At 45.3% G+C, this 71,755-nt stretch overlaps 1 protein-coding gene and 1 long non-coding RNA gene across 4 annotated transcripts; both read right to left on the bottom strand.

Annotated features, from left to right (window-relative positions):
• Positions 1 to 5,701: 5,701 nt before the first annotated feature.
• SSTR5 (somatostatin receptor 5) lies at positions 5,702 to 14,473 on the bottom strand. Of its 3 annotated transcripts, none has more exons than XM_049791166.1 (2): positions 14,417 to 14,473; positions 5,702 to 7,656 (listed from the first exon to the last, which is right to left on the bottom strand). In XM_049791166.1, exon 2 carries the CDS (start codon positions 7,590 to 7,592, stop codon positions 6,480 to 6,482), a length of 1,113 nt encoding a protein of 370 aa, XP_049647123.1. In that variant the 5' UTR covers positions 7,593 to 7,656; positions 14,417 to 14,473; the 3' UTR covers positions 5,702 to 6,479. The 3 variants fall into 3 exon arrangements, with proteins under 3 accessions (XP_049647123.1, XP_049647124.1, XP_049647125.1); XM_049791167.1 differs by lacking the exon at positions 14,417 to 14,473 and adding an exon at positions 12,906 to 13,001; XM_049791168.1 differs by lacking the exon at positions 14,417 to 14,473 and adding an exon at positions 7,855 to 7,935.
• A 7,667-nt stretch (positions 14,474 to 22,140) lies between these two features.
• LOC126034023 (uncharacterized) lies at positions 22,141 to 40,428 on the bottom strand. Its single transcript, XR_007504528.1, has 4 exons — positions 40,140 to 40,428; positions 28,347 to 28,438; positions 23,690 to 23,817; positions 22,141 to 23,341 (listed from the first exon to the last, which is right to left on the bottom strand). It is a non-coding gene; the product is annotated as an uncharacterized LOC126034023 (long non-coding RNA).
• Positions 40,429 to 71,755: the final 31,327 nt, after the last annotated feature.

Consider the following 71,755-nt stretch of genomic DNA (forward strand, 5'->3'; position numbering starts at 1 on the left):
CTCGTTAAAGTTATCTGACTCATACACCATTTGCCTGATCACTATTGTGGCTGTCGAGAATTGCACATGGCCGGTACCTGTGACACTGATGACTTACCCAGGTTTCATGGGGGTATTGGTTGGCATGGCTGAGCATCATCATCCTGGCCGTGCCACTGATGGACAGTGTGTTAACGTGTTGGATGGTCCATCAAGACCCGGTTTGTGTGATCTATTTAATCTTCTTTGCCCCAAGAGAGCCACACTGAAACGCAATTTTCTTTCAAAGTGGTCCCTCTTGGAGCAGGTAATGACAAGTAGGGTCGTAGTGCCCAGAGCAAGCTGCAAATTTTCTGGAGATGCATTGTCGATGAGAACCACCTGATTGTCCATCTAGCACAGCTTTTACCAGCAAAACCCCCACCTGAATAAGGGAAAGGAGTCTTCATGTTAAAGAGACACAAAATCAATGTACCAGAACTTATCCTTTTCATAAAAATTGACTATTCCTGCAAGACTTTAATGAAACTGATGTAAACTCCATGGTGCTGGCACCGAACACGCACTTTGTGATGGGACTTTCAAATCTCTCTGCCCTGTAGGACAGGCGTGAGAAAGGAAGAACTGGGTTAATTTTACAGGCGGAAAACTTTGGGAATCACAGCCTACCTTACACCAAAGTTGTAAGGTTAAAATTAGGAACTGAGCCAAGATCTGTGGAGTCCTAAGTTAACAGCACAAGCCCAAGCCCATCTTTTCTTCACAGAGAGTGCATGACAGGACAGAGTCATCCGTTCCTCATTAGTTCCCCTGTTTTTATAGGAACACGTTGCATTAAATTAAATGTGTTTGCAAAACAAGAATTCCTTCTGAAATGCACATTTATTCATTCACTGGACCGTGACCATTACTGTCTGTTTAGTAAATAAAATTAGTTTTGATTCTTTTTAAATTAGAAAACAAATCAGTCATTAGCCTAATGGAAAGCTTTTTTCAATCTCATGGGTACATGCTGCACACATTTCTAAAATGTTTTCTTTATTTTTTTATGGCAAATTAATAGAAGCCAAGTCCTGCTCCCCTGCTGTAAGTCACGAGAGGAATCAGAAAGAAATTCAGACACTTCTGAGTTTTTCTGCATTTTGGTGCCATTCTTTCTTGCAAGCAGTTCATCTTCAGTGCTTTATCAAGACTGGTTTCCTTTGAAATCAAGGGGAAGAGAATCCCTGGCTTGATCAGCATATAGATAGTGCTTTTCAGCATCCTTTGTGTCTTTCTGATCCTCACTTGTGGTCAGAGCATCAAAAGGGCCATTGAAAAAAATAAGTGATTAACAAGGTATAACCCTTCATCATGGACTGCAGATTTGATTTCACGCTGAAATCAGCACTGATTTGCTCCACTCCTGTTCAGTCTTGATGTGGGAGTAAGCTCCAGGGCTAGCTTGGCTATGCCAGTGGAGCAGCCCCGATGTCCCGGGGGGCTGAAGCCTCTGTGTCCCCCAGGGGACAGTGTGGCCACCCGGGAAATGAGCTGGGGGCTGAGATAACAGCCCAGCGAGGGGGGCTTGGGTGGGCTTTTCGCAGCCCGTGAGAGACCTGAGAGTTACCTTCATAAGCAACAGTCATATCACTTGAAAAATAGAGTTTTTAGGACGCAGAAAATATGCAGACAATTTTGGAGTTTGGTTCATTCGATGCATATATTGTGTACTTTGTCCAGAATGTTTTAACAGCGCAAAGGGAAGACAAGGTCTGTAGCATAAGCCTGAAGACCACTGAAGATGATTAGTGCATGGTAACTCCACACAGGACATGCTGACCTGACTTTGAGTCAGAGAAAAGAACAGAGAAATTTTGCTGGGTACACAAAGAGCATATAGTTTGCACTAAAACTCTTCCTCTGTTGTAAAAGATTATGCTTTTGTTAGCACAATATTAATGTTTATAAAGCATCTTGGCATGAAACACTGTTGGCTTTTCTTTCCAGCATGTTATAAAATCATCATGGAAAGAAAAACAGAGTATCCCTAATGTACCAGATTATTGTTACACTGGTGTCTCCTGATACTGCACTAGATTAACGTGACAGAGCAATAAAACTCTGGATCTTCATTTATCACACCTCTTTAGCCCTATCCCATGCTCAGAGAGGTTTGAAATGGGTATTAGCTTTTTCCCTGAAGAGAAAATAAGAAGTTACCCAGAAGTCATCAATATTTCAACTCTGCCAATTTTTACTCAAGTGTTGGTCTTATGAGTATTCTTCAGTTCTTCTGTGTTCTTACCTAATCCACTGAGGAGGTTTTTTTATTGTCTCTGGTTTTGGAGTTTATTCTTCCATCTGCTTCTCGTTATATTGCTTAATCTCTAGGTGTGTGACTTATTTTAGCAACATGGTTTTATTTTTGTGTTAAAGTAACACTCACACAGTCCCTGTGGGTCTGATACACCTCAGTCTGAAAGGTGTCTAAAAGGGGTGTCTGATCCTGGGATGAAATATCTGGAGGGACATTTTGGGTTTGCTATCTACTCTCTGTCCTCAGACCATCACTCTGAGTCTGCTGGTAGTTTTCTCCGACTGAATTGCCCCGTCTCCGTTCTGAGCAGCCTTCTGGCAAACCAGCGCCCAGCTCACAACTTCTCTATGCCGTACGCTGGTCTCTGCCCCACCTATAAGCTTCTTTCAAAATATAAAAGGCTAAGTATGAGACCGCTGCTCCTTGTATATTTTAATTCTGTTCATGCTGCTGCCAGTCCCAAGCACATCAAAGGCTTCTGCTGGACTGCTGGTTTTGAGGCTGTTGGGTGCACTTGCTTCAAGTTTATCAGTAATGCTTTATAATCCCCAAGTGAAATGATTTCTCTTAAAAATGAAGACTGAGATACCCAAGCAGCCCTTCTCTCAGGCAGCCTTAGAAAAATACTAGTGAGGACTGGCAGCGGTGACACCCTTCCCCTCTGGTCCCCAATGGCATCTCTCCAGGACTGCCAGTTCTGATCTTTATGGAGCTCCAAACACATTGGTAGGAGACAGCAAATTATAAGGGGGTTTTTTTGGTGCTTTCAGCCCTGAATGCTGCATGACAGATGTCAGTACCGTTCTTCCCAGTTTTACAGACACAGAAACTGATGTACAATGGGTGAAGTGAGTTAGGCAGAGTCTCACAGCCTCAGCCTCTTGCCCTGGCATTTCAGCTATTCGCTGCTTGTAACTCCGTCTTGCTACTTCTATAGCAAATACTAATATAGCATATAGCCAGTGAGAGCAACCAGCATTGCTCAGCTTTGCTGTTAGTGTGAACAACCCCCTGGTTTCTTCATTCTGCTAATTTTCCTTGTGCTTAAGAGCTCAGCTGCTCCAGAGGATCAGGCTGGTGATGAACGATGGCATAGATGTACTCCGCAACACACTTTGGCTTGAATTATGCATCCCTGTGCTTCTGCAGAGCAAGCTACCAATGCTGCGTACATGGGGCACCCTCCCTCCGTGAGAGCATCAATTATTACTGCTGCTTGCAAAATGATCTGTGAACTAAAATGGGTTTTTCTAATTCTGTCACTGGAGAAGAACTTCTGGCTAATCAACTGGAGGCAGATGGAGTTGGCAGAGATGACATAAAGGCCTGCACTAATTACTCCATGTGTCTCAAGAACTGATAAGGGAGTTGATTTATGCCTGGAACAGCCTGATAATTCCGGAAATAATAGATATTGCATGACTTAATTAATCAATGTAAACCTGTTTGTGCTGTGATTTTGAATTAATGGCCATGGTATAGCGCAGGTGTATGGAAAGTGAGCTACAGCCTAAATGTACCTACTAATGGCCCAAACCAAGGACCAGGCTCTGGATACATCCTGCAATTGTCTCTCATTGTATCTGGTGAGTTCTTGCGCTCTTGTGCTTGGGGAATGCGAGCGTGGCCCCGTATGATGGCACAAAGAAGGAAAATGGTGAATATATACACAGTAACAGTGGGTAGAAGCAAGAACTTATTTAAGAATTGGTCTGTCCTATGAGTTCATGTTAAATAGTTGCATCAGGAGTAAGTAATGTCAAGGCCTGAGTGGTTTTAGCTCAGCCTATCATCCTGCCTGGTGTGCTCGGTCCTCGGCGCTGGTGGTCGTGTAGGCAGGTCTGTTCTCCACCTGCGTGGATGAGAGGGGACACCCTTGGGCAAAGGTTCTGCCTACCCTGAGCTACAGGTTATGCTGGCTGGAGTCAGCCTACAGAGCAAAAGATGTTTTCTTCTCACTGTTGTCTTGCTTTCTCCGTTCTTCATACACAGACCATTTCAGTTCTATGGCCTACCATGGGACCTCCCTGTAGTACCCCTACCTCTCACCCCCGGCTGATTTACTGGACATAACACAATTTTGCTGTTTGTATTTGCAGATGCGCGATGTTTTCCTGGACCAGCCTGGAAGGATGGACAGATTTTACTTTGTTTTCACCCTCCCAGGAGCTTGTTGACATTCCTCCACTGTGGTTGTTGGAGTGAAGATAGATGTATGTGCTGGTTGGGACCCACCCATGGTAGGCCAGAATATATATCACTGAACAGAAACACATGCTTTCCCCAACAAAGACAGACATCAATCAGAAATGTCTTAGGTATGATCATGAATCCCAAAGGACTTGCCTGCTAGAGCTGATGGAAAGATGGGTAGATCCAGGGTCAGGTTTAGCCTGCTAAGAAGCCCAATGACTAGGTCTCTGGGCAGCGATTTAACTTCTCCTCCTGCAGAGCATTTTAAGGAGAAGTATTTGTGCACTACAGTGTCACGTTTTAACAGATTACACCTGCTTTTAGCACCTTATGGTGCAAATGACCCAACACGTGAGTAGATATTGCACGGTGCAAAATCCAGGACGTGGTTTGGGGGAAAGGACTGCAACCTGGATCTCATTTTGGAAGGCTGCCAACCCCCAAATTTTCAGTAATTTCAGAACGGGGCCTCTCACTCTAGTCACTCTTGTCTACCCTTCTCTGGGTTGCGCTTTATGGGGGACCCATGTCAGCATCATGCTCTGTTTAGAGCTACTTGAATAATCTGCCTTGCTTGTACAAATGCCAGGCTCGTATTTCCTGCTGGTGCCGGGGCTCAGCCATGTCCCTTAGAGATGCTGTAGGTCACCAAAGGTTGGAAGGACAGCTGCGATGCCCTCTCCTTTTGTATCCCCTGCCCTGCTTGCTATTATATACAGATAAATTTCCTTAGAGGACTGTTTGACCTGTGTGGGTAACAGTGGGGGTGGAAAGCAATTTCTAAAGAGAACAAATAGTTTCTGCTTGGATTAAAACAAATACCTAATTTGCTTTCTTCCTTTTCGTGTATGAAGAGTCCTCGCTTCACAGCGCAAGTAGCTTGGACCAGATAGGAGGCAGGAATCGGGTCTGGGTGCTGTTCCTTACTCCCCTGATCCTGCTCTGTGGTCTCACCTTGGTCATTTGGTCTCTACGTACCTACTGAGCTCCCAAGCACCATGAGGCACAGTGACTTTCCTTTTGGTGTCCGAGCAGGACAGAGCCCCATAAGTGCCTGTACTTGGCCCTACCATACTCAACTATATAGCGCCTACGATGATTTAAGCATCAAAGACTCAGCTATATCTTTTTTGCGTGGTGCCTGACAGTGCTTGGCGAAGCCATGAAATGGATAGTCAGAAGGGGATTGAACTAGTTTTAATTTCTGAAAATACAGTTTATATTCACGTCCATACTTACATTCAGAACCAATACATATACACAACAGCTTTCCAGGACTTCACAATCATCATCACTTACATAATAATAAAGTGGTTACATTACATTTTATATGCAGTTTGGTTTAGAATGTGAAAGTATTATGAATACATTGAATCCTTTCAACAGTGTTTTCCTAGTCTTGTTTTTATTCTTTCTTATTGTGTTTGAAAGATTCCTTAATACTATGAATCTCTTCCATGGGTTAATGACAGTAAAACAATGTAAATGGGCTACACAGCACTCTAGAACCATGGCTCATACACAATTTTGAGATCAGTGCTGTGGCCTCTTTTGTATGAAACTTCCTCTTAAGAAATAGCGTTTTTCTTTTAAGAGATCCCCTTGAAGGCTTCCAAAGATATTATCTGAGCTGTTTTCTGCTTTGAGCTGATCCCAACAGTGCAAAGCAGCCATAAACTCAGCTTAACAAGGTAGTTAAAACAGGTTTAGTGTTGTTTTGCATCACTAGAGCAGTACAAAGCTGGCAGTGTGTACCAGTAAATCAGTTCTCTAGAGTACAGCAAGTGGTAACACACATCTGACTCAGCTAAAACACTGTAAGAGCTTACATAGCTCAGTATAGCCCATAACGCTTTTAGCTGGGAAAGGGAGGGGAGCGAAGAGAAGTCTATGTACATTTATTTGAGCTTGTGGGTCTCCAGATTTTAGCTTTGCTATGAGCCCCTCTCTCCTTTAAGTCCTCAAGTTCTCCAGGTCTACAAGTGCTTTGCAGTACCAAACCATGCCCTTAGACCTTGCTAGTTTGCATATGTCCATTGAATTCAATATTTCTCTGGGTTAGCATCGATTCCTGCAAGCGGCTGCTGTTCTCTTGCCTGTGTTCAATGGGGTCACCATCCTCTACACCATTGCCCTTTCGGAGGCAAAGGACTTTCTGAAAACTCTGCTTGAAGTTGTCAGAAAGAAATCCATAAAGAATGGGGTTGGCACAGCTGTTTGCATAGGACAGGACCACCACAAAGAAGTACACCCCTACCAACACAGGGTCTTCTGGCAGTATGAATATCAAATTGACAATGTTCATCATGTAAAACGGGAGCCAGCAAAACACGAAGACCACCACAATGATCACCACCATCCTGGTCACCTTCCTCTCTGATCTCCTGCGCCTCGTAGACCCAACTCGGATCCCTGAAGATTTGACTTTAATCACGATCAGCAAGTAGCAGAGACAGATCACCAATAAAGGACCAAAAAAACCAAGGACCGATGTGTAAATGATGAACGCTGCTGACCAGATGTTGACTGGCTCTGGCCAGTTCATGTTGCAGGTTTGAAAGTCTTCCTGCACATCTGAAAAGATGATGACTGGAAGCACCACCAAGAACGAGAATGTCCAGACAGTCACGCTGATGAGCTTGGCCACCCTGGGACGTCTCCACTTGGTTGATTTAATGGGATGAACTACTGCCAGGTAGCGGTCCATGCTCATCACAGTCAAACAAAAAATACTAGTGAATTGGTTAATACCGTCTACAGTCATAACCAGCCTGCACAAAAAGGAGCCAAAAGGCCAATAGGAGATGGCGTTCTGGGTGGCCAGGAAGGGCAGGCCCAGCATGAAGAGCACATCGGCAACAGCTAAGTTCAAGATATATATGTTGGTGACGGTTTTCATCTTGGCATAGCGCAAAACCACATAAATGACCAATGTGTTGCCGCTAAGTCCAACCGCACATACAAGGAGGTAACAGATGGGAATCAGGACTTTGTGGATGTATTTGAAGGAGGGCTGCTCTGAGAGCGTCCCATTCTCTGTCACATTTGTCAGCAGTGAGGAATTCACATCGCTGGAACTAGCTTCTGTGCTAAATGTGTTGGAAAAGTATAAAGGATCCATAACTTTTACTCCTCAGTTTTTCTTTTAAGGCTAAGCAAAATTAAACTTCATGGGCATCTTGTTCCTAGAAAGAAAAAAGAAAAAAGGAAGAAAAAGAGAGAAAGAAAGAGTGAATTCAAAGTAGACTAATTTTTGCACATCATTTAATTTCCCACCTATAGTCAGAATTTGTGTTTGAATTATGCAGTCACCGCATGCGAGAAGATCAAGGCCTGACCAAAGGAATTGCACAATGAGAGAGCCCAAGCACTCACCCCAGTACCTGGTGGTCTCTGTTTAATTTTCACGAGCTCCATGCAGCGGGGTCAGGGCTGGATGTAACCGTGAAGATGGGAGGCTGCACGGCAGTAACACGACATGCATCCCACCCGGACATGCAAGCGAGAGGAGAGAGGGTGATGGCCATCACACTTCATAGTCAGAGCAGAAGCTTTCCTGCAGCAAAGGAGTGTGAATGTCCCGGCATGTGGGCCGTTCAGGTCCAAATCCTGCTGGTAACAAGGCCAGTCCTTCCTCTGCTGATGAGAAATGTTAATTCTTGCATGCCTCCTGTGCCACCTGGCAAGCAAACTTTACTGTTTGACCATCTCACTCTCCGTAACCTGTCATCATATACACATTTTCCTCTTTCGTGAAATCAAGGAACAGGGGCGATAATACCCTCTACTTCCCAACTTGCACAAAAATACACAAATCCAGAACCCACCTTTCCTCCTAGCTTTCTGCCTAAAAACTGATAAAGAAAATGTTAAAAGATAATTTTGAAAGACTCTGACAGAACAGCGCATACAAATCAGACTGAAAGCAGAGCCCAGAGCCAAAATTCTGTGGTCGCTTAGCAGAGGGTGCCTGGAGAGGCTCAGGGACCGACTCAGCCCCACCTCACTCCTGTACAAGCTCCGGATGCTTTCAGAATCCAGAACAAGAGATAGTTCCCAGCTCTTCGTATTGGGTTGCTTCACAGGTCTCCCTGTTTGCATAGAAACAGTCTCAGTTTGATGTATTCAAATGCCACTTACTGCCTGGCAGAACCAGTTGAGAACCCCCAGGGAGCATCAGCAGCTGTGTAGGTGGGGAAACACAACCATCCATAACAACCGACAAAACCCTAGAAAAATAATCAATGAACTCCAAGATGGAAAGGACCGTGTCTGAGAACACTTCTCCATCGGCTCAGGTCATGTGCGTGCAGATGTGAAGACTGCAATGGAAAGGAACAAGCTGTTTCTTTTCCATCTCTCAAGACTATTCTTCTGTTAGTGCTTCTGAATCCCTCTCCTCTCACCCTGAAGTGTGCTTTTTGCTTAAGAAACACCTTTCTTCTGCAAGAAATCCAAACTGCAGTGGGCAGCTTCAGGACACAGGCAGCTGAATAAATTTGGTGACAGAATACGTTTTATTAGACAATCTGAAAAGGGTTGAAAATTTCCAACCCTCTGTTTCTGCGGCATGCTTGATTCACATGAATATTTTTTCGTTCTTTGTCTGAACATGGTCTAAGTGGGTGTTTATAAAGCTTACCACTATAAAAAAGTTAAAGTATCTGCTATGAAAGAGTGGAGATTCAAAACCCCAATTTGGCCCAAGATCTCTCCCACGTCTGGCCAGCAGACAGTGGTGAAGGTGCTCAAGGAGGATGTGCCCAGCAACATTTGTTCCCATCACCTGATGGTTGGGTTTCCCTAATAATCTGGGGGCATGAGCCTGGATTGCCCACATTGCACCCATGCCTTTCAAGTAAAAGCAAAATCCAGTACTGTGTAAGCATGCAAGAGACTTCTCGTCTCCAAGAGGAATGCAAACACCTCCACAGACTGGTTACTGTGCTTTCTCTTTGGGTGAGAAAAACTGCAGTGGGTGAGAGTAGAAGTCCCTCCAGCTACCAGTAGTAATCATAAATATGCTGTTCGGATTTGGAAATGTGCAGATGGGAAGTAGGTGTCTCACATGTAACTCTGTGGCTGGGAGGAGATGTACCAGAGAAATCAGAAATCCAGGGTGGCTGGGGTGGTAAAGCTGAGAGAACTGCCAAAGCTCAAACAAATGCTGGCTTGTAGCTGGAGACGAAAAGGAGCAAGGAGGAACTGCAGGTCCTGAATATGTGACCGTGGTGTTTGGGGTTTAGGTATTGCAGCCATGGGCCCCCTGCAAGAGTCACAGCAGTCCCTGACAGCACACTGGAGGGAGACGTCAGCTGAGACCACGCTCCTCGTGAATTAAATAGGACTAAACTTACTCCTTACATAAGAAAAAGCAAACTCCAGTTCTGGCCACAGAATGGACTTTTAAATTCTGTTCTGATGCTAATTTTAAATTAGAAACTTGTATTAAAATTCAGATTATTTGTGGGAGAAATCTGGGAGAAGCCAAAGCAGCACGACGCTCCTCTTGGGCTGCGAGGGGTTTGATCTTTGGAAGACTGCAGTTCCGTGCAACCCAGATGCTGTGCAACCCAGCTGGTGAGCCAGTATCTTTGAAGGGAAGACTATAAAGGAAATGGGTGGTGGGATAGGGCAGTCGGTGTTTATAAAATATTCATGGAACTGCATCTTTGGGACCAAGTATGGTGCTGAGATTGGGAAGGCACTTCTGCCCAACAGCAGTCCAGACTAGCTCAGCAACATCCAGTCTGGGCCAAAAAGCAAAATTTTTGCTCTGGGACTGCAGAAGTAGGAGGACAGTGGAAAGAACCAGTGCTGCCGCTCAGTAGGGGAAGGTCAGGAAATACAGTCATGTGTAGCCCTCATCCTAGTGCTATAAAAATGAGGATGGACATCTTTCTTCTTCTCCTGTAACGGTCTCCTACTGCTGTGCAGGAGTCAGTGATACCTCAGCAGCTTCTCGATCTGCTTCTTTAGTATTTTGGGGCTTTTCTCTTGATTTCATGTGAACATTAATCTTTACTCTCAGGGGTTTTGTTCCATTTGATGTATTTTGCACCTTTCCCTTCAACAGCAGGTGGATTCAGAAAGAAATGCATTTGCTAAGGCTCTCGTGAAAAGTCTTTAGTCTCTTAATTTGGTGACAGCCTGCAAGTTGGCAGCACCAGCAAGAAGCTGCCATCATCTGAACATTCCCTATGCACTGGCTGGGGATGTGATGTGCTTAGTGTCATCCAGATCTGAAAACTGAGCCCAGATCTCCAGAGTCCCCATTCAGTGCTTTATCCACTAAGCCATTGAAACCTTATTGCCTTTGCTGCGTAGCCACTGGTATTTGGGGATTCATTATGGCATGGCAACAGCAAAAAAACCCTGAACAGCTGCAAAAGCATGTTTTGCTGCCTGTCTTTGATGAGCATAGATGATTTTTCCCTCTGTCTAGCTGACAGCTTGCCCCTCAATAGCACAATTTTGCCACTACAGCAGTTAATGACCCTGAACCTTAACAAAGGATGACTAAATATAATTAAGGCATGCCAACTGATATCCTATACACTTGTTCTGGTATTCTTAATTAATGGATTAATAAAAAACCCCACACCTCTAGGGGACTTTCTCTCGTCCAGAGTTTTTCCCCTTCAGTATTTGATCTCCAAGACATCATACTGGTATACTCCATAAATTATGTGCTTTCTGCTTAAACCACACAAACCAGAAAGGACAAATAAGGAGCTAAGAACATAGATCCAGAGTAATCACTAGTATAATTCCAAGTTCTCCTTTTACCGAGCAGTACCCTAAAAAAAAATAGGCATCTACTGCAGCTGAATGTACCTGACTGCCTGTGTCCCTGCCCAAGAAAACTGAGAGAAGAACTAGCAGACATGTTATGGTACAGACCATTCTGCTCAGAAGAAAGTATTTAGCCTTTGTGAAAACTTCTCTAGCAGGTACCCTAAACAAACATGCTTTTGCTGGGCACAAGAGCAGGTATCCACCTAACAGCACAGAGCAGCCCATCCACTGACTGAAGCATCATCACAACACAAGGAAAACCAAACCTTAAAACTGTCCAGGCAGATCCAGGTTGAAATTCTTCCTGGCTTCAGTTACAATAACAAAGCAAAAATAACTCAATGAAGTGCATTGCATCAGCGTATAGCTGGGTATAACTGGGATCAAGAAGGAATTCCATAAAGAAACCTAATTTTATGAGTCAAGATTTGATCTTGCTGCCTATTTACCACTGGAATCATAACTCTCTCATATGTAGCATCAAACATAATAGCCGTGAAGAGAATTATGACAACAGAATGGCAGATAACTGCGTCCAGGTGCAGAATAACTAGCAGGAACAGACAAAATGGTAATCCAGGCAGATAAGCTTTTAAAACAGATGGCCTTGGTAGTAATGGGAAGCACCTGGGTAAGTATCCAAGAAGTATCTAATAGCAGCAGAACTTTGTGGGTTTTTTTCCCCTGTCCCATGGAGTTGGCTGCAACATGTCAGTGGAGCAATTTGCTGTAACAAAGGGAAGAAAAATTCTCCTGGTCCTCCAGTAAATTTGCCCTTCTGGGGATAAGAGTTCATCACATGCTTCTCCAAATACCACCCATGGGGCCTCATGCTTTGTACTTGTATGGATGGAGCAGGGAGAGCCAAGGGTTGCTGCTGCAGGAGGGAGAACGAGCTGCTGGTGGAAGGGGAAAGGAGGGAGGTGGTGGTGCGAGGTTGGTGTTACCTGGCAGAGCAGCTCTGAAATAACACAAACACCCAGGCAAGGCTCTGCATGAGGGGGAAGGAAATGCAGCATCATGACAAGACCCACTTCAACTTCTTACAGTTATAATAATGTTCTTATACTAAACCAGTAGCTCCCTGGGAGCATAGAAATCTCATCATTTCTCGTAGAAAATTCTTGGGTTTCCCCACTCCCTGCCCTGTTCCACCAGCTGGGGCAAAAAAGCAAAAGGTTTCAGTTCAGAAGGGAACTTTCTCCTTGTTAAAATCTGACATCTGATATTTCTCAGTATGTGTTTCTCACCCTCAAAAACTGGAGCAATTGATTTTTTCTACGGAAGACCTAACAAAACAACTTTCTCACAGTAAATTGGTTTTCTGTTTTGACTAGCTGTATTGGTACTAAACACTGATCAACTGAAGTTGAAGTTAAATAACGTCTTGCCACTTTTAGCACTATCAAAATCTTTAAGAACTATATTTTCATGCTGGCAACACTTTGTTACCACCCTGCTCGGACCAGCCCAGTATTTCCTAGAGCACTCTGCAGATACACAACCTGATAACTTGGTCCTATTTTTAGTTTGCAAACAAACAGCCCATAAAACACTTTTGCTTTTGCCAAATATTTGCTAAATACTTTTTTCCCCAAACACACTTCAGGCTGTGTTATGCTCAGAGTTTACTCACTTTGGCTGAGCCGGTCCTGTCACACAAACAGTCATGTAAACCGCCTGCTTCTGGTTTTGCTCCCAGATCAGTTGATTTAAGTAACTTCAGCCAGAGGAAAGCGTGGAGCCCGACATCTCCGTGCTCACACCCGGGCAGGTGTGGCTGGGGCTAAACTCCAACAACTGCACCGCCGCATCGCTGCAACCAGGGCTTTTAACCGAAATGTTTCTCTTCTGCCCCTCTTTCCTCTGCAATCCATTGACATCAAGCGGTATCAGGAGCGTGACAGATTCAAAGACGAGTTCAGCTGAGGAGCATTTAACTATAGGTTGTGTCTGCTCCCAGGCTGAGGTAGAGCTGAAACGCCCACAGATCCCTTTGGCTGAGGGAACCCTTCCAGGAGAGCCCCAGGTTGGAAGGAGCTCAGCTTCTCTTGCTGCAAGAAGTGGAGCAGCTCCAGGAGAAGAGCCTCAGAGAGGGGACAGGACCTCCCAAGGTGCGAGGTCTCCGGCTTTTAATGAGAAGCAGATGCAGAGCGGATCCACTCCGGCCACCGAGCCCTGGTGACAGAGTCCCCCAGAAGCTGGGATTCCCAACACGAGGACTAACAGACTCATCCCAGCACCCTAAATACTGGCTGCCTGGTGTAACCTGCATGTCTCCTCCCCCACGGAACTATAAAAAGTCTCTCATTTACCCCAGCGCAAGCCTGCAAGTTCAAAACACCTGAGCCGGGTCGCTCCTTCCCTCCTCTTCAGTGCCAAGGTCTGGGCAGAGGGAACGAGCTGTGCCCAGTTCTGCGGATACTGGGAGCTGCTTTAAACCAGCAAGACCAATGGACACAGGGGGCTAATCCCAGTCCAGCCCGACGGTGACTCCCAGGACTCCGCTTTGACCTTGACCAGCCGCTTCTCGCTGACCACCCGGGAGCACATTTTGACCCCCCCCGTCCCCAGCACATCCCTCCCGTGTTTTAGCAAAAAAAAAAAAAAAAAAAAAAAAAAAAAAAAAAAAAAAAGCATCGGGCGGTCAGCTCTGCCTCCCCCACGGCTTTCTGTGCCCCCGGCCCACCAGCCTGGGCAGCACTGGGGGCTCTGCCCCCTTTTCGGGTCTCGGTGGGACTCCAGCAGCTGGGGGCTGGAGTCGGGCTGTACCTGCGCATCCCTCCCGCCGCTGCCTTTTTTCCTCCTTTTTAAGCGACGCTAAGGATTGTCCTGCTTTAAACACCGCATCCTCCGCTGGGGGGGTCCTCTCCCCGTCACCCCCTCCCCGGCCAGGACGGGCTCACTCCGCTTTCCAGCAGCAAAATCCCCCCTAAGAAGGAACAAACTCGGGGTAGCCGCTTGCTTCGGGGGACCCGCAAACGGGACCGAGCGTTCCTGTCCCTTTATTCAACCCAGAGAGCGCCCCCCCCCCCCCCCCAAAAAAAAAAAAAAAAAGCGGACTGCGCTTCCCCAAGCCCCAACCTGCCCCCTCCCCATCCCTCCTGCCTCCCTCTGGCTCTTCCCTTCTCCCCCGACACCCCTTACCTCCAGCTCCAGGGACTCCTCTTCCTCGGAGGAAGGCATGAACAACCCCGTTCCCCCCTCCCTGGGTTGCAGCGCTGCTCCGGCTTCAGCCCACGGACCCCCCCGGTCGTCGTCCCCCCACCGCTTCCCTCCGGCGGCGGGCGGGGACGGCGGCCGTTCCCCCCCCACCCCCCCCGGGAGGGAGGAGGGAGGGGGTTCTCCCGGTGGTGAGGGGATGGGGATGGGGATGGGGGGGTGGATGCCACAATCCGGGGCCACCCACTCTGCCAAAAGTTGGGCTGGATGTCGGGGAACCGTCGGTGCCGGAGGAAGAAGCCCCCCCCCACCCCCCCCCCTCCCCAGCCGGGATGCTCTGCTCTCCCCTCCCATCCCCGGCATGCCTGTGCCTCCCCCCTCCCCAAGGTCAGGGACACCCTTACCTGGCTCTGTCACCCCGCTGTCCTGCCCCGGACCCCCCCACCCCAGGGGGAGACCTGCCGGGGTGCGGGGTCTGCGCCTTGCGAGGGGAGCGGCCGCTCCGGGGAAGGGGCTGGGAGCACCCCCTCCGTGCCCAGGAGAAGAGAAAGGGCTATCACAGGAGATCTGCATTTCTTCCCCTGCTCTAACTCCCTTCCAGCTCGGAGAAGTCCTTTTAAAGACTCCCGCAGGCTCGGTTGGAACGAGCCCCCCTCCCCAAGGGCAGGGGGGTTCGCTGGTGCTGCTCCTCCAAAAGTGGGGGACCCGAGCGGGGAGCTCCTTCAGGGACAGCGAGAAGGGACTGTCATCTTCATCACATTTATTTTACGCTCCTCTCCCCGGGCACTGAGCGTAAGAGAAGGCTGAGTGACAGGGTCGCCGCTCGGCATCCTGCCTCTCCGTGGAGAATCCCATGTGGGCATGTTTTACTCCAGCTGGTTCCGAATCGGGCCCTAAAATCACTAACGAGTGGAAAGACGAAGGGCTTAATAGCCAGGCTGTGAGGCTAAACGCGGTGTTCGATTTACTCCCTCCTAAACTCCCGCTGACTTTACCGGGGTTCTGCTGGGCAGGAAAGGGCTGAAATCTTTTTGCCCTTCGAATGCAACAAGTGCGATAAAAGTCAGACGTAGCTCTCCCCCCTCTGCTCCGCACCCTCCCTCTGCTCTTACGCATATTAACATCCGTACCGGTGTCACCTAAGCCCCTTTGCTCCGCCACTTTGCCCCCGTGTACACAGCAGGGGTGATGGGAGAGGTGGCTGGGGGGTTCGCTGAGAGCAGGGCTCCCCAACCCCTGCCAGGAGCTCCTGGTTTCATCAGCATGCACGGGGCATCGCGCTTCGTAATAACGTATATGATCTTAATCCACTGCTGAGGCTTTTCAATTAGAGATCTGTGATTGAGTCAGATGTGTGAATGCAAAAAAGCGAAGGAGAAAGCTGCTTTTGGCATGTCACTTTTTAATTCAATCTGCTGATGTATTTATGGTCATGTATTGCTAAATTGAACTAAGACTCCAGTCTGCTCTTGCCATGACAATGGGGAGAGTCATCTGATAAAAATAGAGTTGGGTTGATAAACAGAAAAGAAGAGGAGATTTTGATTACCTTCTTTGAAAACATGCCAGGCAAAATGTGATACAACAGCCCCACTGTGAATATCAGCTTGAATCAAAATAGGGCTAATTTAATGAATTTCCCTCATATATTTTATCAGCATTTTATTATCATTTGTGATATAAAAAAAGTTGCTGAGAAAACACAGTGGTCCCTAAGTTTCCCTGAAGAAAACACCACTCTTCTGCCAAATAAACACCTTGCCAAAAAATATTTTTCACCAGGATCCGTGCTATGATAGAGGCAGGATTTTCAACAGCTCTCAAGGCTTGTCGAATTCTTTACCGACTCAAGTAAACAGCAACGCTCCGTTTCAGGGCTGAACGAAGTGAACACAAAGGCTATCTGCAAACGCCACCCGTTATCACGCTTTTAATGGCTAATGCCCCTGGTCAGAGACCAGAGATCAGTTACACCAACCGCAGAATAAACATGGGAGGAAAAATAACTCCTGGCACACGAGCGTGGGCGCAGATACCCGGCAGCGCAGGCTGGGCTCGCAGCCCTTCGGAGGCGCGTGGGAAGGGTGATGGCCCAGGTTTGTTGTGATGAGGGTCAATGTGCGAGGCAGATGAGATGTGTGGAGGACAAGCGCACGACTGTGATGTGACAGTGGTCTTTTTTTTTAATTCTACTGGGTGTCTCCTTTGTTTTATAGCTGTATAGTCTATATATCTTTAACATTTTTGTGTTGGGGTTATAGAGAGGGGAGAGATCTAATATTGAGCTAAAAGCCTTCAACTGCATTCTTTTGTTTTGTTCTACTCTTTGTGTAAAAACACCTCTCGAATAGCCATAACTTGGATACAAGTCTATTTATTTTGCCATTCCTTGTCACATACAGAAATTTAGTGTCACAACATGATCCCTGAATGGTGCATTTCCTACTGCAATATTGAACAATGCTGAAGTTGCTGACAAATGTAATGGTAGTAATACATTTTTAAATGGTGCATAAGTGTAACATGGGGGAGGTGACAGCTCCAAGGGAGCCATAAAGACAGGTTGTATGGGAAACTCTTCCTGTGCTTTTGAAACTGCCTTGTCAAAATTCAGCTGAAGCAGAAAGGATGAGCGGTGATCAATATTTTTAGAAGAAAGAACTCCTGGGCAACTTAAGTCAGCAGCTTCTCCTGTTGAACCCAGCAGCAAGGAACAGAGACGGATTGCTGGCAAGGGAGGAATTATTAGTGTGTAAACCATCTCAGCGGTAGACTTGGGTCCAAGCCTCAAACTCAGATGAACAGAGAAACTGAGAAGGAGCAGAAGATGTATGGTTTGCTCCCAGTTCATTTCTGAGGCCATTGCTCTAAAAATTGATTGTATGCTAAGGATTAGACCCAGAGTTTTCACAATCATGAGAGGACTAAGGTCAAAACCACTGAAATCGGTATTGAAAAGCAGGCAAATCTGCATAACTTTGCCAGGCTGGAAGTCAACTCCTTGGTGCTTCAAAGTCTTCCCAAGTGGTGAAGGAGTATGTTTATTTTTAAAAAATGGGAGTCTGAGGCACTGGCAAAGAGGGAAGTATGTTCTTGGTTAAACAGCCAGCTGGGGCTGGGAGATGTGTCCGTTGCTCATCCCCACAAGACTCCCAAAGTGAAGATGCCCACCCTGGCAAGCTACAACACTGGCAGTCACAGCAAGTGAAGCTGTGGCTCCTGAGACTCAATTCTGGCTTCTGCCTGAAGGTTACAGTATGTTTTCCTCTATGGATTTTTAACTTTTTTTTTTAAACATTTCCAGTTTTGAGAAAAAGGAAATGTATGGGGTAAGAGCTCTAGTATATTACCTTGAAAGAAAATCATCGAGCTTGCTGGATGAGAGTGATTGTTCATCACTTGGAGTTTTCAAAATTTCTGAAATTTGGGGTATAATGTAGTCCTGAGTTATTCATGTTACCATAGAAATAAATGGATCCATTTTCTGCCACTCACTGTTCAAGGCTTCAGACTACACTAGCTACAGGTATCTGTCACCCCTCCACCTCAAGAGCCCTGGGCATGGCCATGGGCTTGGGTTGCCAATCTTTGCTTCTCCCAGGAACTCCACATGCAGAAGGGACTTTTCTTTTTTTTTTTCCTTTTTTTTTTTCCCCCTTTTTTTTTTTTTTAATGATTGGCTTGCATTCAGCTCAAACATTTTTGAAGCTCACAGAAAACATGCTTCAGCTCAGCTTCTAACTGGAAGACAGTTACTCCATTCAATTACATTCACAGTTTGGCTGGCTAAAGCCAAATGTTTTCACTTTGCCTGCAGAATATGCTGTGAAAAGCCAGGCAGCGGGAATCACAGCGAGGTTGAGGTGTTTTCGCTTCTCTTTGTTATTCTCCTTACGAGGAAGAAAAATCAATGCCTTTCAAATCAGTGCATTAAAAATCTCTCAAATGGACTGTAATTACAGGCCCATCTGTTGTCAAATTGTTGAATCGCCTGCAGCAGAGATGTGTGAAGATCTTCCCAGTTGGTCATTACTGAGCAGCCCTGGGTTTCTCCCCACCGCAGTGATGCACCAACAGCCCTCTCTGCCTCTTGGAAGCCCTCTTGGAGGAGAAAGCACGGGCCGAGGGGCTAGGTTTGCTCATCGCTACCTTGAGTGAACATTGCTCGGCTATTTGCAACTTGGGTGGGAAAGAAAACTGCTTTTCTTTCCGTGACTTTCAAATCAGCTGTTCTCAATAGCCATGGAGAAAACTTATTGCTCCTTCAGCCCTAGATCTGGCAGACAAACTGTTATTAAAGCCTAGATTTTTGCCCAGTCCTCCTTAACCTTTCCAGCTATCCTCTAAGGAAAATTCACCATAATTCTTCAGACTTTAGCTGTGCAAAATACATGTCCTACATAAAGGTCCTCCTCCCCTAAGCATGTCGATGCTACTGAGATGCTCAAAAACTGAAATGGAGATTGCACTGGTGCTGGCACGTTCAGAAATGTGCTCCGTGGGCTGAGGATTGGAGCTGGGGAAGTCGACAGGTCTCTTGTGACCTCTGTGGGTGGCTTTTTGTTGTACTCTTGTGACCAGGAAGCAAAGTGACAAGGTGAGTTACTTAATGATTCATTATTCGTTTTGTAGTTATTAATGTGAACAGCAGCCAGCATCTGAAGCCTGCAAACTTGTTGGTTTTCTGCTGGATTCCTCATGATGCACATGTAAACACAGGCAAATCATTTAATAGACCAGTGTTTATTAAATAAGGAGAGAAGCTTTATTACATAGAAAGCTCCTGAGCTCTAATGACAAACATTTACAAGCTTGGGGACTTGTTGCAGACTTGGAAAGGATAATAGTAGCAACTTGCTAAAATCAAGTATGTGGTAAAATACCGCACGTCTTAAGATTCAAATCCAGAACTTGCTGCTTTCTCCAAGGAGAAGCGTAGAAAGATGATCTTTGACTTACAAGTGCTCTCCAGCAAAAAGATACGGAGTGTAGAAGTAATAGCATTCCCTGGCATCGGATACAACCGTAAACAAGTGCTTCCTTCATGTTATCTGAGAAACTCTCAAAGCTGAATGATAATATTTCTGGTAAGCCAAACCATTTTTTAGAAACTGTTGGGTCAGAAACACTTGCAAGATTTGAGTTTTTCAGCACAGGCCGGGAAGGTTTTTGCGCAGCCTGTACTACCTGTGACAGACAAATCCATGACGCAACCAGCCCCACGGTGCAATCTCTTGTTTAGGGCATCACTCTCAGCCGAACAATGCTATAAGTTGTTTAGCACAAAACCCAAGTCAAGAGGGTTTTTTTAGTGCTTAACCTGTTGTCACTACCAAATAGAAGCAGCAATGAAAGCTTTTCCAAAGAATGAAAGTAAGTTGGGAAGCAAGAGAAGTTGGAGCTATTACAAAAAACATGTGAAGAATCCTGTATCCTTGTGCTAGCGTTGCAACAAAGGTACTTCAAATAGCTCAAATCTGCAGTGATGCACTGTATGCACTTCCACCACATGAAGACCTTGATGTGAGTTATCTCACGGAGAACAAGTGAGGAAAACAAATTCGATTTGTCAATGCTGATCACTGTCCACCTTGTCCAGCGTGTCAATAAAGAGGTGGCTGGGCTCTGGCAGAACTAGTCTCCTGCCTTACGGAAAAATACTGCCTCTAAGGATCAGCTGGTATTTTCAACTTTTCTCTCATCTTTGAAACAAGGTTCAATTCTTCCCAGGAGAGGCAGAGTGAAGGAATGTAACCTGCAACCTTGACCACACCAGCTCTGAGGCATTTTGGTGTGAGCTGGTGCATTCCCTACAGTACTGCTTGCAGGTACTTCTACCCACCTGCAGGTTCACAAGCATGAAGACCGTGTAGACACACATTTAGATCTTATTCCTGTCCTAAAGCAGCATTTTAGAATAGAGTAGAACAGAACAGAACAGGACAGAACAGAATATTTCAGAAGGGACCCCCAACAATCACCTAGTCCCACTGCCTGAGCCCTTTAGGGCTGACCAAGAGTTAAAGCATGTTATTAAGGGCATCGCCCAAATGCCTCTTAAACACCGACAGGCTTGGAGCATTGAGCAGCTCTCTAGGAAGCCTGTTGCAGTGTTTGACCACCCTCTCTGTAAATAAATGCTTCCTAACGTCAAGTTTGAACCTCAATTTTGAATAGTCCTTGTGGATCTTGGACCACAGAAGGCTGCCCATGTCCCCTGCATTTGTATCTCCTGCTCAGACAAGCTGGAAGCAGTCCTTCCCACACCTGTAATATCCTCAGTATAACATGTTTGAGGCCGTGTTTTCTGCATGTATTCTTTTTCATGGCCTCTGTTAGCACGTTAGCTGTCTTCTAATGGAAATAACTTGCAGCCTTTGGTCCTGTTAGGAAATTAAGTCTGCAGACAAATTCATTTCAATTTATTGCTTTGCTTTTAATGAGAAGCAGATGCAAAAAAAAAAAAAAAAAAAAGAAATATTAAAAACAGTATCTATGCGCATGTGCCAATTTGTGGAACATAATAGCCTCATTATTAAATTCAACAGTGAAATTCGCTTTGGCGCTGAAGTGAGCCAGTCTCATTAGCAGGTTTGCTATTGCTAGTAAGCATTTGGTTAATGGGTAGAATACGTCTTCTTGGATTCTTCCTGGCACTTTGCATGTCTTGCTGTATGAAGAACAAACATTACACAGTTGGTTTTTTTTATCAGCTATAATGTCTTGTACTTAAAATATTTCAATTCACTCTCGTGAAATGCTCTATCAATACTTATTTAATTTCTGTCCCCGGGGAGTATTATGCCCATTTTGCTGGCACACTGTGTTCTGTGAAGCCTCGACTGTGAGTTGATAACAATGCTGAAAAAGAAGCACTGATATCTTTCCTCGCACTACATAGCAAAAGCCCGCTGTTTACTGAAAAAAGCTCTGTTACAGTGACCAGCAAGTTGCACTTTAATGTTTGCAGTTCTTATGAGACTATGATTTTTATGAGACCAATATTTAGAAAACATTTATTTACTTTTTATTTACTTCTTTACAGTCAAAATGTTTCCTTTGCGTTAAATTGGAAACTCATATTGATTTCTGGTGAGGTTTTGTTTTGATGCTTGAAACAAAACCTCATTCCTGCAGCTCTAGTTTCGCTTTTTATTTTGTGCTTCAGGGAGTTGAAAATGCTCTCATCTGAGAGACTGGGAGACAAAACTCGGTAGTGATAGATATATTTGTGTTTCTAATGCCACATTTCAAACCATGACTCAGGTTGGTCAACTTTAAATGAAATTTCTTTGGAACGATGTACCCCTTAAAGTATCCAAAACTCTCACTTCTAAAAACACCCAGCAGTGCATTAGCTGAGAGTACCGCTGCTGTAATGTACAAGCCAGCAGGACTTAATCCTGCTTTCAAAAATATTTCTGATTTATACTTCAGCAGCCTGCAAACACATTTTCTGTCCTTCCATGTTGATAGCCTGCCTTGGCAGGTGGGTTCCAGCATTTGGAAAACCAACTGGAGAAAGAAAAAAACTGCCATAGAAAACAGAACACACACACACCAAAAAGACGGATGGTAGGTGAAAGACTGATCTTCAACTGGCTGGTCGTAATTTCTCCTGAAAAGCAACAGCCAGCGAGGTGCAATGCACTTATTTTGCCAGGAGTGTGCCTGGTGTGAAGCATACACCCTGACAGTGTTTTGTAATTACTCCACCAACTAACCAAGGTTTGAAGTGATTCCTAAAAACTGTTTAGTTAGTGACATTTGGCTGAAGTGCCTGCTCTCATCAGAAGCAGAAGGACATGACTATGTCATTTATCCTGTACCAAAATGGAAACAACTCGGAGCTTGTCACTTAAACAGGGTCCAGCTGGCAGCTGGACAAGTTGGGAGCTGGGAACACAGCTCATGGAAATGAATAGCTGGGTACGTACAAACGGGAAATGTTAGCTGGAGTTGGGATTTGATCATGACAGATTCATTGGATGTGAAGAATGTAACATCCCTTCATTTTAAGACAGTCCACATGTGCTTCTTGGCCTGTCTTCCTTCGTCATACAAGCCCTACAAGGCTTTGATTTCTATACATTGGAAATGCTGTATATACCTGCCAAATATCATGATTATTAGGGTCCTTTGCACTGAAGAGAGTCTTAATGAAAACATGGAGAGCCATGACCTTAAGCCAAATTATCCAGGCTGCAGTAAGAAAGAAGTTCAGGCAGAGACATCCCTCAGCCTTCATCCCAGCCGGGGTGTGAATGTAACTTATTATTTCCCTGACAATGAATGAACAGGCAGCTGTGAGACTCCGACTCCTCCCGGCTCTTCCCTGGGTAATTAAATAGATTTTAAATCTGTATTTGTTCCCTATGGTGTCTCAGGAATATGCTTGAAGTCTAAGCCGTGTGTAATTCCTGCTAACTTACATAGTCACCCACTAAGAGTCCTTTAAAAGCGAGCCACTTGCCCTCCAGTACTGAAGCTGGGGTGAAAGGAAGAAAGAGAGGGATGCAACCTGCGGAAACATGCAGGTCTTAGGCTTAACACCTCTTTCATTTGCAGTCTCCCCTCCTGAGAAGGTTTGCTCTCAGCTTTCCATCAGAAAACATTGCAGCTGGTGGCAACCGGAGCTTTGACTGCCCTTGGGTTAGCCAGCGGTGAGGATGCACCGCGCCAGCTCCTCGCTCCTGGGAGGAACTGGGATAGCCCACAGGGGCTCCGCTGGGAACGATCCGGCACCACGGCAGAGGTGGGAAGGGGAGATGATGTCTCCATCAGGTCCTCGCCAAAAAAATGTTTAATAACTGGGCTTCTTCCTCCACCACTAATCCTCTTCCCAGCAGGTGCTGTGTCCTTGGTGAGGTCTGGGAAGCTTAGCCGCGGTCTGGATACAAGTATGATGCTCTATGATATAGTAGATATTTCATCCAGTTATACGATGGGCAGCACAGCTTTAGTACATAAGGTAGAACCTTAAACAAGCGTTAAATCGACTTTGTGATGGATGTGAACCTCTAGAGAAAGGCCTATCTTGCCTATGACCTTTTTTAAGGCTTATCAGCTTTATTTTACTGTTTCTTTTCTTCAGCTTCATACTAGTTAGACTTCCCCCTGGCTGCTACGCTTGAGAAGTAAAGTAGCTTTTCCCTTTAATAGAAAAAAAATTGCTCTTGGCAAATAGGACTTCTTGTCAAATAGGTTTAATGTGTGGCTGTAGCATCCTACATAAGAGCAAGGGGATTCATAACTTACCTAAGAAGTCTGTCTTCTCCTCTGCCTTTGTTTCCTTCTTATTGTAGCATTTTATTGAAGAATCCTGGGTTGGTAATTTTACCATTGCTTGTCTTTGTGCAGTTTTGAACAGATTTTTTTTCTTCCCTCTGCAGAACACATGTCAGAAACAAGATGACAGATTTCCCAATGAGATTCACATGCAGTCAAGACAACAATTTCTTGTAAAATAGTGTTTTCTTCCAATACTTTGGTGTTTGCAACCTCTAGCAGAGTATTTCATCAGGTGACAGAGGATTTATTATAGTGATTTTACTTACCCACTTTAGATAACATTCCCACTTTGCATTGATAATCTCTGTGGTTTCTCAAGAACATGTAGCCATGATAAACTTCGTGCTGCAACTTTTATGAACAACCATTTTCTGTCACTGTTTGGAAGTCAGGGTATGGATGAGTAGGGTATTGATTTCTGTCTCTTTTCCCAGACTTTACACCTAGCCGGTCCTTACCTTTCTTTATTTTCTGAAGTTGAAGACACGATCTAGAAGCTTTTGTGGCTCTCAGTGTGTCAGGATTTAAGCATCTTGCGGCCACTGGTGTTATTTACATGTGACCCTTGGGGCTTGGCAAAGTGTTCTTCTCTTTGACAGATGGGGAAACAAAGCACGGGGTAAATGAATTGATCTCCCCAAAGTCACACAAGATTTTTGTGACTTATCACTGCTTTCAATTCCTTCTGTGTTAGAAACTGGGGAGAAAATTCCCTGCTATTGCTGTTCATATATGCAGATGAAATGCAAAGTAAAACAGCGCTGAGAATTCTGGAATTATTTTAGCTCCAAAGATTTTACAGGAAGAAAGATGTTGTGATAGGAAAGAGATTTTTTTTACCAAAATGTTTTAAAAATAAAGCTGGTTTAGAGTTACTTCTACTTTACCACTCGTGACATTTTGCTTCTAATTTTTTGCTCATCTGGTTTTCAAGTAGCAGGAGCGACACCTCCACTTTCATAAGAACTGAAGCACAGCCAGTGAGAAAGGGAAGTGTAGGATCAGATCCCGGAGCCGTCTGCAGTTCACCACAAAGGTACTTTGGTTTTCAAGCCCTCGCTGTCGGCCAGGAGGGAACGGCGCAGCCTCTGGGGGTGCAGAGCTGCCAAGGTCACTTCTTGCTTTCAGCATCAAGCCGTGTGGTTGAGCGAAGAGGAAGGGTAGGAGCAACCGGACTGCCAGCCTCTCCTGGCAGTTATTTTGGTCCCTTGGGATCTCCAGTGGATCCTAGGACTACCCGTGCAGCCTAATACAAGGAGGTGGGTTATCTGGCCAGCCTCCCCAGCCTCCCCTGAAGTTCTCCAGGGGCTGGTTTGGAGAACCTGACTTCACATCTTTCTCCTCAAGGAAGGGAATCTTTATCTTTGGCTAAAATGGTAGTTCAGCACAGGCTTTTATTTTGTTCATGCTGAGGCCACGCTGCCTGGCAGCTTATCTGCAAAGTGCAGCTGGACAGAGTGGGCAAGAGATGTGTGCGGAAGGAGGCAACTGCAAGGCATGGAGGCTTGGGAAGCCACTACCGCATGCTTGCAAGATCAGAATTCACATCTCAGACTGCCAAAGAAAACATGTTGCAGGGGAAAAGCATTTCAGGGGAAGATCTTCAGAGCAGTTTTTAGCTCAGTTGGCTTGAGTGCACCTTGTATCTGTCACTGTACAAACACCCCCCACTACCCTTCATGGGAGGTTTTGGTGGCAGGTTGCTCTGAGGATCCTCCTACGAGGAGGAAGAGTGTCAGTGTTCCCATGCCAGGAAACATCAACGTGCTCCAGAGCTTCTTATTGCTCTTCTGTGCTCACCAAGCAGCAGGAACTCTAAGCCATCTGAGGATTTCAGAGTCTCTCCCCTGCTCTTTTGGCTCTGCCGTCCACAGGATGGGATTTATTCTCCGAGAGGCACAACCTGCTCTTCCCAGGGACAGACGAATGCCAGCCAGGGCCACACAGGCACATGCTGCACAGCAGCGACCACCGGCTGGTGATCCCACCACCTTCCACCGATGTCACGAGCTGTCAGTGCTGGGGTCTCCCTCTCAAGCATGAGGTCTCTTCAGAGCCAATAGTTTGCCTGGTTGGAAACTCACTAAAATGAAAGAATGGGAAAGTGGTTGCAAAAATCCAAAGGGAATAAAAATCAGGAGGGAATATAGATGAGCCTCAGGTGCCGCATACAAGCTGGTGTGTTTGAAGATATGTTTTACAACAACAAAACCTCCCTACTAATTTTTTTTCCTAAGTTTTTTCAAATATAGAAAGAAAAGGAGCTCTAAAAATATTTTTCAGTATTTTGAGTTCTTTCCAGTTCAAAAACAACCTCAGAACCTCCTAGCTACTACTTGTCTTACCTGCTTCCTCGATCTCCTTTGCTTTTAGAGGTCATACTGTTGATTTGGGATTTTTTTCCTCTACACAACTAAAATAAGCCTACACCCAAGATCAAATGATGCCTGTGTTCCACCTGGAGTCCTTCATACTATGTGGGGCAGTGAGTGGAGTTCTTACTTGACACTGACTTTCTTCCTTCTATTCCATCTCAGGTGTATCTTCCTCCTTCACCATTTCAATTGTAGTCTGCATCGAGAGAGCTTCTGCATCGCATCCACTAAGCTGGCAACACAATCTATTCTACTGTTAACTCAATTTACTTAATGTCAGGTTGCAGATAAACATGGAAATTCATCCTGAATTTCCAGCTTACTGGAGAACTGGCAGCGAATACCAGCTGATAGAAACAGGCTTGCGTTCACTTTCTCTCCACTTCCAGCAACAACAGATGTTTGACAGCCACAATTATTATGTGTCTCATTTTCCTTTCTAGCTTTTATTTAGTGTATTGACTAGCTGGATCGGATTTGGAGAGGGGCAAGGAGACAATCCCGAGCCACCAGAAGAAATCTGCTTGATCACCTGAGTCCCTGCCCAGCTCGCCGACCTTCGCTGCTCTCGCAGCTGTAACAGCTCAGCGCTGAGTCGACAGCAAAGCTAGACGGAAAGATCGAACCAAAGGACTCAGATCTAGGGAGCATTAGATGTGTCAAGGTACAAAAGGCAGGTATGATTATCTGGACTGCAGCAACACAAAGCGAGGAGTTTCCCCAGGCAAGTCCGGTCATCCAGTGTCAATTTAAAGCTCTGTGGTGCTGGAGAATCCACCCTCCCCTTTGGCAGTTGGTTTCAGCAGACAGCGATCACCATCACAGGACCCTGTGCCATGTTCCTAGCCTGAACCTGACCTTCTCCAGCACCCAGCAAACATCTGGGTTTGATCTCCAGTGCAAAGCATTGTACTGGGATGAATGAAATCTTTGAGAATCACAAGCTATCCCCACACCGCAAAAACCAGACTGTGATATCCTGTGGACATTCCATGTATGATGGTTCATATTTAATTCATCCAATGTGGTCAGTAGCATAACAATATCCCCTTGGCCATTTTTATAAGCATTTTGTCCAATCTAAATTTAAAATTCCCAAGTGCTCAATATTTTCCAATATTTCCATCTCATTACCCCTAGAGATATCCTATTACATTATTTCATCTCAGTTCTTTCTCATTTGGGTCATTTTTTTGCATCATTCAGTCACTATGAAAAGCATTTACCTGCAAATGTGCTAGATTTCAGTCGTACATCTTCCTCTTGGAGGCTGACCTCAAAGAGCTTGACAAGTATGAGTAAATGCTCCTCAGCATGAGTAAATGCTGAAGCGTACATCAGCTTTAAGAAATTTGTAGACCATTAGGTTCCTTTTTATCAAGCTTAGTCAGGCTGTGCTTTAATGATCTCTATTTCCTCCTAAATGAATTTCTTGAAACTCCAAGTCATGTTTGTGTTCCAAGTGTGAAACACCACTTCTATCTCCAAAACAAACCCAACAAAAGCACCCTCTTATAAACATGAAGAGCCCTTAACTCTGCTTTCTCAAACACTGCCATATCCATCTGTAAGATTTATCAAGACCTAAGGAAGGATACTGTCTCAATTTTGTGGCTGGCAGCCAGCTCTCAATACCGTAGATGTGAAATTAGATTATACTGAGACTAATGCACCACAACATACCTTATTAGGTGATTTATAGCTTTGGCTTGAGGGCCTTGATATGGGTATGTCTGCAAGGGGCACTTAGCATAGAGGTATGTATTTAAGAGATTTTAGTTAAAGCCCATTAAATGCAGGATGGATGTTCTTATTCAAAAGCACAACATCTGCACCTGGGAGGAGGGAAGAGGGGCCAAACTCTTGACTGTAATTCTCTAACTCTGTAACTCTTGGCTTCAGCTAATTCATGTCAATTTTTCTGTATATTCTCAAAAAGACACACTGGAAATGTAAACCCGACACTAAGTATTTAATTCTTTTTTGGGACAGAACTTCTGCTTTTTGAAAGGATTTTGGCTCCAAAGATTTTACCCAGATTTGTACAATCTTGGTTAAGTGTAGGAAACTATGCTTGAATGCAAAGAATTTTAATGTCATTATTTCTCTGCCAAGAGTGAAAAAGGCTGTCCTGCACTATTGCCCATCTTCTTTTAAAGCTCTGCTGTATTCAGGGTGCAGAGGTCCTTCGTGGTTAGTGTTGAAGGGGCAGAGGCAGAAGATAAATGGAGTCATTGTCTGGATCATACCTCCATACATATTAGCTGCTTGCATCTAGATAGGAACACAAGTCCTGTGAGACTGGAAGGGAACATCACATTTACTCCCCTGGTTGCAGAGTCTGGAAAAGTTCAGAAAATATATACAGCACAGGTTAGAGACTATTTCTTCATATTCAATAGTAAATTTAAAGCCCATAGTAAAGACCAAAAGCTACAATATCAGTGCAATATAAATGAGAATCATGTGGACAACGCACGCATCTATACACATCATCTTAGATCCCATCACGTTTCTACCAATGCGCTTTGGAGTCCACATCAATATGCTCATCTACACCTCTGCATGATCTTATAAATTAATATGATTGTTTAGATAACAGCCTTGGGCTAACAGGAGAATGACACCGTCTGAGTGTTACAGCACAAACGCAATGCGAAGACCGCTGGTATGGCAAGGTGGCTGTTTCTGCAAGGTCCATGTGCTCTTCCTGCTCTACTAATAAAATGCCACACCAGGTAGCACTGTGGTATAATCAGTCACAATATAATTACTCTCTGTCTACATGCAAATCTTCAGAAGGGTAAGGGAAGACTATCCAATACGAGGCACCACTCACTGCTGCTTTTATCTGCCTTGCTCATAGTGTTGCAAAGGAAGATGAAACACATGGCATGTTCCTTCAGTTTCAGCCACTGCAGATGTCGTAATAAAGTAGGTTTTAAAAGGGATAGATGCTCCAGACCCACAACCGAGATGGTTCCTGTGTGCATACTAAACCAGGCGGACAAAACTTTCCTTCCTAAATAAATTGGAGATGATACGGGCAATCTCAGTTGCACTCAGGGGAACTGATTTGTCAGGAAACATGGGCAGAGCCCTGAGCAGTTTTAATCTGCAGCAGATCTCCATGCCTGAATGTTTTTCCGCTCCTCCTGCCAACCACGTCTGTTGGTCTGATAAAAGATGTCGCTTCTCCCTGCGTGCTTTGCCTCCCTTTGGCTGAATGAGGGATGATATAAAAAGGACAATCTCCAGGTGACTAAAGGTTGTACCTGTCATTGTCAGTGTGGCTCTGGGAGGCAATGTAGACATGGTATGAACTAGATACACCAGCTCCAAATAGGAAAAGGAAGAAAATGAGGATGGTGTAAACCTGGTGGACCAGACCTTTGACGGTGGCCAACAGTAAAACTCCCATTCTGGGACTGCTATGCCGCCAGACAGTTTCTCTTCTATAAATTATGCAGGTTGAAAAAATAAGCTCCACAACCAAACTTTCCTAATCTTTTCTGCTTGCGTGCAACAAGCTCTGCTACTCTCTCTGTCAAAGCTCCGGAGTATAACATGTATTAGACAGCAACAGAAGACGTTCTTCTAGGGGAAAAGAGAACGGTGATCCTCCCAGGAGAAGTTCAGCTTGCTTTTGTGTTCTGTCTCTCAGCTGTGATGCTGCTGTTAATTGTTCAGGCGAGAGGCAGCCCTGACCAAGCCCTGCTTGGAGGGCTGTAGGACTTTGATGCCCGTCATTCTGAACATTGATCTTGTTCTAATACGAGTGAGTGATTCTGGACAGATTAACTGATCCATGGCAAATGCTAATTGTATTCACGTAGGAGCTTCCTTTTCTCAAGACTATCACAAAACCTGGGGAAAGAGGAAGATATAATAATGGTGCTGGAAGTTATGAGCTTGTCAGGAAGCCTCTGCCTGAAAATATCTCTGTGGTGGGGTCTGTCAGTGTCTGATTTGGAAAATAGCAGGATGTCCTTTCCCAGCAAAAAGCCACTCTGACTCTGTCATGCACTCGACCTTCCATAGTCAGCCCCTGCAGTAAGTGTCCACAGTGTAGTACTGCATATTTGATAAACACGGTGCAATTCAGAACAGATAAGAAATAGACAAAAAATAATCAATAGATATCATTTTTGAGTTCAGTAGGACTTCAGAAAAGTTCAGACCCAGTTCCTCAGCTGCAGTCTATTTGCCATGGAGCAAAACTTCCAATAATATCCACTCCACTTATTTTCAGGAAAGGTTTTCTTAGGCTCTAACCTTGAATCACAGAGGCGTAAATCAGATTGCTGCATGTCAGCTGAGCTATTTGTGTGCACTCTCTTCAATTTGAAATCAACTTATTTTAGTCCTTACTGGCAAAGGGACAAATTGAGTTACATTCTCCCACAAAATACTGTGACTTTGAAAGTGTTTAACTGAGGAGATTTCCTGCAGAAAAAAGAACCCCAACATACAAGTCAGCAGTGCTAAGTTGTTATGAAAAAGCAAACCCCATCTCAACATACAAGTATTATATAATGTCTGCATATGAAATTATGAAGGTATAATACAGCCTGTAAAACATAGGAAGAAAAGCCTTATCTGGAATAGTGTGTGTGGTTTGAGTACTGCCTTTCAAGGAAGATGTGAGCTGATTGGTGAAAATCCAAGAGAAAGACGGATGGGAGGTTCAGAAACAGGATCAGCAAGAGTAACCAGAATTAGTATAAAATTAAATGACTGAGGGAAGGCATCAGAGCAGTCTCCAAACTGTATAGGAGGTGGCTGGTCAAAAGTGGTCTTTCAGAAGAAAGAGAGGAAAGAAATCAATCCCACCCACAAAACTTCCTAAATCCCTCTGGGCTCTCTTCCACATCAAGAGACACCAAAGAGCGAAGACTGCCCATGTCCCTGTGCCCTGTAACAGCTCTCCAGCCATCCACGCTTTCAGTGCTTCCCCAGATTTACACCATTGCAGTTGCAGAATTGAACTTCACCCTCTCAAGGGTGGGAACAAGGATGACAAAGTCCTACCTTGGCCCCCAGTATGCATTTTTACCAACATCGTTAGGAAGCCTTGGACTGATTTTAACAATATGGTCAAATGAAGATCTGGGGAATGTCTTAAAGAAATGTTATCCTATGACTCCACCTGACCAACACAAATTGAGTTGTATTAAATAATGCAGAGATCTCTTTCGCAAATCCATTCCTTTTTTTGAGAACATTTCTCAAAGTAAGTGCAGGATGACCAACTGAGTACAGAAAGTCCTTCAGCAGTGCTGTATAAAACAACTCATAATTTCTCACTTTATTTTCTCCATTCTACATGTTTTCGGACCATCTGAGCTCCTCGGATAAAGACAATATTTTGTTCAGTAAGTCATATGAAAGTTTTCCCAAAAAATTTATTTTAAAAAAAGAAGCAGTAAAAGGACTGTACCTATCCCATCTGTTTCTTCTTATACACTTGCATCAGATTGTTCAGGATGTTTCTCGGTAAGAGCTATTGATGTCAAGAAACGTGATTGAGTGATGTTGCTTGAGTGCATGGCAGATGACTCAAGAACCATATGTCTCATTCTGCTGCCACAACTGAAGTAAGGATGAGACGTACTCCATCAAATTCAGACATGAACACAGATCTTTTTTCCTAAGCTATGCAAAAAGTTCTTACACTCAGCCAAAACTCATTCACACAAGGGGAAATTCTTGGATCTACCAGATGAGCATAGCAAACTCAGCAAGCTTCCACAGGCTGAACTGTGCTTTTGCACTTGATTCGGAAAAATGCCGCAACACTTGTTCTATTTTTCTATTTCTATATCTTGATCTCACCAATAGCACAAAATGTAGGTCAAAGAACTCTTCCTAGGGTAAAAAAGCATCAAAGCATTATTTTTAGTATATAGGTGTCGATTTGGTTGAAGAATTCCATCCTTACTTATTTTCCACCTTCTCCTCCAAAACAGACTTCAGGAGTAGCTGCTTGAAATTCACTACTTACAAGAATGGGAGAAGTGGCCACAGTCTTATCAGTGTTTTCAAAGTATTAACAGTATTCTTTATTGTGCTCTTGGGACTCAGTCTTCCTAAAGAAGCAGATGACATTTTGCTTCTGTTTTTATTTCTCCCAGCAGATCTGTCTTTCCCAAGTACATTTGAGATGCAATCTTATTGTTCTGAGAAACGTCACACAGGAGCTCACAGGGGTTAGTTGGAAAAAGGCCGGTGTATACCGATAGTCCTATAATTCAAAATCTGAGTGTTCTGGGTTCTTATGCCCTTGGATATATACATACATCTTGTCTTGCTTGCATAAATGAGTGCCTGAGTGATATTGATAAGAGCCAGGGTATTGTTTTCTTTGCAAGGCAGAAACATTTAACCGATACATTGCAAGTGGCTCTGCAAACTTAAGATATCCCCAACAAGCAGCATTTGCTACTGCTGAAGATAAAAGCAAGAGTACAGAAGTCATTTGCAGCCATGCTCTGTGGAAGGGAAATCATTCCGTGAGTCCATTTCACTTCAAAGGTTAATAGCCTTTCTTTAGTATTATTCAAAGAGGAGTTTTCCCCTGAACATGACATGGGAACCCACAAACTGGTGTTACCAAGCAAACCTTTCCCCTGCAGCAGCTGCTGAAAGGTGAAGGTACTCTTGACATTGACAGCCATGGGAATTAGGGACAACAGGTCAGCGCATGGTGACTGAGGCCACCCAGTTTAAACCAGTTGGTGACTTCACCAGTTAAGGACCACAACGCTATTGGGATGGGGTTGTGGTCTCGTTTAGATGATCCCCCACTGATCTGGGCTGACCAGCCCTCCATCCAGTCTTCAGTCTGTGATGGCCACCCCTTCTCTCTCTAGCAGGGTTACACCTTGTATCCCAGCTTGTACTGACACTCCAGATCACTTTTTGTGGAAATAGAGCCACTACGTTCACCCATCCCCAGAGATTTTCAGATGTCAGAAAACCTCACTGCAAATAATTTTTAATGTAAAGGTACAAAGGTAGCTCAGTCACCTAAGTGTGACAGTAGGGAATCATGTCTTAAATCTTGCTCCAGAGGCATCAAGAATAGTCAGTCTGAACTATTCCACTTGCTTTTGACCAACATGGAAGGCGGTGAAGCTATGGTCTATCTATTGTCCACCACACATTTCATCTACAATCTCTTAAATGCTTGGATCCAGGACCTGTCATTCTTCCTTATGTTCTCATCTAGTTACAGCAAGGCAAATGACGGAGTTGTCAGAACTGGCTTCAGGCTTCCTTTTTGCTGCATTTCTTTTCACATCAGTCTCCACCTACCAGGATGTCTTTGGTATGTTTATGCTCTAAGCTAAAAATATTATTACACTGTGGAACATGAAAGCAAATGTTCGTGGAAGTCCTGAGCTTTAAAAATCTTATTCAGCATCATGATTATATGTCACTACCTTTATCTATGTATGGTTTGTAGTTTGAAGGAGAAAGTGAATAACATTTTGGCTCTTCTAACAATATTATCTCAGGTTTTAGAAACATGGTGACCTAAGTATTTTATAGATGTGTGCTTTAGGGTCAAATAAACTTCAGAAGAAAACTGATTTTCCTCTGAAAAGAAGCTAAGCTCAAGCCAAAATTTGAATAGCAAAATAACAAGCTGTTCTTTGCCAAAGGCAAACAAAAACCCCTATTGCTATGCCTACTGAAGATCTATCCCTTCACAGGCCTTGCTGTTATCATTTATTGATACTTCCACCTCCAGTGTAATTTAGCAATACTTCAACCACTCTGCTGGATAATAAACATTAAAAGTTATGGTATTAGCTTAATTTAGATATTAGAGACTGTAACTGACCCTATGAAGAAATCTACCATAAAGCAGATGAGTCACTTAAAACTCTAATACTGTCATTGTGAACATCGGAATTTATTCCCTTCCCTGCAAGCTAGGACAGAATGAAACCTCATGGGGTTGTTTCCCAGCACAGACACAGTGAGACGGCTTTCCTAACCAGTATTCGCTGAGCTCACCAAACTCCAGGCTGTCCTAACAATAGGATTTTTAAAGCAATAATCCTACCTATTTGTTTGCCAGTCAGCGGATTAAATGTTCCTAAGTCAATTCCTATATTTTCCTCAACTAACTCTAGAGGTGATCCAAGACCCAGGTAACTCACTGGGAGGGTGGGGAGGGTGGCGGGGGCGGTTTCAGGGGGGCTGGGAGGACAGAGGCCCTGTCCATGGTGCTGCAGCGGCTCTGCCTTTTGCCCAAAGCTGCCTTTTTTGGCCTCATTTGGACCCCAGCTCCAGCAACCAGCAGTCCTTTCTCTCCAGTCTGACATCCATGTTTTCCCATCACCAGCACTTCGCAGGACAAGATGAGCTTAAAGCACAGCAGTATATTCCTGCTCTATTCTCACACCGTACCAGCTTTAAACCTCGTCAAACTGATTACTATTTTTAAACTTAAAATATGCTTCCAGCAAGCAAGGTAAATTCCTAGATGGAGTTGGTCTTTAAAAAATGTGGTTTGTGGCTGAGGTGCTTACCACCAACATTGAACTTTTGTTCACACAGGATTTGAATAAAGTTATTTATACCTGAAAATAGCTGCTATTCAACAGCTCACAGATCATACTTCCAAACACAGCAAAACTGAGGCTCATTCAAAAACCCATGTTAAACATGGTGACACTTCTGGAAACGTATCTGCTACTGTGCCAGAGACTTTAAAAAGTAAATAAAATTGCAGTTATACACTTAACATACCATGTTCAATTCCCCCCAGCCCTGCATTTTAAATAATGGCTATTTGCATTCAAATCCAATCATTAATATCTGCAATACCATACCCTCATGAGACTGTTTATTCTTGAACAGCTTCAAGTTTGGAATGAAGCTTTAATTGGAGGATTAGTATTTTCCAATGAAATTCAAGAGGATTCAATTAGGTTTCATTGATGAAATGGTGAAAAAGATTGCAGTGAATTTTCACAAGGACTTTTTCTTTTACAGTAAAAATTTTAAATTAGAAAAGTTACTATTTGTGACTCCTTTGGTGATTTATAAAACTCCTCTTTTAAATGAAACAGCTGGGGTTTGGGCACTTCTTTCTGCATATGATCCTGTGAATAGACCATGTTTTCACCCACCATTTCTACTGCTTGAGTTGGTTTGGGGAGAACAGGGCAGTGTCTTTTCCTTCACCTTAATCTGTAGTTCTGCTTTAAACCTTCCTTACAAAAGACCTTAAATCAATAAGTAAATCTTTGAAATAAAGCCACAATTCAATTACATACTCACTCATGCAAGTAACTATACTATGACTTTGGTGGGGTTATGCAGATGTAGATGGTGACCATTTAGTCATGTGGACCTATTTATTGCATATTGTGTTAAGGTATGACTGTGGCCTGATTATCAAAAGCAGTAAATAATTTTGGTAGATTTTCCAGAGTGGAAGTTGGTAGACCTGATGCCCTGAGGGTTTCTTTAGGAGGCCACTTACAGATTCAATAGTCTACTTCTTAAAATCACAGCAGTGGAAAAACTCTATCTTCTAACATGTTTAAGAGGTCTTCTGGGTGACCCTCCCAGATTCTGGGAAATCCTTACCCTTAGGATTTCAGCATCACTCCGTGCAGCAGGAATTACACTTGAATATGCCTACAAGCTGTACTAATGTGCATCTGTACCTGCTTAAAATCCAGGTGTATGTCACACCAAGGTTTGCAAAGGCTGTTAGAGCACTTGAACACCCAGGTCTGTGTGTCTGCCTCGCCAAGGATGGAATAAGCCCAGACATTAGTAACCAAGTTCTGGCTTGAGAAATTTACTATATACAAATCTCTCAGTCTCAAATGGAAAACCCAGTGCTATTTTGAGCTAGTATAGTCACTCAGATTATTGAAAACAAGTGTGTGGGCATCTTTGAGAAAGAACAACAGGAGTCTATGAAAACACTCTGTGATAAATGTTTTTCCTCACTGGAATTTTTAATTAATTTGTTGGCCTGAGGCAGGTTAGATTTTCTGGCTTGTGATAAGAACAGCAAATGATGGAGTAGGTTTTGTCTCAAGTTTGTTACCATTTGTGCAGTGCCCAAGGGGCAGTTGTAAATTAACTACTCTGAGGACCAACAAGAGTGTAGTGTCTTGGCAGATGTATTATTACAGGACTTTCGTCTGATGCTTATTTTCTTTTTGTCTCTGATGATACCAGAGATGAATACAGGCAGTGCTGAGGTGTCAATATTAACTTGCAATCACAAAAAAATGTACATAAAATTAAGAATGATCCAAAATGAGCAATTGACTGGCACAGGGGAACCTGTTCTGAAGCAAGATCTTCTTTTTACCCTGAGAACTACTTAGTGTCTTCCATCAAGCTGAGTTTAATCAGGATGACTCATGCACTTGCATTTTGCAATACGAGAGTCACATCCTGAACACAAGTTCCTGAGAGTATCTGTGTTTGTCGCGGGAGCTGACACAAAGCCACAGTCACACGTATCACCCTGTGCACAGAGGACATGAGCCATGAAAATCCATGGAAATGTTTATTTTGGTGTGATAGGCTTAGGGATGTTCTAAATGAGGGCCTTCAAGGTATACTAAGCTCCCATTATTTCTCATGGGAATTTATATCCTGGGAAACCTTGTTAAAATGTGACATTCCTGGTATTCATTGATGCATGTTCAGGTGGTAAAAGAAAAAAATATTTTTGGTGCAGAACTTCTGAAAAAAAGAAAGGGCACAAAGAGACTAGATCCAGATAGGTCAATAGTCAGATATAAGTATTGTATCAAAAGATGTTAAACCTACCAGCACCTTGGGAGCCAGGATGGACCTCATCATCTGTGGTAAGGGAAGAGGTTATGTCACTCTATGGCTAGATATATCAGATAGATAGTTATGCACATGGTCCCTCTTCATAACAGCATAACACAGAGGTCTCTTGAATATGAGTTGGTCTGAAATTTGCTGCTATTAATGACAGTTATTTTCAAAGTAAAAAAATTGCTTTGAGAATTCATTTTATGTTGTCCCCAAAAGACAAAAAAAAAAGGTGCATCTTATCACTTGTATGCTAAACATGAAGATTTACTTAGCAACGTCTTTACCGTAATCAAGAAGTGTTTGACCTGAAGAATAGGGTGAAATTTAGTATCATGCAGAAGGACTATTCTACCCATACAGCCGTTCAAGACCGTTATGGTGTCAAAACAGGACTGAGGGATATAAATGGTCGGTAAATTGTCCTGTAGAACTTTGCACAAAAATAACTTTGATCCATAGTGATTTATTGTGTTTTACACCTTACCAATTGTCTACACAAGGTGAATTTCAAACAGAACAAAAGTGACTGTGTGTATGTGCATAGACTTTGAGGAAATACATCCCCACTATTTGTACTAATGCCTCTTGTTGCTTCATAGCACAATTCAACACTTTACTCCTCAGAATGGTGCTCTGATGTAGTGTTTTGACTGAATTTTCTTCCGATATTTATACGAAGGAATTAACATAACTGATAAATCGGACTTTCTCCATCATTGTTGTTTTAAGCTAGTTTACAATGAAAATAGCAAAGCTGACAACATCTCAGATTTGGGTGGAATCTATTTTAGGATCAATCCAGTCCATATGTTCTGCTGTTGTCCACAGATAATCTGAAATAGATCTTCACAAAATTGTTAATTTCATCCCCTTCTCCTGTTTTCAGCCCTAATTCATTCTGGGATGGTCTGATGCCCTCAATTGCATGAAGTCATCCTCTAATGCTTTTCTAATGTCATTAAAATTGGCGCAGGTAGATGTGAAGGGTTTGTAGTTAACATGAATATGAAAGGCAGAATAGAAGATGTGATGATGCAATTCCACTCAAAAAAACTTTTGAAGTCTGTTTGGAAAAGTAAAATGGAGCAATGAACAAATCTATTTTACAACTCTTTTCTTGATACCAGTCTTTGAAAATGTCATGGTCCCTTCTGGAACAAAATTCAGTCTAGTCTTACCAGACTAGTTCATTGTCTAGTCTCATGTTTGATAGGAAGATTAGTAGCTGATTCAGAACATTCTTTTAAAACCTTAACAGGTTAAAAACTGAGAATCACTGCCAAAATTCATGAAATCTCATTAATTAAGGACCTAAAAAGAGCTTTAAAATTCCCCCTGCCGTCCTTGGAGGGGATTCCAGCCTTGCAAAGTAAATGTCATTGAAACAGTTTGAGCTCATGGAAAAATAAATTCTCTCTGACAGAAGAGAAAATTTGAGGGCCCCAAGAGTGCAAGAACATAAAGTCTAGCAAGAGCGAACCAGATCTGCAATATATTAAGCCTGAATCATAGTACTGAGTCATTCTTCATACTGAAGGAAACCAGCTATTTAGAGTTAGATCATGAGGTCCCCATGCTCAGATTTTACTCCAGTAATACTCTCATTGAGGATTACATGTAATAGGTTTACACATTTGTTTAAACTTACTCACTTGCTGGTCATAACCCCCCGTCTGAGTCAGCAAGAGTAGAGATTAATGCTATTAGATATCAAAGGCTTCTCAGAGAGAACGAAATGGAGGTGAATGGAGAGATCCACATTTTACCCCAGCCTGGGGTGTGTGTCTCAGGCCCTCAATCACCGTAGAGGGAAATAGGAAGATAAGTGAATCCAGGAGAACTCTGTATTTCTGTGCTTTATCTGCCCACAGAGATTGTGCTATTATGTCTTTATTTTCTAGATTTTTTTTTTCCCCTCCTCCCTACTCTTAAGCTATGAATTGTGTTTTTACAAAAGGATCTTGGCAGGCTGCAATTCAGCTTGCCAGCATAGTTTCCTTTGACAACAGCACAATGCTTGAACTAAATACCAGATGTAGTCTCAGTTCAGTCATTCTCCTAAGCAGACTGAAGACCCAAATTTGAAGTGGTTTTGGAGGTGGATTGCTTTATGCCACTTTTCCATATCTACTGTTTTTATAGCTATCTCTATTTGTTAGACTGAGTGGTTGTAGCCTTACAGAACTCATATATATAAAATGTATAGGGATATGTGTTTGTGTGTATACATGTATGTCATTATATATAATTGTGTATGCACATATGTAAGTGTATTTAGACAAGTTGGCTTGTGAGGAGCTGGAGAACTCAAGTTTGTTTTATGATGTCTTTCCCCCCTGTGTGTTTTCTGATATCTAACAAAAGTTAAACCTTCTAACCCTTCTTCCATTCTTTCTTGCTTCTGTTTTCTGCAAGTTTCTCAAAAATAAGGGACTGAATTGATGTAGGTCCTCTCTTGCTCTCCTGGGTGTGATGTAGATTAAACAACCAGCCCAAGACTTACTGGAATCAAAGCCACTTTTCATTCATAAACTCAACAGGCACTGTCTTACCCCCATGTAGGACAGCACTGGTACATGCCACTTTGTAGACGTGACGAGTTGTTGCACAAATTTTCCGTCATTTCTCACTAAATAGACACTTCAGAAAGAGAAAGTGTGGCTTAGGAAGCATCTTTCTAATGTCCTTAAAAAATATCCTGGCTTTGTTTCGATAGTCCAAGGAGCTATTATATACATTGGTAATGCAGCATACTTTGCAACTTAATCACCGTCATTAAAAGTTTGATCTCCACTTACACTGGATTTGATTTGCTCCTTATAGGCAGTAAAACCATGAAAGAGGCATGGGGCTGCCTTAGAGCTCTGGCTCCAACTCTGATTTCAGGCAGGTTAAAGAGCTCTCAGCTGTCTCCAAGTGTCAGTATTTACCTCTTTTCATGGTCAAGAAAGAGAATTTTAAATTCTTTGCAGCTTTCCCACTTCCCAATGCTACAACATTTAGAGCAGGCTAATTACTGTGCTCTTTAAAGCAGAGTAATTAAACTGCAATTAAACTGACACCCAGAATATAGTCCTGGTCAAACGCAAACAGCAATTCATAGAGGTCACCTTGTCTAAATCAGAATCTCAGCACACATCAGCCTTAGCAAAAAAAGGATAAAGGCAGTCACGGTGGTTGGTTGGCATGAGGAAGCAGAGGAAACTCACCAACATCCAGCATGTAAATCCGAGCTCTGCGATACCGGCCACCTCCCAGCAATGTGTGAATCCTTGGATTAGCATTCTCTGCTTCAGCTGTCAAGTGACATTCAAGGAAGCACCACGCAGGTTTATTAAAAATCATTTGCTGGAGTATAACACGCATCGGTGTCACTCCGCCAAGTACAGAGAGTCGTAGCTATTTGCGGCGTGTTGTACGGATGCGCTGAGCTGTCTCCTCCTCAGAGTTTCAGAGGTTCCCACTTCTGTCCCTCATCGAAGACAGCGGAGACCTGCTTGTCACCTAATGGCTTGTTCTGGTGTTTGAGTCTAGTGCTATAATGAGAAGTGTAATTGGGCTGTTCCACAGCAGCCCCACTGCCTGGCAAATGACCATCCCATTATAATAATATTCACGGTGGAGAGGCATGAATAAAAAGCTATTAATTAATTTAGGGGACAGTAAGGGGCAGATCCACAATTCTTTCTCTCGTTAATGGAGATTAACTCACAAAAGTAGCATCTGATGCCACCTGGAGAGACAAGCAAGAAGTGGACCTAACCACTCTCCATCCTCCTGGTCTGACTCCCCCATGTGCTGAGAATCAGGATTAAAGCCTTTTGGCCAAATTAATTTGATTAAGTAGACAAGAACTCTGCTTGCACAGCACTTTTCTTGGCTATTTAAGAGCCTGATTGAGTTGGCATCGGGATTGAATCACTGAGAGTTGAAATCTAATTCCAAGGAACAGTTCCTATAAATTGACCCTTCATTTAAATCAGTGATTAACCAAATGTGGCTTAGAAAGTGCCACGAGGAAGCAGTCCAGAGCTGAGCCATGGGAATGGTTTCAATAGGGAATAGGTTCAAAGGAAAGAAATAACCCAGGAAAAACCACTGTGATTTATGAACAAATCTCAGATCTATGAAGGAGAGCTATGCCAGTGAAGTCCAAGAAACAATTCCATAAACAGCGTGTCAGTTCTAAGGACTAAGCAATAAAATCCAAAATAATTAGCCTCTGTGTCTCTGCAAAACTCAGTATGTGCCAAAGAGAAAGCAACAAACATTTTCTGTGATTGGATTGCAAGAAATCTGCATAGCAGGATTAAATTGTCAGAAAGAAAAGGAATGTGCCCAGAAGAGAGGTCACATACAGCTAACCACAGGTTGGGCTGAAAACAGCATGGAAACAAAAGTAAATTTGGATGAGAAATAGACTTTACATCCTGAGTTTAAGCATGAATATAAGATCTGTTGACTTCAGGGCTTGATTATTTTCAGAGACTTTTAAAAATAATTTGTTGAGTCTTGGTCATAGCTCCTATACCTTTAATAACTGTGCTCCTTTGGCAAGCCATTTATAAACATATAATTGCTCTTGCAGTAAAACCCAACCAAGATTCCCTTGTTAAAATGGGTCTATATTCCAGAGGAAGAGGGGACAAGAAAACATTCCTTGACTGACTGGTTAGCAAGTCCTTTGCTCCGCCAGGTTTTGCTGCTTGTTTCCTTCTGCCTTGAGGTATCAGCATTTATTTTGTGCTTTAAATTCATCGTTCCCTTCTGGAGAAGTTGTGTCTTCAGCCTTTTATGCTCTGTGACCTACCCAAAGGCAGGACCTGGAGCCAGGCTTGGCCGCGGGAAGCCCCGATGGAGACGCTGAGCATGCAAAGGGCGCAGAGCGAGCACGCGGAGCTTGCAGAACATGCAGGGCATGTAGAGCATGTCTACCACTGAGCTGCAGCACCCGGGTTGCTGCTTACCTAACAGAGGAGCCAGAGGCACTTCCAAAGCCAAGAGAAGCCCCACCACAGCCCCACTGAGGGGTTCGGGAACCGTCCCTCGCTGCAGCTGCTGGGCTCCTCTGCCAGAGCCTCTTTGCTTCAGAAAATGTTTCAGATGTTTCAGAAAATCCATCTTCAAGATAAGAAAGCATGGTAAGCTGGCTACATTAGCTGGGATTTCCAGAGGAATTAAGGGATCAAGTGATCAGAATCCCTTAGGCTCCAGTGCAAACAAGAGTCTTTGTACCTTGCATTTAACAGCATTACAATTTTTTTTCCCTCCAACAGAAAATACCAGGTCTTATAAAGAAAACAGACATAACGGGGAACAATGTGTTTACCACCTTTGCAGACTTTTGCCATTAAATTTTTATTCATACTGGGTTAGATAACTGTAGCCCACATCATCCTAGATTAGGTTTCATTTATTCCCAAACAACTGTGTTTATTTAATTCTCTCCTTTTTCCACATGTGGAATATCTCCATCCCGCTACCTCTCAGCAGCAGATGTTCGCTGAAACCTGATAATACAGTTGCAGCAAGGATAGCTACTACCTCACATGTCACCGTTCAAAGAAAAGGCTTGGGTTTAGTTTGCTCAGATTTCATCTTATTTAACTTTTCCTTTTTCCATTAGACGCATAGTAAGAGACCTTTACTCAGGCAAGCCTGAAAAGAAGCTGGTCTTTTTTCGTTCAGCTAGTAAAGGAGGTAAAGGAAAGGCAGCAGCACTGTGTGTGGCTAAGACTTGATACAGGAACCAAACTGGAGGAGATTAAATTCCCTGGGACCCCAGTTCTACCAGGGGTGTCTATGCTTCTAACTGCTTCCGAGGAAGCCGCGCATCCTGGATGAACGGCCCGTCGCGATGGCTCTGTTCCTGGCCTGGTTATTGCAGGGCCCGCGGGGATCACGGCTGCATCCTCTGGACCACCTCCTTCCCCTTGGGAAGGGACTCCTCGCTGCGGCATGGAGCTGCTTAAAACCTGCACCACCTTCTCCAGGGATTTTGCAGTTCTTGAGCTCTGCGTGTGCCTGCAATTCTGCAGCAGACCAGAGGTTCAGCAAGAAGCTTTACAGAGCCATGCTCTGCTTCTCCTTCCTCCCCTCCCCTCCTCCTCTGCCTTGCCTTTTCCCTCCCTCGCAGACCTCCCCATCCCACCGCTCCTGCTATTTAACTGTCCATTACCGAACACAGCCACTGCTTTCCTTTATCACCTTGATAAAACCGCTTCATCTCTGATTTCGGCTGCTGGTTTTGCTTTGCTCCGTGATGCCACTTCAGATTAGGAGAGGGGAGACAGCTTGCTAGAAAGAAAGAACATAAAGCCCAGTTTGTCACACTTGTACTGCTCCTGAGCAGCACAAAAGCTGCATCTCTAGGGACAATTTTACCAAGCTGTTCAAGCTTCATTCTTGCTTAGAGGCAAACAGATTCAAAAGGACACAGTAAAACCAGCCTTTTTAATCATTGATGCCCAGATTTCAAAACCCTTCCTCATGGTTTAAAGTAGCCAAACAGCCTCTTTGATTTCCCACACGAGCTAAAGCAGGCCGGTTGAGAAGCAGCTGGTCCAAACTGTCCCCCTCTGAGTCCCCCCAACACGTGTGGATCATTTCTGCTGTGGCTCTGCAGTCAGCCCGTGGCATCCGAGCGGCATTTGAGCCCCACTTTGCAGGTGCCGCTGCTCAGCTCGAGAACAAGGTTTCTTCACCCAGGATTTCTTATCATTCTTCAATCCGTGTTCTTGTCACCTGGAAACCTGGCAGATCACAGCCAAAAGCAGCAGGGTAGGAGTTTACTGGGCAGTTTGTTGAAATCCTGAGATCTGTCGTGTCTCAGGGTGAGGAAGGTGCCCCAGGGGGTCCCTGGGGCTTGCAAAGCCCTTGCGTACTACACGCGCAGGAAAGGGCAACACGCTTCTCCGACGTCTGGTCCTGCATCGGCTGATCCTTGCTCCATGGAGGATGCTCACCCCAGGACTGACAAGCTTCACGTGAGGCCTGACATTTAAACTTGTCTTGACATTTTGCTCCTCTAAGCGAGAGCAAGACAGACATACAGTAACAAGAAGTCAACAGGAATCTGCCTGAACTTCTAGCTCTCTCAGGGAGATGTTTGCCCTGAGTGCTGAAGGCTCAGTTGTTTGCGATGCAGAGAGTGTAGCACACTCCCTGAGCAGAACAACCCGTGCTGTAAAAGGACGGAAGGACATACGGATCCTGCTCCTGCAAGGAGTTGGCTCGGAGACAGAGACGTGTAGATGACACCCAGTTTGCTGGACCTGAGCAGCGACTTTCTTGTTCGACAGGACTGTAGGTGATAATAAGAAGTCTGTGTCAAGAAATGATGAGAGGTTGCAATGAGCATCAGCTGAGCCAGCTGTGTTTAAAAAATGAAGGGTTTCTAGCAAGCTGGCACATGCCACAGATTAGATTCTTTACACCGATGTGTGACCGGGATGCTGTCACTCCCACGGAGCGATGTGCTGTGCCGGGTTTCCCTCTCCTGCACCTCTGTTAACTAAGTTCACTTCACCCACTTCTGGTTTAATCCTACACGGGAGGACTCAGCAGGCAGACAGAAGAAGAAAACCACATCCCTGGTGGCCTGTGAAAGTTTGGAAGATCCCTCAAATGAACAAATAATTTGCTTCTGTAGTGGTCAGCTCTCCAGTCAGCTAGGCGCTAGTACAGCTGCACAGAGATTTGCATGCAGGTAGGAGTCTCTGTGTCATGCATTTGTTTTCTGGTTTATAAAAGAAGATGATGCCATGCAGGGTCTGTGTACACGGGTGTGCAGCCCTGTGTAACACACGATCTGTGGGTACACTCTTGTGCACCCGGGGAAAAGTCCTCCATCTCCCTGTGCCTCACTTCATCTATACATGGCAGTGCCGCCCGACTTCACAGAGGCAATGTGAGGATAAAAGGGATTAAAAAAAAAAAAAGATTTATGCTGCACACATTCATCATAGAAATAGGAGATGACAAAAGAATTCTTTTTTTTTTTTTTTTTTTTTTTGTGCATACAAAGTGTAGATGTGATGGACTTGTTAAGACTTCCCCATTGGAGTAAGGCTTCATCCAGTTATTTGCTAATGATTAGCAACCTTATTTCAGAGTGGTCCAAATGGCAACATTCCCAGGCTGCTCAATGCAATCAGTGTAATGGGACGGAGCTCTTCAAAAGCGCACTGGCAGACTGGCAGACCTGGGCCATTAGTCTTTCCCCAAGAGGTGAAAATGGATGGGCGACACGGTGCTTGCACTGCAGCTGTATTGTGCCTCTTACTGACCGTCCATCTGCAAGTACTTGTGTGCATCACAAGGTTGCTTTTCTCTCTCTTTGGTGATATTGGCTGTAGCCAATTTTTTTAGCCTTTCTGTGGCTTCTTTTCCCATTTGAATACCAGGAAGGATCATTCTCCTCTACCCTGCCAAAAGGAGTCTTTACTGACAGCGTGAAGTGCTTATAGCAAAAAGGACCATTTAAGTACCTAAGACAGACAGCATATTGCATCAGAAAAATCATTTTGGCAGGTACATTTTGTAACCAGGTGTCCTACGTGCCAGTCTAGCCTGTGATATGCGCTGTAAGTGCTATTAAAATGCTATCGTTTACCTTTTCCCAGCTGTTCTTGTGCTTTAGAAGGAATTCCCTGAGCTCCACGCTGAATAAAGAGGATTTCTGCAGCACCACAGTAACACTCTCATCCCCAAATGGTGAGCCTAAACATTTGGTCTGTGGCTAAAAACCCATTTTAAAGACAGCGTTTGATTTCAGTGAAGAGATGTTAAAGTGTCATGCACTATAATTTATGTCCAATTTTCCCCAATTACTGATTACAACTAACTCCGCTTCAAAGATCAGCACCTGCTCCATCTACCTCCATTACTAATGCTTAGTGGTTATGGCAGTGTCTTTAGCCCAAGTTCCTCAAAATGCAGCTCCGCGTTATTAGTTTTCCCATTTTGATGCGTCAGGATGGCATGAGCTGAGGCTTACCCTCTTATTAGCATCCACCTGGTCTGAGCTACCAGAGCCCTGATACCTGCATTGACTGACATTAGGATCACTCAGAGCTTGCCTGTATTCATCATGCTGGAGATTGCCTAAAGGGAGAGCAGCAAAGTCCTGCGCAGACTAGACGGGCTCAACCTACAGCATGGGGTCACAGAAAGGAGAAGGCTCAGCTACAGCAAGAAGATAATCCTCACCGTGATTTTCGTTACCTTCAGTGGTCAAAGGTCACTGTGGATGTGATCTTTCTCTTCCCAATTCGCCGGAAGATGTGGTAGGATGCAGATAGTTTCATTTTATTCATCTGAAAGCCCTCTTTGCTTCCCTGCTGTGATGCTAAAAATTCAACTATGTATTTAAAAATTGGGGTGCACCTGAGATGGAATGAGATCTGCTGACACCAGCTCTGTGTTTCAGTCAATTCAATCAATGTGGTTGTTATTAACTTGGTTGGTCCTTTGCTTCACCATCCAGGATTGCCTGTATTTTTCCTCCCAGCATGAAATTAAAAAACAATTAGTAATAAATTATCCACTGGCTGCAGTAGTTGCTTGTAAAATCCAGGCATGGAGACCCTGGAATTCGCTCCTGACTTTCTTGCCAGGCTGAGGTTTAAAAAGCTGAATTTCCTGGAATTTTTCCTTTCCCACGCTCCCTGCACCTAAAAAAAGGTGATGCAGCAGGCCAGGCCTGTGAAGGGAGCGAGGATAGGTCTAAAGGACATTATTGGTACTGCAATGTACCATGTACAAGCATAAGGGGTTGGACTGGAAAAAAATAGCAAGGAGTTGCTCTACTCTTTCAGCTCTTAATGAAGGGGCATTCCTGTGTGCATCTGTAGAGATGCTCTGGCTTCCCTAAAGCAGTCCTGCCATGGGTGACCTGCACCCTAAGGAACTCGGCAGAAGGGACTTTGTAGGTGCAGATCAGGTTGAGGAGACCTCGCTCAGCTTCTCTGATGTTTTCGTCTTTGTCTTCCAAGTATCTGAATTATCTCTGGCATGTATCATGTATACTAATGAATCTATCCTTTATCCTGTGAGTTACAGGAATAAAATTACCATTATTTTGAAGACAGATGATATTATTTGCTTGACATCCAACAGGGAACTGAACTTTGATCTTCTGCCTTCCAGGTCCGTGCTCAAGCTATAAAACCTGCCCGTCTCCTCTCTCATTATTTTCTGTACTTTGTAGCAGGTAGAGTCCAGGCTAGTAAACACAGAGCCTAGGTATAACCAAGACGGGGTCTTCTCCCAAAGAGGTTACGGTCTAAGTTTCTAACGACAGCAAGCAGATGGCTACAGCAGACAGATGGGTAGCACAGGGCTTGCTGTTGTTGCTTGTAATGTTTTATTCAGTCCGTGTCAGTTATCGTCTGATCTGAGCCTTATCCTGAATCTTGGGCACGGTCAATTGTGCTTCAGATTGATTTGCACCAAACAGGAAAGCTTCTAGCTCACAGGAATCTGCCTAAAATGGCAAACATGTAATGGGAAACTGGTTATAGCCAAGGACAGAGAGAAAAACCCAAAGTCCTTGGCTAGTCATGTATTTCAGGGCAAGCACACACCTGGGTCTGCAAAAGTCTGAAGTCTCCTCAGGGGTCTGCGCCTTTCTGGTCCTTTGAGTCAAACCGCATCCCTGAACATGGAAGGCAAAGCGCATTAACGCTCTCCCCGTGCCCCCCGTAGCACCCCACAGCAGCAGTGGTACACAGCACAAAGCATTTTCATGCTCTCACTCTCCCGGGCTGGTACTTACCGTGTTCTTACCACCTCCATACAAGTAGAAAAAAACACACCATGCTTAAAATACGTAGAGCCCAGCTCTTTCTCTCTCCCCACCCCAGCAAAATACCGTGCAATAATGAAGGCTGACTATATTTCTCTTTGCAAGAGCCTTGAATCAGAATTAATTCCTGCGAGCTGCATCTATTAAAAGAACACTATTTCAGACAGGGAAACAACGCTTGCAATTATTTAATTAGAAACCCAGTGCCAGACAGCAGAACAGGATGTGCCCTCGGCTAATAACCGCAGGTTTCACAGCTCCCCGTTTGCACCGTGTCCGCTCCTTTAATGTGCCTCCAGCCAGACGCACTGAGGGCAGGACCAAACGACACACAGCTACAACTGCATCCCGATGTATTTTATTCCCCAGAGAGCTACATTCACTTCCAGCCACTTGTATCTTTGGTCATATATTGTGATTGAATTTTACATGACCTCACCATGTCTGAAATAAGGGTATGAAATGGGACAGGCTATTGTGGCACAAATCCTGTTCGCTTTCATTGACAAACCAAAAGATCCTCAGGTCCTATATTTTAAATTTTGATATTTTTAAATCCCCGAGAGGACTGAGGGAGACCCTGCACACTCAGACTGAGTTGCTCCAGAGCTCATGAAGAAGCTTTTTCTGGGCAAGTTTCCTAGATCAACTGCAATGCTCAGTGCAAAAGTGACTTTGTGGAATAGCTAGAGCTCCTCTTTTGCGGGAACAGCTTGTGTGCCGGAAGGTCAGGGGAAGATCATTGTGCACCTGAGGAAAATGGAGGTGGGTCATGCGTGGTGAAGCACAGTCTGGGGACAGCTTTCCTTGCTACGAGTGAGTGGTGGAGAACAGGCAGAGCTTCGGTGCTTTCCTCCCTCGCTTCTGTTCATCGCTGTCTGCGGAGAGAAAAGGTGACCTTTCTCCTGCAGCCATCAGCTCTTCCTCCCCAAGCCCCAGACCTCCTAAAATGGGCCTGTTGTGCTTTCTTAGGGGAAATTCCTCTTCTAGCCTTGTCCAGAGCAGAGCTTGGGCAGAAAAGCCTGCTCTTCCTCCCACAGCCCCACCAGTTAAGGTGGGGCTATCGCCATCGTTCATGGGATGCTCCCGCAGAGGGTTGGGCTGGTTTTGCGACCTGACATAGGCACTGGGTCACGTTTCATGTGGATTCATTGCCGGGGCAAAAAGTGTCAGTTTTCAGCCCCCAAAGCCGGATCCAAACATTTCCATAAATCCAGGAACTTGGGGAAAGATTGTTATACAACTTCTCTTTCCACCTTTTTCCCTTTGATTGAAGGACTCCCACTAGAAATAAGTGATACTTTTTGTGAGATGTCTAATTCTGATCAGTTCTTGCCAGCCTGCCAGGGAACACCCAGCCTCACACAGCCCGTCTTTCATTTTTGAAGGGGATAATGCATGATTTACTGCTTTGCCCAAATGTCCAGGGCAGCTCTTTCATTGTCTTCTTTGGCATCATTATTTATCATCATTTCAGTTCTTGCTGAACCTGAGAAAGAGAACACCGTAGTGAATTGCCAGGCAATTGCACAAAGCAGGGGGGTGAAACTGGCAGCAAAAAAAGGGAAATAAAACAGGAATAATCAAAATAATCACCTGGAGTGATTAACACCGCTTTTGAGAGAGCCGACACAGATCACCATTCCCAAAGCTTGTTTCTCAATGCTCTAAGACAATTTAAACAGGCCGCTGGAGTTTGTCTTACCAGGTGGAAATCAAAGCCTGCTCTTGGATAAATGGGACTCCAGCTCAGACATTTTAGAGTGTTTCTCCTTCTTGTGAGGCTGAGGTGACAGGCAGAGGTATGGTGTGAAGATTTAGTCTGCAACGCTCTGACTTTACAACGTCCTCTGCAAAGTGCTGAGATGACAACTCTTCAGCTGGCCCCGGGAGATGGGACCAAACCAGGCACGTGGCGTTTGCTACCTACCCTTCAGTGCTGAGGTATTAAAAAAGGATGCTCACAGCTGGGAAAAAGGGGTTACTTTTAAAGTCCCCGAGCGCACAGCTTTCCTGGGCTGCTCTGCCCATACTGCTCCGTGGCAGTTCCCCTTCCCAGCCAGGCTCCTAGAAATAAGGTGCAATAAACTCTCCTTCAAAACAGGATGACAGCTGCTAGCTAGGTCTTGGGTAATGTTTTTCCCAAATGCTCTGATCTACTCTTAACCATATCAGGGCTTTTTTTTCCCATTTGCCACATAAGTGTAGTTTTTCTTTTACATTAATAGCAAGAGAGGGTCTCTAGAGGGACCAGGTGAAAGGGGGGGTGACTGTCTGATGGCCCGGTGGAGAGGGGGATGAGGAATATGGGAAATGATGGAGTAACAGAGGAAATCGTAACTAGATTTTTTTAATAAAGCCTTGTTCTAAGGCTTAATTTTTTTATTTTTTTTTTAAAAAGGATATTGAGAATTAACTTCATCTCCCATTTTAACAGTAGCTGGCAAGTGTTTGTTAACAGCATCAAATATCCCAAACGATACCAACTTATAATTTCCCTGATTTTTAGTGTAAAGTTAGCTTGGAACGCTCAGGACTGGTAAGGAGCAAAAAAGCTGTTGGGCAAAGATGTACGAGGGGTCTGTGTTCCCAGAAGAGTTCTTCAAGTTCTTAAATTGTCTTCTAATTATGTTTTATTACTCACTAGTAAGGCTGGGCCCCTGCTTCGTGTATCGTTCCCGTTTACCTGGGGGAAGGACCATCCCGCAGACGACACCACTAGAGGCCAGTGTTGTAATTTAGCAAGACACTTCGGAGTGAAATACTGCTGTTCGCTCCACCGCTTATTCATTTTTTAATGACATATTCAGTAGCTGCAGACCGTGGAGCCAAGAAAAGGGATTTTGTTTGTTTGTCTTTCTTCCCTTCAGCTCCAAAGACCCAGTTTGCATAATCAGCTGGAGGATTTGCAAGGAGGGTTAAACAAATTTCATTGGTTTGAATGTTCAATAAAAATATAAATGTCCTGAAGACCCGGTGTTGAATTGCTTTTGGTTATCAGTAAGGACCAAGGGCTGAGCCGAATGGTAGTGGCAGAGGACACGTCCCCAGTTGCACACATGCCAGCGCTCACATTTTCCCGAGGAAAAGCCAGCCGGTGACACCAGGACACAGTGGCACCAGCTCACAGTGACGCCGGCACATGGTGATGCCGGCACACGCAGGAGCACAGGCAAGGGCAAAGGCTGCCTCAAGCCCAGGAAGAAAAGGTGCCATGGGCTTTTCTCTGCTTCAGTTTTGCTGGTGAAAACTCAAAAAAAGAGAAATATTTTATATTTTACACGTCAGGATTTTTTCCCCCGATGTTATGCCCTCTCTCCCATCCCTGCTGGGTTTCAACACCTCTCTTTTTTGCTAGGCTTGCTTTAGAGGGCAAAACCATCAAAATTGGCCCAGACAGAGTGAGTGCTGCACCACCCAGGGCAGTCCCCTCTCCCCAGGCCTGTGAAGGGGACACTGAGGGATTAGGTAGGCTCAGCTGCCTTCTCTCGCAGGACAAAAAGTCACATCAATCTCAGAAGAGTTTCCCTCAAGCAAATTGCTCTCCAGGAGCCCCTCAAGGCCATTCTCCCACGCAGGGGAGGAGGGTCTTACCGTGTCGTACCCAGTTACCCTCCCAGCACCACTTCAAGGCAGGTGATGCTGATTCTGGTAAGCTGCTCCTCTTCCCCATTGATAACTCTTCTTCGCTGACACCAGATGCCTTCTAACTTCATGCTACAGTGAGCGACAGGCAAATCTCATCCAAGACAGCGTGTCGTGACGCCCATGCTCATCCTGGCTGAACTGCCAGCTGGAAATGCCTCCTACACCCGCAGCAGTGTGCGGGTATGTCACCTCGATACGCGAACTGAGAGCCCGCAGAAGCAATGCAAGAGCCTTGCCCGTGCAGGAAAAAGGGTCTGACCCCTGAGGAAGAAGTAGTTTGGACTCTGAGATGTTTTTTGTGCATATGCCACTAGAGGGGAACAAAGATCTATAATATTTCCTAGATTTGCAATGAGCACTGAAAAGCCTCCTGCAATCTGGGGACCACAATGCCCGCCTGGAGATGACTTCTGTGCCAGCACCGTGTGAATGCTTTTCCTTATCTCTGTCAAGAAAAAACTCAATCAATTTTCTTAATTGCATTTATCACAAGCAAAGAAGAGCAAAAGCAATTGTTCCTGAGGATCTGTGAATTTTACTAAACACTGACACACTAGGTGAAAAATGAAGCAAACAGTATAGCCTTTGGCAATACTTCTTCTGATAACACTATCTCTAAATTGGGTGTTTGTAACATGCATGAGAGGTACATGTGTAAAAAATAAAGAAATTCGTTCCCAACCATTCATACTTTATGTTGAGAGCTTCATAAATGAAGTACATGATCACTTCTTTGCAGTTTGTCTTGAAGTAATGAAGGTTGATAACGTGATTATTAGGTTATTCATTATGGAGGCATCATTCATTTGCAATAATCTGGAGGCGTTAAAGCTGAAGATCTCTAATTATGATGCTTTTAGAGGAAACATACATAAAAGAAAAGTAGGGGGTAGCTTGTAATTCTCTCCATAAAATTAGTTCCTAGATGAAAAGGAAAGGGTCAGAAAATTAGTTGGTGACTTAATTAGTTTAGGGAAAAACTGTAAATTATCTGAAAAAGTAATGTTGGAAAGCCTTAATGCACCAAGAGGGCTTGCAGTATGCAGAATCACAGTAGAAATTCGAATTTGGCAGTGATTTGATTAGTGTGATGGAAACACGTTGGACACGAAGAGGCGACAACGGCCATCAATTTCTCTTGGGGTCCAGCTGAAGTTGAGCGTGTGGCAGAGGAGCACGTCCCATCAGACAGAACAGACTCAGTTCTCGAGGCCGTCAGGAGACCTCTTCTGCCCTGGCTGCATGTGGAGGAAAGCTCGGGAGAAGTATTCCCTCCCAAATCCTGCCATAGGACTTGGCTGGTGTTCCTCCTGCAGGTGCTTTCCTACCCACCACCCCAGCCGCTCCCAGAGCTCGCTGGTGATGCCTCGGTTCTTTCAGCCGCCGCAAAGGGAAGGTGCAAAGGCGACACGTGCACACATGTAAAACCTCTCTCGTGCACATATAGTCCCCATGCTGGGTTAAGGCACCGGTCTCAGAGGAAACGTGGATTTCTCGCTCGCTTGAGCTTACTGCAAAGTGTAATGTCAGGTTCAGGAGGGAGGAGGCTGGGTGTCCTTGCTGGATTAGCACAAAAAGGAAGTATATGTGCCTGTTTGGACATAAAAGGTATGCAAAAACCCAAAGGGATACTCACGGTCCACCTGATTTCTTGAGCAAAAATGTAAACTTCTTTCCTGCTGTGTGTCACAGGAAACTTCTGTTCCTGGTGGCACAGCTGCAGGACTGCAGGACTGTTAGGAAGCTAACTGAAAGACCTAAAAGCAAGAACAGGTACAGCCTACTGCTGGACCCGGGTTATGTCTACTGTACAAGAGGAACTTGAACCTGAATTTATCTCTGTTTGGTGTGTGATAAAGCAGCACATCGCCACTTTGAATCGCGAGTTCCCCAAACGGTTCCAGTGTGGCAGCCTCATGTCTAGGTTGGAGTTTGGACCTACATTCCAAATCCTTAATGGCTCACAACCCAAAGAGCAGGGAGATTCCTAGACTAGATAAGGTATGGTTCATCTCAGTCCAATGTCAGGTGTCACCTCTAAACAGAACACTTGCACCCCAAAGGTCTTCTCCATTTGTTCAAAAAAAAGGGTCTACCTCTTCTCCAAAACCAGAGAGCTTTGGTCCTCCCAAAGCATTTAAGTGGCTTAATCTAAACCTCCAGAGCTGGAAAACACCCATAGGTGAACACAGTGAGGTTTTCATCTGTGCTGCAAACACAGCTTAAAATTCTCACAAAAATACAACCCCGTGGCCATGATGAGCTTTTTTCAGTCTAAATTCTCTCCCCAACATTTGTATCACAATTGCCAAAAAGCAATAAACAAAATGACCCATCAGAAGTGACATTTGTTCCTTCCACCTTGTTCAAAATGGTCCCTGCCCTCCTGCCAAAAAGGCGCGACCTCCTCTGGGATCACCCTGATGGGTGAGGACACGACACGTCTCCTCCCCAGCCGTGCTGGACATGTTTGCTTGGGACACTGAAAGTGAGTCACCGTGGAATTATGTTTCCCCAGAGGACTGAAAAATAGCCGGACACGAAATCTCAATATAAATCAGCCAAGAGTTAATGTTTATTTTTTTTCAGAGTAATGGGAAAAGTTCGAGCAAGCCGGCTAGATTCAGGGTGAAGTCGAACTCCCAAACTTTCTCTTAAATTAGGCCCAGCGGGGGCGTAAAAGCATCCTTAGGGACCACAGAGCTCTGCAGAAAATTATGCCAGCTCCACCAACTCGTATTCATTATCAGTGTCGCTCACTCATGTCACCTCCACAATTATTTTAGGACCTGTCACCAGTAACATTCTCCCACCAGCAAATGTTTCCAGCTTGCTCTAACAGGGAGGCTGAAGTTCGAAGCAGAAGTTACCTCTGCGCCTACTCCTTCGCACTGGCTGCCTTTTCGCGCTCCTGCTGAGCAGAAAGCAGCCGAAGGCTCCTGCAATCCCAGCTGATGGGAGGCACTTTGTAGCAAGGGGGCTGTGCAAATTACTGCGCTCTAATAAAGGAGTGGAGTTGGGGGAGGTGGGATGGATGGGCAGTGTCAGACTCTGGGAATCAGACCCAGGGCTAAGCTGGGGTCTGTAATGCAAAAACTTAAACCCACAGACTCCATAATTTGAGGGAAATTAATGTCAGGCTCCTGTGGAGGTGTTAATGATGTAGGGAGAGGACAAAGAGCTGATAAGCAAAGTCGACCCTGTTATAGGGCTGTCATCCAGTTCCTGACAGCTCATCAGCTTGGGTACACATTTCTTAGCTTTCAGAAGATTTGGGGAATATTGTGGAAGATGGAAGGAAAGACCGATGTCACGCAAGCACACATAATGCAGGTTTGAAGAGACCCCACACGTCTCTCATCCAGCCCCCTTGCTCAAAACAGGTATAACCTCAGGGTGAGATGGCGGTGCCCAGGGCTTCTCCTGGATGAGCGTCCCATAGCTCTGAGGATGGAGTCTCCACACCTTTCCTCTGCCCCTGTGCCGGACATAACCCCTCTCACTGGAACCGTTTTCCCTTGCCGTTGACTTCGTATCTAGCTGCAAGCTCTGCCCGTTGCCTCCATCCTGGGAAGGATCCAGCTCCATCTCTCCTGGAAGCCCCCCTGTCCCCCCACCAGGGTCCAGTTCCCCCCTCTCTGCCAGTGCAGACACCGTCCCTGCACAGTGGCAGTTTGTCCCACGCTTCTTCTTGGCTATTTCTGCTCTGAAGCTATTTCTGCTCCGAAATAGTGGAGGTTGTGAAAGGTGCTGGCTGCGGCTTGAGTTCAAATGTGAATATGCCAGATGAGCCACTGTCGGAGGCTCTAGGGATGAGCCGTGTGCTGGAAGGGAGCAGCTTTGATTAAGTGGATTATGCTGGAAATAAGCACCAGACAAAGCACTGAAATGTTGACATGAGCTATAGCAATGAGAAACGGCAGTGATTAATAAGCTGCAGTACTGTAACTAATCAGTGTTTGCAAGCACTTTGGACCTGGAAAGCATCTGCTGAGAACCATTCGCTGTGAACATTTCCTATACGATGTTGACAAATCATATTGATACCTTCACAACGGGGAAAGGGGCCGATGACTCCTTTGGTGGAAGGGATGTTTTAATGATGTTTGCTTCACGTAGGCACACCACGTCCTTGTCATGGGCTGCAGGATGTTACCCACCCCTTGGCCCGCGGCTCCGTGGCTCTCTGCACATCGGGGTTTGGGGCTCCTGCCATGCCTTTGGTCCTCGGCATGTTTCCAGCACACCCAAACCTGCACGGGATCACAGGCTCGGGTGCGGGAAGGGCAGCCGTGAGGTACATTGGCCCACAGGAACCTCCATGTAAGTCAGCTGGAGCGAGGATTTCTGTTACATCTCTTCCAGCTCCATCATCTGCCTCCTGTCCCGTTCTCCAGCCAGCAGACAGTTTCCCTGGGTTAGTGTGAGCAGCGCATACAGATCAGAGCCCATTATCAAAATTTTTTTCATGCCAAGTTGAGCTGGAATGAGATTTTCTAAAGAACATACAATTTCATTACTCTATAAGCTGGCAAACAAAAAGCCGCTTGCTTGTGAGAAATCTCTATCCTTCTTGGAAATATTTCTGGGAAAAAGAGTCCTTGGAGTTGAACCGATGGCCCCGTCTTGCCACTGTCGGCGCAGACATCCCACCTCCTTCCCCTGTCACCCTGTCCTGAGACAACAGGTGAAAAGCAAGAATTTTTTCTTCCTCCAGTTTCCCTTTTCTTTTCCCCCCTGTCTCACCCGCCTGCCTTTTATAGTGTAACACATGTCAGGGTTCATGTAACAAAAAGAATTTCCAATGTCAGGCAAATAATTTTTCCATCTGTGGTTTTTTTTTTTCTCCCCATTTTATATTTTTTAACGGAAGTGGCATCTGCGAGGTGCTGGCTGTAACCGATACGTCCAGGAGTTGCGCAGTTCATTACCAGCAGCCCGCTGTCGGCATGCCATTTTTGGCTGCTCCAGCTGTTGTTATGGAGAGGGCATGCATCAGTTCAGCTGACAGCTGCAGGCTCGCAGAGAAAATGAAAGTTGTTTTTTCCTGTTCAGCAGTTGTCTTATCCTTCCCAGCACACCCTGGTGGGGTTTTCTAGTAATAGGCTAAGGTTAGAAATCGTGAAAAATATGCACAAATGTCTTCTTGACATGGGTCAGGTCTTGTTTTTCCTGCTGTCCGTTTCCAGAGCGGCGTATCCCCAAAGGTGGGTGCGTACGAGCCTGATTTACCTGGTTGGGAAATGCCTGGGACCCTGAGAAGGTACGAGCTGCTCTGGGTTGTAATCATTCACACCAGATGCTGAAGGAGTGCGATGAGAAATAGAAGTGAGCGCTGGGGGAAGAAGGTCCTCCAGGTCCAGTGTTTGAAATGTTTCTGTCAAAACGAGCTCTGAGCACCAAAAATTAAGGAATTGGTGTTGCTTCCCTCAAAGCCGTTAGAGACAGACTTCACTAGACAGCCCCTGCCCTTCTTCCTGCTGATGCTGAACCATCCGACGGGTGTGTAGGGGAGGTGGTGGCAACCCTGACAGTCCCACGGCCGTGCCATCGGTCACCCCTACACCCTTCGTTCCCCTATCCCCATCCCTGGGAATTGCCCTCCAGGTGTGTAGGACCAGGTGGGGCTTTCGCCCATGGCCAAACCTGAGGAATACAGAGGACGACTGGCACAGGTACGGGCTCATCGCCCGCGTGAGCCGGCGCTCGCTGAAGGGAAGGAAAGACTTTGTCAGACCTCGAGTAACATGTGTGTGCTATTAAAGGCACGTTAATGAAGACAAATCTTTCGGAATGTACTGAAACCCTACCTGCACAATATAACAGCAACAGCAGCCGTAGTCTGACAACCCTTCTGCTTGCACTGCGGTAATGTAACCAGATCTTATAATCTAGCTGGCCGGGATGCTATCACCCCTCATGGTCCAGCATCAGAGACATGAGGATCCCAACCCAGAGCCCTGTGTGGGAGCAGGGAGGGGTGAGAGCATCCTGCATCCCACCCCGCGTTGCAATCACAGCTCTGCCCTCGGTGCGGGCACCCGTGGGTGCCACCCCGGTTACACAACCCCAAGCCTTGACAGCGGGTCCTTCGCCTCCAAAGGAGGGCCTGATATCTCGTTAAATGCCTTGTGGAGGTGGAAATGCTCTTTCCATTGCTTCCCTGCCCACACTCCTCCTGTGAGATCCCACACATGTGGCAATCAAAGCTGGGAAGCCAGCCTGACTTTCCGAGCATTTCTCACCGCTTTCTCGTCCGTGGGGGGACGCGGCAGGGGGAGAGCACCAGGGGATTTGCAGCTCTCCGTGCCCTCCTCTGCAGGGCTCTGTGGTGTCCAGGGGCTCGCACCTACGATGGGAAGGGCAGATTGAGTGGTATCGCGTACACACACTGCTGTCGAACCTGCAACAGGGATGCAGGAGGAATATTTCTCCCCAGCAGAGTATCATAAGGCAAAAATCAGGAATATTTGTTTATCTTTCCAGTAAAGGCATCATGGAAGGGTAATTTCCTACATGCTAAAACACAGACTGTATCACACTGAGAAAATGGAAGGAAATATTGCTCATCTATTCCCCTTTAACTGCCAAGGCATTTTCAAGCATCCTTCTTTTATTAAATGCCACATGAGACCTTTTTTCAATACTACATGAAAGAAAGGTACTTTATTAGGTAAATATAATGAAATAACCATGTGTTGTTTCTCACTTCATGGCAAATGTTTCTACTTCCTGACGGTATTGATTCCAGATCGAAAAATGCTGCTTTATCCCAGTGCCACTTACCTTTCACACAATCTGTTAAACTCAGCCTAAGAGCTGTGTAAAATTTCCTTTTCCGTCAAGTTTCCCTGACTTTTTTAGTGCAATACTTGTGAAGTCAAAAGATATTGCTCAAACTCAAATATTTGTTCCAGTGCAATATATTTTCTCTTCATATTTCCTTTTTCTGTGTCCTACCATTTGCACACCCATGAAAAGAGAATTTCTAGTCTCGATTGTGGAAAACAAATGACAAAGTACATTTGGTGGTAACTTTATTAAAAATTTGCAAGGTGCTGGTGCTAACCATGCATCACCCAATAGTAAAAGATGGAAACCATAAAAACCTTAAGTGTGGAGTGCTTGCAAAGGGCTCTTCTTGCAGGCTGAAATACTAAGAAGCTGTGGCTCGATGGATACCCCGGACCAGCAAAAGAGATGAGATTTCCTCTATAGAGACTGTTTGAAATCATTACCTGAAATTACCACATCCATGCCACATTTAATGAACTACATTATTTTGAGGGTACATTCTATCAAGATCGCATTAACAATTTCCCATGGAAACCATGTTGATCATGTTGCTCATAGAAATGAAGCTGAACATTAAAACCTTTGTCACATCTATTGAAAATGTGAATTTCAAATGATGTGGGATTTTATTTTCCTCCAGATAACCATCCAGAAAACCAAATGTTCCTACAGACTTGCACAGATCTGATTAAGCCATCAGGATGGAAATCTTGTGATGGTGAAATCAGGTGCCTTCCCCAGGGAATCTCAGTGCTTCATGGTGATTTCTGATAAAGAAAAACTGCCAAGACTTTTTTTTTTTTTTTTGAGACACTCTGACCACAGAAGAGATAGTTTTGGATGGGTCTGCATACTCACACACTCCCAACTCATTGGGAAAACCCAAGTGTGCCTAATACCTTCCAAATCCAGAGTACAACCCAGAGGAGCTTGGGCTCGTGAGGCACTCTGCAGAGGATTGATGGACTAAGGGAAGAAATCGTCTTTTTCTGTTTGGCCTCTGGTGCACAGTGGTGTTTTGCAGAGCCAGGGGCAGGCATCTTCCCAGCTGCCGTAAGAGCTACTCACAGCCCTGTGCCGTGACCCAACATCTCAAACCTCTCCTGTGCCTGCTTTGGTATTGTGTGGGGAGACCCAGAGCCAACTCCAGGTGAAGTTGATGATGACTTAGGATACAAAAAGACGTGGAAAACCAGCTGCTCCCCCTCTCCATCCTGGAGAGCACAGCCCCAGGCTGCATGGCTGGCTCCTGCAGCTGAAGGTAAGGTTAAGGTGTGGGAGGAGGTGGCTGCTCCGGGTGACAGGGGGACAAAAGCCCCAAAGCATCTGTCGCTTCCCTCACCTCCCCTAGTTCCCATCTGGCCAGGAGCAGCAAGCTCATCTGTGTGGATTGCTCATCCCAGATGGCCACCTACTGAGGCACTTCTGGATCTTCTCCCTGACCTTCAAGATTAGTTGGCAAACTCCAGGTATGGAAGCAAGATTGAGACGAGCCAAGGTAGACTGGGAAAGGTTGGAGGACCCTGGGATTCCTGCACCGAATAGCTCTCATACCTTGCATGCCCTTAGGGTTTTCCCCAGCTCTTGGGTTTTCTGCCAGGCACAAGGAGACCAGCATGGAGTGGGTCCCCTCACGGCTGTCCTGGGTGATCCTGTTCATGCAGGACATCCCTCAGCCTTCCTTGGCAATGACTGCTCACGTGTGCAACCAAACATACTCTGATCCATACCCTGCGCTGCATGACATAATCTCGTATCAGTTACTGCTTATTTCCTTCTTTTTGTCCCTTCTAGCCTCCTTCAGACACATACAAATTCTTCGCCTCCTACATCAAATGCGTAGCGACCCACTTCCTCCAGACACTGACTGGGGAAAACTTGGCACCAAGAGCCCACTGCATGTGAGATGATTTTTTTGTTGTTGTTTTAAGCAGTTTTAAGCTGTTGATTTATTTAAGGCTCCACATCTTCTCAGCATCACCAAACATCTGATGATTTTATTTCGATTGCCTGGTTATTCATGGCCAGCCTGCTTTTCCACTCACCCAAGCCCCTTTCAGTTATGAAAAAAATGAAATGGTGGATGTTTATTTTATCTCTTTTCCCCAGAGAAGGAGTTTAATAATTTAGCAGCAGATATGAAACTGCTCCATGAGGAGTAATTTGTTTTAGGGGGGAAAAAATGAGATGATTTTTTTTCTCTCTCTCCCAGATCCCCATATATAAAGGTATGGTTTGCTTTGGATCATATTCACTCTCTGAAGACTTGGTTTTGCTATTAAAATCTTTATTTCACTACAGATTATTCTACCATTCCTTTGTCTCTCTGCTATTAGTCTGCTTTTGGTATGCAGCTGTCACCATGGCTTTTAGTAACCTGCTTTCTATTGGTTCCCAGAAATGGTTTATATCCCCTTAGAACAAGCCAATAAAGGATTTCAGGTGCTTTTTAACCTGCCAAATGCAGCTCATCAAGAGATGCATGGAAAGGAAGGGCAGGAAGCAACAGATTTTTTGTCACAACTTATTTACTAACCCTGTATTTTGAGTTTATTGCTTGTTTGGTCTCTTCAAGAATGTTTTTCCCTTATGAAACAGCACCTTTATTCTTGCAGTGACCAACACAGGGATGGGCAAGTCCAGTGTCACCAAGTGAAGGTTACCTGTGCCTGCTGCCACGTGCATCCAGAAAACGAGCCCTGCGCTCCCTTCCACGGCGATTGCAAGAGTGGAGCTCAATAAACTGTATTTCTAGACTGGGGACTGTCAAAGGCCCTTATACATATTTCCCAGAAATTTTAAAGGTTTAATGGCCTCTGAAATCACCAAGATCTTCCAAAGATCTATTCTCAGAAGACCTGTAAGAGCTCAGTATCTTGCCAGCCTTGGCGTCTCTGTCAAAGGGGGCTGAAGTTGACTGAATTATTGCTGGAGAGGCAGACAGACGGGCGCATTCACGGCAGCCACACAGGGCTCCTTTCACCAACCAGGTGAAAAAAAAAATAAATCCAAACCCTGCAAGTCCACACTCTGCTTTTCCCCAGGATCCTGAGCCCAGCCCTGATATGCGGGTTCCCCTTGTTCCCAAACGTGGGACCCCCCCTTCCTGAGGACACCCCACTGCCGCGGATCCCCACGAGCTGCTCGAGTCCTCCTGATGGGAAAAGCGGGATTAAATAAATAGCAGGTTCTGTAACTGCTAACTCCTAAATAGTATCACTTTTGGCAAAGCTGTTTCGCATTCTGACCAAATGGAAATTCTTCTTTATAGCAGAGGGTTGGATTTTTTTTTTTTAATTTGCTGCTTTTTTTTTTTTTTTAATAGTTCTTGCGGGTTCCCCCCCTCAGTCATTTTTAATGTGCGGCACATAATAATATGAAGCTAAGGACACTGTTCTGATAATTCCTTGAGCAGCCCTAGCGAAACACTATCCAGATGTGTTGCTGTTTTTCTGCAGGGGGAATGCATTGTGCATGTCAAAAAAAAAAAAAAAAAAAAAGAAAAAAAAAGGCAATTTTCCCCTCCGCTTGGCCTTCAGTTTTAAATGAAGTGAGGTAGGCCACCATTTTGGGGCGAGAAGATGAAAACCAGCACACCCAACCCTTCCAATAACCTAATGAGGAAGGATCCAGAAGAGTTCATTTGAGGAAGAAAAAGCGGGAGAGAGAAAGAGAAGGGGGGGGGAAAATCCAGGCTTAGGAATCAGGAGCAGAAATACGAGCCTTGTTCCTTGTAAGCTTGGATAATCTAAGTCAAAAACCACATGAATCAATTCAAGCTGAGTCCGGACTGCTGTTCTGTACACACACACTCACACACACTGCATTTGCTCTCTTTTATAACATTTTGGTGGCTTCTGCTTTGTTGGGAACTGTTGGGAAACACATTTGCTCTGTTCCCACTCACGAGGAGGGCTGAAAATGTTTTGATTTTATAATAATTGGAGTTTCACACCCTGAGTGTTTTCAAAGCACTGCATGAGCATTATCTAATAATCCTCAAGGCAGCTCAGTGAGGTAGGTAAAAGTCAGCATCATTATCCTCATTTTACAAACCCGGGCGAAACCAAGACAGGAGTGATATATGCCTTGCCCAAGGCCACACAACACGTCGATGGCAGAGATGGGATTAGTGTTAAGGAGCTGCTGGCTCACGGCCCAGGATCGGGGCTCCGTCCACTGGCCCGGGCTTCCCTTGGGATGGAAATGCATTTGTGCGTGAGCGAGAGAGGGGAGAAAGGGAGGGGTGGGCGAGATGTGCAGGAAATATGCACCGTAATGAGTAGCACAGGGGTATTTTTTGCTCCAAAAGGATGGGCTGAGATAGCTCAATGGTGTTTCAGGTGTCCCGTCTTGCAGGCAGAGCTGATGCTGATGCTCGGCTGGAAGGAATGCGTTTTTCCAAGGCAGAGGTTGGTTGGTTGGCTCCTTTCTGACGGCCCTCCTTCAGACAAAAATGAGTTGAACTCGGAAAGGGAGTGAGCAGCAGGTCTCTGCTAACGGGGCTCCTCCGGACAGAGATGGATGAGGGAGCGCTGACCCCAGCGGCTCTGCTGGCAGGGGAGCAGTGACAAGCAGCTGGTAGTTGCAACTACCTCCCCCGAAACAGCTGGATCTGAGGGAGGACATCTGGACGCAGTCTGGGTGGTTTGCGAGAAACGAAGTCCACTGAGTCACCGAAGAGAGGGAAACCTGGGTCTTCGGGATGCAGAACACCCTACGCTACGGGGACGGGGCTGCAGGGCGGTTGCGGAGATGGACCGGGCCTCCCAGGGCGCGGAGGTGGGGGGAATAGCTGTGTTAGAGTGTTACGGACTCTGAACCCTGCCCCGATGTCCGGGGACTGTGGCGGATCAGAGCTGCACGTGAACCACCAAAATCCCGTAAATCCAAAGGCGCGCACAGACACTCCGCAGCCTACGAACGCACTGGGGCCAAAAAGCCAAACAGCGATGTAACAGGTGGGGGAAAACTATTAAATCTCTCCAAATCTTCCCTGCGGCTGCCAGTCCCAGCTTGGCTAAGCCGCTGAAGGCTTCTGAAGCTCCAAGAGGTGTTTTTTTCCCATGCAGGGGTGGGTCTGCCAAACCCGCATCCCACTGCCAGCCACGGCTCTGCCCAGAGCCTCGTGGGTGATGGGACCCTCCAGCAAAACACCTGAGGACCCTGATTTCAGGAGTTTTCTAACACTTTTCTCTGGCTTTCGGCAGCAGGTGAAGGTGAAGTTCCACACATGGTAGCGTGACCGTCCCTTTAGTTTCTTGATCGCAGTCTCTTATTGAACACCTACGCCAAGCGGTGCTGCATTTAGCCAATTCACGGTTGCTTCTGTTGAGCTTTCACTACTTCAGAGCTACTGCCTGACTTCCCAGAGCAATATCACAACGTAGTAGCGTTCATGAAAAATCTCCCGTAACATCAGACGCCAGAAAATCCAATTAGTGACCACCTCTGTGGATGCTTCGTCAGGGAGGAAAATTAAGTCAGAGCTTGCACCTTCTTAGACATCAAAGCCTCAGAAGAGCAAGAAATCAGCATAGGAAACCAAGTTTTACTAGTTCTGGTACTCAGGGTTTTTTCTTACCAAGATCATAGAAAATACCCTTGGGGTGTCCTTCTCCACACTAGGAAGAACACTGGTTACAGGATTAAGTCCAGCTCTGTTTCCTTCAAAATTTTACTATCTGCAAAGTGGTTACATGGTTTACATCAAATCACTGTGTTTGCTCTGCAAGAAACCAAATGTTCCCTGTTTTAAGGCGCCTTTTGCCTTCGATCCCAGGAGACAGCCTGCAGATGACTAACTTTTTGCCAGCCAGTTTCCAGACCCAAGAGACACATCTGCATTTCTGAAGTCAGCCGCGGGACCATAACATCAGATCCACCACCCTCTCCCAAACTGGCACCAGAGCCCACCCTTAGGGCAGGTATTTATTACCTACAAGTGCCCATAAAGCCTGTGCTCGCTGGGTACCCACCGTGCGAGGTGTCTGGACCTGTGGCCCCTGCACCGTGCACCTCCTGAGAGTCGGAGTCCCTTCTCCCGACTTTGGCTGGAAGTTCATCTCAGTTCATAACAGTTGTGTTTTACCTTTGTTCTGCTTCCCTACGCATAAGCCCGTGGCCTAGAGGGAGAAATGCTGCTTGAATGTGCAGGAAACCTGGGCTAGATTCCCGTTCTCTTGCTCCTTCAACTTCTTTAAAAGGAAAAGGAGTGGGGTTTTCCAGCCACATGCGTGTCACATTCATGCATCTCGTTAATGCAGCATCGCGGGGAACTTGCTCTCCAAGCCTCATTACCTTTTGTCTCCAGTTCCAGGAACAGAGCAGACGGTTGCCAGACCGTGGTATGCAACACTTACCCCTTGAAAAATCTTTAAAGAATTTAAACTTTGCACAGACGTTTTAAGCAACCCCAGCTGCCAATTCCACATGAGACAATCTTAAGATAAATGGATGCTTGTAATCATCCAGGCGCTGGCGAAGGAGAGAACCACCATTCAGGTAAGCAGCTTATTAAATTTACCGGTGTGCCCTGGGTGATTGCACTACAGGGTTCACCCATGTCTGTCCGCACTTTCTTACAGTGCCACTTCTACTGTGCTCAACACTGCAATTAGCTTGATTTATATTGAACATTGTTACCGCTCCCTTTCCCTACGTTCCCCTCTTTGGGAAGCCTGGAGAGTTTTGACAGGAGTAAACCATAACTAATAGGAGTGGAAAATGGTCCAGCGACTGGGGATCTGGGCTCTGCTCCTCGTGATGCCACAGACCTTGTGAGGGGGAGCGGGTAGCCTGAAAAAAAAATAATCAAAAAACGGTTTGGCTTGAGAAAACCCACAGCAGCTGCCTGTGGGTGCTCCTGGGTCCCGCAGAGGGGAGGGAATGACCCTCTCCGGCAGCAGAGCGCTTGGAGCAAGACTTCAAGCAGGTAGAAATCACCTGGCGTGGGGATTTCACGGCAAACCCACCTCTCAGGGGAAAAGTTTGCTGTGTGGGGTAAATCTTTCTGAAGTGGGATTTGCTGTCGGGCAGAGGGCCAGCCCCGAACTGCCAGAGCCCTCGGGGCTCACTTAACCCCCGCCTGGCACCCCGAGTGCCAAGCCCACGCTGCCGCTTGGCTTTGATATGGCCTCGCACCCCTCAGACAGCACACAGGGGCATCAAACGAAAGCCCCCGAGCCCGCAGCGCTCAGCCCTGCCTGCGCTGCCGGCACCGGAGCCCACGTAGAACGCTTCTCCATCCTCACCCGGCAAGTGTTTTGCCAAGAGCCGTGGGCAGATTTGGGGACAGAGCATCACCCTGCCCTTGCTGAGCATCCCGCAAGGTCCCTTCGCTGCCGCTGGTGCGGCAGGAGCTGCCGCCGGCGGGCTGATTCGGTAAGATAATTGCAGAAACCAAGGACACCGGGGCAGGCGAATGAAGTGAATTCAGTTAAAAAAAGAATTTAAGGAAAGGCTGGTGGAAAAGGGGCTGCCACTGTCACCCAGCTGCAGCCATGACCTCACTTAACCGCACTTGGCCTCCTCCGAGCTGACACCTCATGGCACTTCTCCCATACGCGCTTGTGTTCAACTAAACCGACTAAGCGATAATGCAAATTTACTGCAGCCAGACGAGCAAGAGATGAGAAAAAGATCTCGGGTGTTTGCCGTAGGGCAGGACCGAGGGGGCTGCAGAAGTCGCTGCTCTTGCGTTAGGACCTTGCACTGACCGTGGACGAACTCCGGAGGGTGGCATTGACCCTGTGGACAGGACAGCTAGCCTGCAAGGCTTGGGTCGCTCTCCTTGCCCTAATCCACACTGGATCAGCTGATTTCATTTCTAATTTCCTCACACATGTGCTCAAGCACAGCTGTGGAACATGAGCCGAGTCTGCAGAGGAAATCCTGAGATTTACACAGGCCCCAGTGGATTATAAAAACCTGGAAACCGGACAGATAACACTCATGTAACAGACTCGAAACATGCTGAGGAGAAAAAAAAAAAAATCACAATAGATTAAAACCTGCTGTTCTCTGCAAAATGTAAAAGTGTCTTTTCCAACACTTTGAACTACTGTGTTAAAACTTTGTAGGTAGCTATCGTGTAAGGTGTAATCTTCAGGAGGATTTTTTTTTTTTTTTTAATGGATTTGGTAAAGTCGCAATAAAAGAGTTCTTAAAAGGGCTTGACCTGGAGGGCTGCAAGCTTTTTGCCTGGCGAGGTTCATTTCTAAACTGTGTGCAGTTTCCAGAGCTTCTGAGAACTTCCAAAATCTGAGCTGGCTGATGGTGTTAAATGCACAAGGTAGTGGGAGTAAGTAAACATTTCTTGTTGGGAGATGTTACGTCTTCCATCCCAGTGGAACCAGTTGGACAATGTGTGGGTTTCTGACAGGGGACAGATAATCTATTTTCCCAGCTTCTCCCTGCCTACAGAAAGCACAGACTTTTGAGTGTTTGGCTTTACTGCAGCCTGGGAGATGACCCAGCTAGAAAAGATTTCATTCATAGGTTGGATGCTCAGCTGATTTCACAGTGTGAATGCACCGTGGTGGCTGTATCAGTCTACACCATTACCTGTGTCTTGTGGTTTTGTGGCCCAGCACATATAGAAATGCTTTTCTTCCCAACTGCAAAGCAATAATGGCCATAGCCACCATTTTCTTTATGAAATGTTTTTGCCCTGGTTCATGGTTTCATCTGTTCTGTGCCCATTGCCCCTGTTTCTCTGTGTTTGCTCTGAGACCTTTGTGATATCTGCAGCTAATGGTTGGTCTGGAACTGATGGCCACTGTCTCAGAGACACATTTTCATATTCCCCATATCAGTAGTGCGTGAAAGACTTTTTCCACATATTTTCCGGTTGGCTACTGCCTCCGAGCTGCCATTTTTGTGCTCATTGAGGTCTCCAGCTGCATCAGTGCTGAACTCAGTGGGATCAAAAACAGGCACAAGGTCAGACTGTTTTTTCTCAAGCTGTCAAATGTGATTTATTGCCTTTCTCAGGATCAATGACTTAAGAATTTGGGTTGCCAAGCTGTGCTGGGTCACGTCCATCCAGGGCAGTTAACAGGGCCAGAACTTCTTACTTCAAGGCCCCTTCTTCCCCCAGGACTTTGTGTGAATCTCCGTTCCATTTTATCTTGGGCATCAAAAGAATTTTGAGGAGGGGTCAGATAAAAGTTTGGGGGGTTTCCTCCCTCATTTCTATGAAGACCAAACCAAAATGGTTTGGGGTTTGTGAAAGCAAAACCAGGTTGACTTGGATCTCAGATCTCTTTTATCTCAGTCACCAATCTTTCATTTGAATTTGGGGTTTCCAAACCAAAACCCAGCTAAGACTTTGTAAAAAAACAAACCTGAAATCCAGCCTCCTCCACACATTCCAGGTGGTTGCTGAGAAGAATTCTCCTCTAAGTTCATTTTAATCAAACTGTGACAAGAAGAAACCTCAGCTGACATCCACCTCCCCCCAGAAAGAGCAAACCCCATCCTGAGAGGGGCAGAAAGCAGAACAGAGAAAGGCAGACAAGACCTGACTTGGTGTCTGCACTACCAACATGCTCCAAGCCGGAGCTATTTAAATGCAAAGCAAGAACTCCAGGCATCTCACGACCTTTAGCATGGCTTGAGACACTGTGAAATGATGTTGCAAGTATCATATGACAAGACAGAAGAAACACTGCTGAGATTTGCCTGGACTGCAGAAGCTATTGGGGTAGCCAAGAGAATAGAGTGGTTCGAGCCATGGTGCTTTACGAGACGATAGAGAAGGTGTGAGGTGCAGAGAGTGTTGCCTTGAAAGATGATTGTCTGAAGGACGTGGTAACGTTGTCCTCAAAAAGGGAGCCACTTCTATCACAGATGAGGTTAATATCTGAGGACGTGCAAACCTGGGGCATGTAGGAAATGGGGCAGTGCAGAATGCTCAGTTTTAAAAGGTGGAGTTGCAGCATTTGTGTTTTGAGCCCTTCTCTTAATATCCAGAAAGAATCAGATCTTGGCAGATGGTCAGTGACAAAAAGAAGGAAATCAGTCTCTGCAGGTCAATTTTTCCACCAGTAATGTGATCCCACAAAAAAAAGTAGTTTCCGTCCTCTCCCCCAGGAATCTATGTCTCTCCTATTGGATCCAACTCTTTAAAAAAATTGCTTCCCATTCAAAAAATTGATTTCCTCAACTCTCAATTTGTATGTTAAGTCCCCTCTATCATGTTTTCCAAGGTATCTGTTCTGCTCTACGCGTCAGCTATCATTCCCAAGGGTTTTGTGACATAAACTGTGGCTTTTGACCGAGAATCAAAGCTTCCTGGGGTGTGCGCTGTGGGTTTTCTTTTGCATTTTGCAGTTCTCCCACTTCAGTAAGTAATAAGTAGCCAAATGAAAAACTGCCCATTCTATGCAACTAGAACACATTTGCACAAATGATTTTTTTTTTTTTTTTTGGTACTCTCTATAGCATTTATTTGGTGCATGTGACAGGCCCAACTGAATGGGAAAGTGGAATGAGTCAGAATCTGCGGTGGTGCCTTTATTATTTAGTTCAGCCTTTCAAAATTACACTGTGAATAATCCAGAGAGCAGAGATCCTGCGATGCTCTAGCGAGCAAAGCCAGTGCGAAGTCCGACACCGAAATGAGTCCTCAGGGAGGGCTGTGCACACCATCCCTTTAATTGCTTCTTCAAGTAACGAGCTGGCCTGCCCAGCTCTTGAGCTTGCACTAGCACGCATGTGCCCTCACGTGTACACCCACTTGTTCATGCCCACCCCAATATTCGCTCCGATCTGGGCGCGTTGCAGTTGACAACACGCTGCGGAGAGGTCCACAGGAGACACCCTTTTGCAGGCAGAGACCCATAAACCCCAAATCCGGCACACGCTCGCATGCACGCTTGCATGCCCAGCCAAGGGCACCCTCCCTGGATGAGCGCGGGCGCCGCGAGCACGCTCACCGCACGCCGGCACGCGCGGTGCCAAACGGCGTCCGACGCGCTGCACTTTCACATCTATCCGAGGAGGATCGTAACGCGCTGTAACAACCCGCTGGAAAGCCAAAGGCCCAGACTTGGGGATTTTATTGGACCATTAACTTGGACAATGAAATTCTTCAGGGAGGATATTTCTCGAGACAGACAGTTTCGTCAAGCAGTTTTTTCCATCTGACCCTGGGCCCCGAAAGTAACGACAGCTTGAACACAGAAACGCTGTTTGCTGATTGGTACCACGATCCCGTGAAAGTCAACCATGAGCCTGGTGAATTTTCCTCTTTAATTAGGTGTGAAAAGTCAACGGAGCCGCGTGGCTCTCGCAGGGGAACCGTAGGGAGGCTGTTCCATGGACAACCCCTTTCCACCCTGCTGCGCTGCAGACCTCAGCCCCGTACAATCGCCCTTTGAAAGCCGGGCCACAGTTACAGCCCCGGCTTTCCTTCCCCTGACGGCAAACCGGGGAGAGACTGGAAATCCTGTAAGCCCCGGAGAGCTGAACGGTGCCTGGCTACATCCATTCCTCAATAGGTTTCTCTGCCGAGGGGACTCAACCACCAGAATCACTTCTGGGCTGGTCTTACTTTTCATTTCCAATGCCTCTTTGCTGGCTGAGAATTGGAAAGCGCTCTGTGTGCAGGGTGAATTTTGTCCTGCAATGCTCGTGACGCAGCTGGGAGGGTCACGGTCATGTACTGTAACAACACAGGAGACCAAGACGCTGGGTCATTCATTATTTCAGGGTTTCCAAAGGGCTGAAATCCTATTTAAATGCCAAAATTAGGGTGCTGTGGGCTGTCCTTCCCAAGTGAAGTGGCACACTACTGTGTGCCGTCACCTCCAGAGATGAAGTGTGCCTTCACCTCCAGAGCTGAAGCCAGGTAACAGGAGGAAATATTTTCACAGGTGCTTATTGTAGAGAATTACAGGTTACAGTGACCTGCACGTTGCCTTTCTTGGGGATTTCCAGTGTACCCCAATGTTTGCCCTACTGAGTCTGAGAGGCATGAGTCCCTGCAAACCTGAGAGCTGGAGCGTGCAACAGGGAGCTCTTAATCTCAAACAAAAGGACATTTTGCCCAAATTGCTCTTGGCAAGTCAGTGGCTCAGCCAGGAAGGGATCTGCCTCCTTGACTCACCGACCGGCTCCCCAGCATCAGCTCAGGTTTTTAGACATTCGGTATTTCCTTATAAATTGCAGCCCCGCAACAACTTCGGGTTGTACAGAACAAATGGCAAGACTGAGGTGAAGTAAAAACTCCTGAACAGGAGAAAGGAAGAGGAGGAATAGGAGAAGGAGCACTTTTCTTTACCAGCAAGAAGAAGAAGGATGAGGAAGAGAGGGGCAACTGGCCACCCCAGCAGATGTGCTGCGAAGGGAAAGGCTCTCTCCCAGTCCTGGATGGGCGAAAGGGGCTGTCAGCGCAGAGCAGAGAGGTTTTTATCACTCAAAACCCCCATCTTGCACTGTGGGTTTGTGCAGCACCCAGCACAACAGCTTTCTAGCCAGAACGCTAATTAGCTGTGACCGTACAAGAAGAGAGAGTGGGGAAAGAAGGAGAGAAATTAGGTCACTGACACCAGATAGTTTAAGTCCATGCAAGGCTTAGCCACCAGCAAGAGATCTGCTGACTGGCTTTGGCAGTTATCTTCAGACAAAAACCTCAAATCTTATGAGATTTCAGGTCTTAAACTGCATAAGTCCTCATGAAGAGTCATCCTTGCTCTACCAAGTGGCCTATTAGACAGGCAGTTATATCGGCAATATTAAAATACAGTCAAGGTATCACAATTTTTTCTTACAAACTTATAATTTATTGATAAGATCAGACACCCTCACCTCCACACATGGCAATATGTGATTGCGGGAGTTAACCTTCCACACATATCTGATGTTTTGGTTCAAGTTTTAAGTGGCTTCTGCTGCACCAGTGGGGAAAAAGAGCAAGCCAGCAACAAAACGCAAGCAACCTCATAAATCTACAGAAAACTGAAACTTGGGAGGATTTACATGGCTGAATGCAAAACAATGCAGTGTGTGCAGTAATTGAAACATTGCATTACAAGTAGACAAGGAGGCTATTTGGTAGTACCCTCAAAGTTAGGTCTGAGAGCGTGACTGCATGGCACAGTTTCAGTGGCATGCAGCAACGCTCAGTTTTGCTCTAACCCAGCTAACCTGAGGACAGAAAAAAGGACAGCTGCGATATTCTGGCATCTGTCTGACTCTGCTTACCTTACTATCACAGCTGAACAGCTGCTGCTGCTGGAGCAAATACAGTTATTACCACTATCATTAACAGCAGCAGTGCACTAATTCCTATGCAAACATACCTTATGCAACATAAGCCAATACTGCCCCAAGAACATGCGGTATGAAGACCTGATGGATAAAACAGGACAAGCAAGTTTCTGCAGAAGAAAGAACGCTAGATGTATCCCTCTATCAAACTACAACCAATTTGTAAAGTATGGTGAAAGCTTGGAGCAAGTTGCTCAGATCGTGGGATAGGGCACGTGTTGTGATTGCAACCAGCTTGCACCATCCACGATGACCAGGTCAGGCAGCCAGAGAAGGGTGCAGAAAATGAACAAAAAGCCA

The sequence above is a fragment of the Accipiter gentilis genome, chromosome 33 (assembly GCF_929443795.1).
Source record: "Accipiter gentilis chromosome 33, bAccGen1.1, whole genome shotgun sequence".
NCBI classification, from domain to species: domain Eukaryota; kingdom Metazoa; phylum Chordata; class Aves; order Accipitriformes; family Accipitridae; genus Astur; species Astur gentilis.

What these genes read in the sequence shown, in the direction of transcription:
- SSTR5 (XM_049791166.1), bottom strand. Translation starts at nt 7,592, where the DNA reads ATGGATCCTTTATACTTTTCCAACACATTTAGCACAGAAGCTAGTTCC.